A 72,089-nucleotide genomic window follows, 5' to 3' on the forward strand; every position below is an offset into this window, starting at 1 on the left:
AGTCCCATTCAAGAAAGCATTATGCACATTAAGCTGCTTGATAACCCAACCAGAGGATATAGCCAAAGATAGAAGTAACCTGATAGTAGTTGGTTTGACCACTGGGCTAAAGGTGTCAAAAAAATCCTGCCCAGGAACCTGGTTGAATCCTTTTGCTACTAACATTGCTTTGTAGCATTCCATTGACCCATCATCTTTCCTTTTGGTGCGAAAAATCCATTTACACCCAATAATATTCATATCAGACTGAGATGGGACATGATACCAGGTTTCATTATGAAGAAGTGCGTTAAACTCATCATCCATTGCCTTGCGCCATTCATCATGTTTGACAGCCTGTGTATAACAAGTAGGTTCAGTGAGACAAACCTAGGCTGATAGAGCCAAAAGAGGACCATCACCGTGACTTCGTGTAACACCCCGTGTTACGACCCCTAAGATCAATTAAATCATTTAATCAATTACCCAAAAGAAAGAATTAAATCACAATAATTAATTAGGAGGCCCACCATAGTCCGCGGGCCCTTATCCCTAAACCCAATCCCTAGTCCCAAAAGAAATAGAATTAGCAAGCCCATAATACTAGTTCCTAACTAGGACTCCTAAATATATAAATAGGGGACTTAAGAGGCACCTAGAAACCCCCCACCACAATAAACGCCCACCACCCCAAAGAGCTCCAAGAATCCCCTAGAAGAAATCAAGAAAGCAAGAAAGCTTAAAGAAAGACCCTTCATAGCCAAGGAATTAAATAAAGGCTAAGAGGTAACCCATGTCTCAACAAAACCTATTTTCATAGCTATGATTCCCCCTTAGGGTTTCCCCCATATTATTGTGATTGGCGAGATATGATGATGGTTATTAATGTTTGATGTGATGATCCCATGAGGGATCTTGATAATCTTGATGTTGGGAGATTCTTGATAATTATGGTGTTCTTGATGATTATATGGAGTTCTTGATGATTATACGTTGTTCTTGATAATTGTGTGATGCTCTTGATGCTTACGTGTTACTCTTACCGAATCTTGCAATTAGAAGACGAATCGTATCCTTGTTGATATAAAAGTGATTAGAACCCTAGGTTGTATCGTATGATATTATTCTTGGATCATCGGGTGGGGAAATCGCATGTTTGGGTGTTGATTATGTTTAGAAAAGCATGATAGGTTATGTGCCGTTCGTTTCTCGTATTTGATCCGTTAATTGTCTACGTGTTGTCGTTAATTGCGTTGTAAAGTGTCTAAGCATGGTTTCGGGTTCCACAATGGTTCCCGGGGCGAAATTGTGTGATAAGAGTCAGTGGGGGGTAGGGGACCCGCCACCTACCCACGGCCGGAAATTGTATCTCCGGCAGCGGGCAGCCGGCGGGCGGGCAGCTACCCGCCGGCGACCCACTGCCCGGAACAGTGTTACCGGCGGGTGGCCCCCCACCCACCGGCTACCCGCTGGAATTTCCCCCACTTTGGGTTCCCGGCTTCCCCGTTTGATGTTCCCCCGTTCCCCGTGGTGTCCCAACAGACTCCGTTTATCGTGCCTATATCTAGTTTGATATTTCGGGTACCGTTCGTAGGTTTATGAGTCTATTATATTGCATGCTAGTTGAATTGGTATCCCGTTGACCTAGGCGGAAGAAGTATGAACCCCTTAGGACTATTCTTAGTATGTGATGGATCACGCATAGGTTTTGTTATACGTTTTCTCCCCCTTCCCAATGTGTTAATGTGGGTTGCATGTACTTGCTATGTGTTATGTGTGCATGTAACCTCGAGTTGGTTAAGATCAATCGGGCTATACGGGCAGTCGGGTGGGTTGAGAACCATACCGGCTGTTAACCAGGCTGGCAGAGACCGGTCAGGTATATAAATATTATATAGGACTAAGTTCCACTATACGGGTAGTCGGATGGGCTGAGAACCATACCGGCTCTTAACCAGGCTGGTAGAGACCGGTTAGGTATATATTATATAGGACAAAGGTCCACTATACGGGCAGTTGAATGGGCTGAGAACCATCCCAACTGTTAACCAGGCTGGTAAAGACCGGTCAGGTATATAAATATTATGTAGGACAAAGGTCCATCAGTCGGTTGCGATCGGCTCCTCCGTAATGTGAGACGGGGCAGGGTGCTGCGGGGCCGTGTCAGAGCTATATGCGCTGACCCTCATGTATGGGCATGCGATTGGTCCTGTGGCGCCAACAAAGTGTGCTATGTGATGAGATATGGATGAGTTGTGGTTATGAGTATTTTGGGGGATGTGACTATGGGATTTATGCTGGGGATTGTTTATGTTGGGTTATGATTATTAATTGTGCTCAGCTTTATCTGTCTTGCTTGCTTTAGATTGTATACGCTTGTTATAACTGTTGCTTGTGTCTAGCCTTATCTGTCGAGTCATTCCCGGTTTTAAAAGCTAGAGTTCGTAGGATATATCTTCATATTCAAAATGGTTTTCGTATATCTATATATATCTCTATATGTAATGTATTTCAGCACGTTGGAGTGGGTTACCAGCATCTCTCGCTGAACAGATATATTTGGCTTTCAGGCACAGAAGGTTAAGTCACTGGAGTGCGCTAGAGCTTGGATCATAGAAGTAGTTAGTTTCCCTTTCGGCCTGCGTGCCACGTTTATGCATTCATATCTTTGAGACATTAGTTAGTTAGCCTGTGCACCTGAGTTCTCTAGCTCAGGTGTGGCATAACACCCCGTACACTCGTACTCTGTTGGGATTTAATGAGATTGCACCCTTAATTTATAAGTTTTAAATATCTTGAAAATCTGGGGTGTTACACTTCGGGTGGCCATGGAGTGGGTCTGAACCATGGGCCATGACGAACGCCCTCTCGGCCGGCCACGACGACGCTGAGTAGCGACGGGTTCGTTGTGCGCCGAGGGCTCATCCTGGACCGGTTCTGGCTGGCTAGGCTCGTTGCTAGCCGGGAGCAGTTCAGGCGACATGGGTCGAACCGAAACGGAGGATGAAGTCGGAATAAGTACAGATTCAGCCCATGGTTGGGATGGTTGAACTGGTGGTGCCTGCAAAATTGTCTTACCAAAAGGACAAACGCTCTCATCAAACCTAACGTCCCTGCATATATATACCATGTTAGTTTGAAGATCCATGCACCTATACCCCTTAAATGACTCAGGATAGCCTAGGACGACACATGGGGAAGACCTGTAAGACATCTTATGACAATTGTAGCGATGCAAAGGAGGAAAGTATAGACAACTAAAGACACGTAGAAAAGAATAGGACGGAGAGGATTTATGCAATAGAAGATGAGGACTGGATTTATCTGTTACGGTGGATGTCATTTTATTAATTAAATAAACCGCAGTCTCAAAATCATAATCCCAAAATTTAGAAGGAATGGAAACATGACTTAAGAGAGCTAGACCTGTTTCAACAATTTGTCTACGCTTTCTTTCAACACGACCATTCTGTTCATGAGTATACACACATGACTGTCTATTGAGAATGCCTAACTGAGATAAGGTAGAGTGCAACTTTTTATACTCAGCTCCTAGATCATACTGTATGGATTTAATTTTGCGATTGAATGAACGTTCAACCATAGCCCGAAATTTGTCAAAGACATCATATAGATCATACTTTTGCAACATAGGGACGTACCATGTAACACCCCCTAAAAACGTGCCATTTTAAAACCTTAAACATGCAGATAACTAAACCAAACAACCAACACAGCGGAAGACTGAAAGATAGATAGATATAAATAAACTAGAATACGGGGTGCTATGCCACGTTCACCAAAGGGATGAACACACAGGCAACATCTGCAATGTTTAAATCTAAACCAAATATCTCATTGTTCTACATCTAAGCTGGCTCACAGGCCACAAAACGTAAGGGAGAGGCTACACTAGCAAGCACTAGACCGCGCACTCGTCTAGACATCACCTGAAAGAACACAATAAACATGGGACGACGCCCAGTCAGCGAATAATGCTGGTAACCCACCAATACATGTGAAATAACATACATAGATAAGATATACATTTGTAAAGACATTTTCGAAACAGAATATATATATATATATATATATATATATATATATATATATATATATATATATATAAGTGCAAAACCAAGAGTAATCTTCAACACAAGACTTAACACTCTCAACAAGAACACGGGAACACATCCCAAGACCACAAGGACAACAACAACTCAAAAAGATAAAGACAAGACCAACGGCAACACATGCCTTTGTGACTACACACGTCACAAGAAGAGAACTCACAACAACGGCTACACAAGCCCTCGTGACATCACCCATCACGAGTTGATATGCCTTCCTTATGCCTGGTTCCAACCTTATGGCTACCCCAACCTTATATCTAGTTCCAACCTTTACCTCCAGGACCCCTGTACACTAAGTCCAACCTTTTCCCTCCGAGGACCGTCGTCCCCTCTCCAACAGATCTCCAACAGAACCACTGATTTCATAGTACACGAGGGTACCGGTCACACACACGATAACACATGCCACCCAAGAAATACGTGAACCTTACACAAAGGTCACAACTCCATAATCACGTCATGGCCACCAAGAGGACCACTGCAATACCTTGGTGACTAGTGTCCCATACCTCTAATCGTGCAATCCAGGTAAAGCCACACACACATCACACCTCAACAGGAATCAATCAACGGATCACAACGAAGATATGAAACCATAATCAATCAAGGAAATGGATCACAGTCCAACAACAACAACGATGAATAACACAAGTTATCATCAACCAATAGGAAGGTACAAACAACACACACGCTAGCATTTAAACAGCGAACTAGCATGCTTATCAAACGGGTAAACCAAACGTAGTTCCGAAGAACACACAAGACCCAGTCGTGGCTTCTTAAAGGTGGAAGAACCTCCGCTCTCAACCCTTTTCCTGGCTAGCTCGTAAGATCCTTTCTGAAGCTGCTGACTATGCCTGCGAACGCGCCATCATGAAAACCCTCCCAGGTGGCCTAGCTCCAGCTGCTCCACGGCCCGAACTACCTCCCGATGCTCCTCCGGCTCCCGGGGGTGGCAGCAACGCTCTCTGACCGGCTTGCTGGGGACACTACGCGACTTTGTGGCCACGATCTCCACAACGGAAACACCGAAGCACTTGGCCATGACAATCTTGGCCCGCGTGCACCTTCCCACATCTTCGGCATGGAAACAACTTAGCTTGATTCCCTTGCTCCATCCGGTTAGGTCATTGAGAAGAGGATGACACGTTCTTGGCCTGAAAACCCAGTCGTGGCTTCTTAAAGTTGGAAGAACCTCCGCTCTCAACCCTTTTCCTGGCTAGCTCGTAAGATCCTTTCTGAAGCTGCTGAACGCGATACAGATCCGCGGCGCTCAGATACGCATCCATAAGGGAACTTGGCCTACTCACCGTCAACGCTTTTCGTGCCTCATAATTCAAACCGGCAACGAATCTCTCGACCTTAGCAATCTCCGTAGGCACAAGCATCCTAGCAAAGCGCGCCAACTCCAAAAACTTCTTGTGGTATTCGACCACAGACAGGGATCCTTGTTGCAGGTGGAGGAACTCATCAAACATGGCGGCTCGCACATGCGCTGGGTAAAACCTCTCGCGCATCCTATCCTTAAGCGCGTAACAACCAAACTCAGGCTCTTCAAGGAAGGTCGGACCCTCATGAACCCACCACCTATCAGCTTCTTGGCAGAAGTAGAACGTTGCCAGTTCTACCCTTCTCTACTCGGGACAACCCACAACCGCGAAGATCTTGTCGAACACCCTCATCCATTCCTCCAAAACTACCGGGTCTTCTTCACCCGCGAAGGTTGGCGGCCTATGTCCTGACACAAAGCGACCTATATCGCGGTGCCCAGCAGGTTGAGGAGGCGGTGCAGCGTGGTTGTTGTTCAGCAAGGCTTGACTGAGCGTCTTTATTGTCTGCATCAGCTGGTGGAGATTCTAAGCGAGCTGCTCGTTTGTTGGGGTCTCCAGGGTGCGTGCTCGGGGACGAGGAGGCATCGCAAACTTCTGCAACAACAACACAGTTACCAAAAGATAGCAAACAAGCAAGGAACAGGAAGCAACACTCAGCTCACCGCGCAACCTAAAGTCCTAAGCCTAACACTTAGATTCTTAAGGTCGCTTAAAGGTCTCAAACCACACTTAGCCACTTAGAAAGTCTAGACTTACTCTTTCCTAGGCTCAAACCTAGGCTCTGATACCAACTGTAACACCCCTTAAAACATGCTATTTAAAAGCCTTAAACATGCAGATAACTGAACTAAACAACAAACACCGCGGAAGACTGAAAGATAGATAGATAGACATAATCCGGAACACGGGGTGTTATGCCACGTTCACCAAAAGGATGAACGCACCGGCAACATCTGCAATGTTTACATCTAAACCCATTGTCTCAAAGTTCTACATCTAAACGGGCACACAGGCCACAAAACGCAAGGGAGAAGCTAAACTAGCAAGTACTAGATCGCGCACTCGCCTAGACATCACCTGAAAGAACACAATAAAACATGGGACGACGCCCGGTCAGCGAATAATGCTGGTAACCCACCCCCGCGGGTGGACCCACGGGTAGGCCCCTACCCGTGGTCCTGCCTGCGGGTACCAACTCCCACAAGCCACGTTCCCGCGGGTGGAGCGGCGGGTAGGGCTCTGCCCGCCGTTCCGCCCGCGGGTACATCCCTGTGCCCAAAATAAACCCTTCGGGGATTTTCAACTCCAAGCTCAAATTTAAGTCCAAAACATGTCAAATCTCACCAAATACAACAAAATGACTTGAATCAAAGGAAATGTCAAGCAATGGCACAAATGAACCCTAAACACAAGCTCTAGATATGCATTTTCACAAGCAATGGATAAACACTCACATTTCATAGCAAAACACATGTAGAATTCAAGAAATCACATATAGGTAAGAAAAATAGATTTTGTAGAGCATGGGTTACCTCTTGTAGACTAAAGACTTCACTTTACACCTCAACAAGCTCCTATCAAGGCTCACCTTCCAAACCCACTTCAAGAACATACCAAAAGATCATAAAGATCCTATCTTTAAGAAAAGACACCTAAGATAAAACCAAAATCACAAGATGAACCTAGATCTTACCCTCCTAGATGCCCAAATATGTGAAAGGTTGAATCTTGGAAGCAACTCTTGAAGTTTTGGCAAGTCTCCAACTTGGCTTGGAAGAAAAGCTACCCACCTTTTTAGAGAGAATGTGGAGCTAGATTTTTAGAAACTGTAAGGAAAGAATGAAGGTGGTCTACTAGGTTAGGTTACAATACTAACACCAAGCACTACAAGAAAAATCACGAATCACGACGGAAACATTGCGACAGAGGGTAATCCGTTGTCGATTTGCAACGGTTTTTGCGACGGAACGTGTTCTGTCACGATTTTGCGTCGGAAATGTTAACGGAAATCAATTCTGTAGCAATTTTTGGCGCAAAGTAAGAAAAAGGCCAAGAAATTTTGGCGCCCACATTTTGGTGACGGATTTTGCGACGGAATTAAGTTCTGTCACCACAACGGCGATAGAAAAGGCAACGATTGATGGTGCCGTTGCGGTTTTGCTACAGAATCCGCGACAAAAATAATTCTGTTGCAATATTTGGCGCAAACTTGAAAATATTCCCACGTAATCTTTACACAAAGAGATTGACGACAGAGGCTTACGACGGAATTTGCGACGAGACTTTTTTCCGTCGCGAAAGTATATAAATTTTGAAGTAAAGTTTATTTGCTACAAAATGGGACGACAGAATCAATTTCGTCGCCAATATGTTGACACATTGGTGACAGGAAATGCGACGCCCTATATGTTTTTCGCGCTATGACGATGGAATCGGCAACGAAAATTAATTCTGTTGCGATGTTTGGTGCAACGGTAGATTTGACGTTTGAGGTTGGCGACGGAACATACGACGACCGTTCTTTCCGTCACTGAAATAATAAATTTTTCAAGTAAAGTTTATTTTTGCTACAAAATGCGATGACAAAATCAATTCCGTCGCCAATATGTTGACACATTGGCGACAGAAAATGCGACGCCCTATATGTCTGTCGCGCTATGGCGCTGGAATCATTAATGGCCGAATGATCGCACCCTCTTTTCTACAATGTCACTGTCCATAACGAAGACCAATATATTCCTAGTGATATTTTGAGATATTTTATAAGATAAATTAAAATTATTTTTAATTTTGTTGAAATAAATATTTCAATTGAAAGTTCTAGTTTTTTTAAAAAAGGAATTCGACCAAAATTTATGAAAATTTTGAAAGCATTGTATATAAGTGTAAAAATTTAAATTTAAAAAGAAATTTAAAATTATATTGCATCTTTAAATATAAAATTATTATTGGTAAATATGAAGTTAGTACAATTTTAAGTACCTAATGTTGGTATGGTACAACATTAATATAAAATGTGATATCATTGGTCTCTGCTCATGGGATATTTGTTTTATACCCTAATGATAGCAACCAGGGACGGAGCCAGAAATATTTTTTTAAAAAAACTGTTGAAGCCAACTATAAAAGTTTGTTAATGCCAAGATTTAAACCCTATCCTTTATCATAATAACTTAACACGTGCTTAACCAACTCACCTAAATCAACCCTTGTTGACATTCAACAGTTTTATTTTACTAATACTAACACATGTACTATATATACATATATACATACAAAAATTATATATGGGGTGGGGGTGGGGGTGGGGGTGGGGTGAGGGGGGGGGGGGGGCAGCTGCCCCTCCTTTGGCTCCGTCCCTGATAGCAACATTAGAGTATTAAAATCATATGCAAAACTGAAGTCGGATTAACAAGAAATTACATTGAAATTCTCAAATTCGTAGTTAGCTTAACAATTAAAAATAAGTGTATCCTTACCCAAAAAAAATGTATATATATAATGAGACTTTGTTTCATGCTATCTTATTTTCGACATCGTGTAAATAATTGGTTTAGCCTCAAAAGATCATAGATATTTACATAGACATGTTTGGTTTGTACAAATTAAATGATGAATTGAAGTTCATGTTTAGTATCAAAGTTAGCTTATCAGTCAATTTTGATGTATTTAATCACTATTATAGTTGTTTGATTTGGTTAAACAATTAATATGAATAATTTAATAATCAATTTTTTAAAATACTCATTTTGATTATATCGAAAATAATTATTTTTATTTTATATTTAAAATTGTACAAAACATTTACCTATTCTTATTATTTTTTATTTCATAGATTGGTCTTCATTGTAATTGAAAATAAAATTTTAGAAGAATTGACATCGAAATTTTGGTGAATAATTTTGTATTTAAATATTAACGAAAAATGAAACTTTTAAATTAACTTGTGAATTGCATTCTCTCTTTATTAAATTTTTATATACTATATTTGGATAAAAAAATTTAATTACATTTTTATTTTTGTTATATAATACAATAACGTGGAGTCTAGATTAAACTATTAGACATGACCCCTATTTCTAATGGATCGACCCTACACACACTACAAATAACTACACAATTAAACAATATGTTAATTTAGTTAATTAAACTATCGATAGTTAAAATTTTAAAAAATCTTTATCCATTGACCGAACTGAAATATTTTACTTTAAAAATTTATTAATTGAATTTTTTGTTTGATAATTTAACATATTTTCACCGAATTGTAGACACTCCTAAAGATACTAATTAACATTTACGTGAATATTTAAATATAAGAAGATTTTTTATCATACACAAATGTAAAAAATAATTAAATAAATCATTTTCTTAATTATTTTAGAAGTATATGTATTATATTCATTAATCAAAACTACATAATATATATATATATATATATATATATATATATATACACTACAAGAAAAATCACGAATCACGACGGAAACATCGCGACAGAACGTAATTTGTTACCGTTTCGCGACAGTTTTTGCGACGAAACGCGTTTCGTTGCGATAATGCAACGGAAATGGTGACGAAATTACATTCCGTAGTTTTTTTTGGCGCAAAGTGAGAAAAAAACCTGCTAAATCTTGGCGCCCAAATTTTGGTGACAGATTTTGCGACGGAATGGTGTTTCGTCGCCAAATTGGCGACAAAAAAATGCAACGACTAATATTTTCGTCGCGGTTTTGCGATAAAATTGGCGACGAGAGTGAATTCCGTTGCGATTTTTTGCGCAAAGTGGGAAATACTCCCGCATAATTCTCGGTGCCAATGAATTGACGACGGAGGATGACGACAAAAATTGCGACGATCATTTTTTCGTCGCGAAAATATTTAATTTTTAAAGTAAATTTTATTTTCGCTACAGAATAAACGACGAAATCAATTCCGTCGCCAATATGTTGACATAGTGGTGACAGAAAATGCGACGCCCGACATGTCTGTTGGGTTATGGCGATGGAATCGGCAATAGAACTCATTCCGTTGCGAGTGTTGGTGCAAAGGGGGGAAGTGACGTCTAAGGTTGGCGACAAAAATTGCGATGACCGTTTGTTCCATTACGAAAATATTTAACTTTTTAAATAAAGTTTATTTTCGCTACAGAATGGAACACACAGAATCAATTCTATCACCAATATGTTGACACAGTGGCAACAAAAAATGTGACGGTCTACATATCCGTCACACTATGGCGATGAAATCGGCAACACAAATTAATTTTATTGTGATGTTTGGCTCAGAGAGATTTGACGACAGAGGGTAACGACATGAATTGCGACGGTCGTTCGATCCTTCGCAAAAATATTTAACCATTGACCAAACAATTAAGCACACTTATATTCTTATTATACACTTATTGTCACAACAAAAACTTTTACAAATATCAAACATTTTAATGTTAGTAATTCATTCAAATAATTAAAAATAAATAAATAAAAGTGATGAATCACTCTAAACGCTCTGGTAAACGGAGGCTTAGTTAATGAAGTGAAGTAATAAATACAAATAGAAGACTTAGTAGTGCATTACTTGGTGTCCATTTAGTATTAAGTTTGAAGTAGGCAACATTTGGGCCAACTATGCAGCCATCTAGATTTTGCGGCAAATAAAATCTGCAAAATAAAATTTTATTCATGCTTAAATTATCACAACATATAATTAAAATGAAATATCACTTTCAATCCAACTTACTATTTTCATTTTTTTTATGGATTCTATTTTTTATTTTTTTTCGTTTTTAGAAAACGATTATACACTTCATTCTACTTTTACACCTTCAATTATTGCACTAACTTTTCGGCCTCTCATCTATATATTTACCTATTTTAATTTTCTTGTTGGACATTAATTTAATCATGCATGCAATGCACGTATTATAAATTTATAACTAATGTGTGTGTGTCTGTGTATTTTTTTATTTGACCGTTAAACAAATTTTCACCGAATTGTACACACACACCTAAAGATAATAATTAAAGTTTAAGTGAATATTTAAATATAATAAGATTTTAATCATACACAAATATGAAAAATAATTAAATATTTAATTTTTCTCAATTAATTATTTAGAAAGTATATCTTTTGTAATCATTAATCCAAAATGACGCCGTTTTATAATTTATACATATACATATACGTAATATATATATATATATATATGTGTGTGTGTGTGTGTGTGTGTGTCTATATATATATATATATATATATATATATATATATATATATATATATATATATATATCGGAGTGTAATTTAAAAAATTAATCCTTTAATAATTAAAATTTAAAATTATAATCCAAAATCCCTAATAGAGTGTATATAATATTGTAATTTAAAATATTAACTCTTTCTACACCTACAAATTTAATAAGAGCCAATAAAGTTAGACACTTTAACATGAACTAAATACATAGCGGTGAATCTTGAAAATTATTTTCTTGCACTTTTTTAAAATAAATTTAGGTTAAGTTTTATTTTTTCATTTAATTAATCTTCTTTTGATTATTTAGAACAAGACAATATTTCAATTATGTTTTTGCATTATTGGAATGATTTAGGTCATTATTGTATTAATATTTTTTGTATGTATTTCTATAATGGTACAATTGTACATTATTTTACAAATATTGTACTATTGTTTTTTTTAACGGACAAAATTGTTCTTACATCATTGTTAGACATGCGCGACCTAACTACAAAGTTGTGGATCAGAAATACATCTGAACATGGACTCTAAACGGTAGGACCATTGTCCAAAGAATTGACAATGCCCATATATATAGCAAGGCAAATCTAAAATTTCTTACACCAAAATTTTATTGCATGACGCTGTCCTCTATGCTACCACCAGTAACCCAATTGCATATGACGCACTACCAATAAAAAAGAAGAGTACAAAATACTGAATATGAAGACAATGACAATTCTACCCAAAAGAGAATTAAGAAGACTTAGAGAAATTCAAACCAAAAGTAGATTTATTTAGACTATTATTTTTAAACTAAATATTAAGACTAGCGTTATTATAAAGTTGAAAAAATTTATTTTAGTGACAACTATAATCAACCTTTCCTCTATTATCTTATCATATATTTTGAATTACTGATTTAAATAAACAAATTCAAAATTCAATTAGCTATACATAAACATATCTTATATAATCTTAATTGATATGCTTTGGAAGTACTTATTTAAAAATAATCATGAGACATTATCTCATTCCCAAACTAGTACCAAATCCTAATTTTCTAAAATCTAAGTGAAACCCAAAATCAAAATCCTAGACAACTCCGAATTTCCGGCGACGCTACGGATCGTGCCTCCCTGCTGCGATCTGCGTCGCTCCTCCAAAATTTCCGGCGACGCTACGGATCGTGCCTCCCTGCTGCGATCTGCGTCGCTCCTCCAAAATTTCCGGCAACACTTTGAATCATGCCTCCTGCTTCAGTTCTGCGTCGCTCCTCCTGCTACGACGCTGAGTCTCTATTGCGACGTAACTCGCTGCTGCCAACGCCGACACCGCTTGTAAATCTAGGTATTTCTTTGATTTTTTGACTGAAATTGATATTTTGGTTTGGTAGTATCTTTGATATCTTTGGTATTTTTATTTGGTTGTGATGAATGTATGAAACAAGTTTGTTTATTTCATATTTTTGTTTACCATCATTGGTGTCTGTAGTTTGTGGTTGTTGAATGAAACACGTTGTGTTATCTTTGCTCCAAATCCTGTTATCTCTTCCATGATTGCATAACTAATAATAACAAAAACCTGAGAAAAATTTTAACCTATGTATCCCTAAATCATTGATCAAAGACCAAAGACCAAAGATTATGGTTTTCCCTGTATTCTTTTCCTTTTTCTGAACATTATCAACCTTGGCCTCTCATTTTTCTCATTCATGTACTTTTCTGAATATTCCTATTTACATGCTCCTATTCTTGTTTTCATAGCAAGTGATTGCTTTCATCCACTGAGAAGAAAAGTGGATGTCAAAATCCATGAGAATTGCATCTATCTGCTGAAAGAACATTAGCTAGGATGGGAGGTTGCTGTTGTTCTGCAAGAAAGCCCCTGCTCCATGGATCCCCTGTACTTTACTATGTGGGTAGTCATTCGGATTATGATGCTACTTAATGCGATCTTTTTATCTTTTCACTTGGGTTCAGTATTCTTGTCTATGGTATTCTCTATAAATTTTAACTTAGCAATCATGATTTCTTAATATTAGAGATCTTCTCTACTGAATTTAACATTGAAATTGCAATTTCTTCTTGCAGTGCCCACCATGTTCAGAGGAGCGTGACTCTTTGACATCAAATTTAAGGTAGCAGGCTTGGACTTTGCATTTACAGAGAGCACTGTTGTTTACCACACCAAGGTAAGACATTAGACTTTGGATTCAAATATTCAATTGATTCATAAATTGTTTTCTGATAATTAGACATGAGACATCTTATGTTGTTTAATTTGACTGTTGGTTTTTGCACATGGGTTCTGATTCTAATGTATACTTATCCAAAAACAACAGGGGAAATTAAATTTTAATCTAAATTTTGACTAATACTTCTAATATTTTTCTTCTTCTGATTCTCTGCCTTAAACATCTATATTTGTTTATACACTTATTCTCTGTAACTTGTATGAATTTGTGATTATAATTTAAAACAAAGGTAAAGTTGTGCAAATGAGATGTTCCAAGTAGGCACTGCATTTGCTTTCAGACCAAGTTTGGTCCTGCATACCTAAGCATCAGTTGTTGAAACTAAGAAGCAGCTCTATGGGCTTTGTTTTGAGAATCCATAACTAAAATTGTAATGTGAATGAGTTTAATGCTTATTGTGTATGGACCTTTTATTAGCTTGAATAATGCAATCACACATATTAGGGAAGTGGAAGCTGAATTAAATATATCTGATCAATAATGTATCCTATTCAGAGGCTAGATATACATAAATTAGAGCACAGATATATTTCATATTTCCATGATATACTTTACAGTGGTGATGCTTTTATATTATGCCTAATTGTGCTCTTAGAGTCTTAGGGCCATTTTCTGGTTTATTTCTGTTATGTGTCTTTGTCTGAATTTCCTAGATGGTGAATCCATACTCCCCATGCAAGGAAGCAATAATTATTAATTTGTAAAGAATAATACTTTTTAATTCATTATTCATAAAATGCTAGATGTGCATTTGTTATTTAATCTAGTTATGAATACTGGTGATTCTCTACTGTTATGCAAACAGGAATCAGTGACTTGCTAATGTGTTCTGAGATCTTGACTACCCTTTTAAGTATGCTTTTGTCTCATCAACTAACAGAACTGACTTGTTAATGTGTTCATGCACTTCCAATCAAAGGTTCAGTAAGATAGAATGCATTCTGCAATTTCTACTAGCCACTACAAATAGTTAAGCCACATTCATCTCTGATTTATGATTTTCTTTAATCTGAAACTGTTCTTTACTTAATCAGGTGGATTGATCCTCTTAAAGCTAGACATTGGTGCCCCCTCCAGTATGTTGTGACAGCATCTTTTCTCAGCAAACTATACATTGACTATCTTGAGCTTCTGCATAGGTACCATGACAACTGTAACAGTGTTGTGTTTGCTCTACCAAACTTGAGTGATTTCCCAATGTCACGGGAAAGAGAGCAACCTCAGACCATGCAAATTGCAAGTTCTGCAAGATACATAACAAACAAACATGTTGTTGCAGTTGATATTAGGATTCAATCCGAGGAGCTTGTCCAATGTTAGGTTGAACTCTGTTGCAACACCCTCATAAGTATCACTGCCTTATGCTCCAACGGCACTATTCCAATTTAGAGTTGTACTTTGTGAACTATTTAGACTTCATGATTTGATTTGAATGAACACCAATGAATTTTACAAATTATATTGCATTATAGTTTTAATAGAGCTTTTGTTTATAAATATAATTGCATATTAACATTTTAAATAAAAGCATTAGAATTTTAACAGAATAATAATAATTACCAAAATATTTTTTTTTAAAAAATACTTTAGCAGAATTGCGACGGAATTTTGTGACGGAAGATGAAATTTGCAACGGAAATGTTAGCGACGGAATCGCGATGACAATTATTTTCGTTGTTATATTCCACGACGGTAATAGGCGACGAAAAATGAGTTTCGCAACGGAATATTTTTTCACACAATGGCTACGGAAGGTAATATTTCCGTCGCCAAAATCAAGACGGACTCGCGACGGAATAATTTCCGTCACCTACTTTGCGACGGAAATTTTCGTTGCTATTTTCCGTAGTCACCGCTCACGACGGATTATTTCCGTTGCGAAATGAAATACGACAAGCCTGGAGACTACGGAATAGATTTAGTCGCAAAAATGCAAAATTCCGTCGCAAAAGGCGATTCGCGACGGAATTTCGTGTTTTCGCGACGGAAAAATTCCGTCGCGAATCGTGATTTTTCTTGTAGTGATATATATATATATATATATATATATATATATATATATATATATATATATATATATATATATATATATTGAAAAGGCTAAATCCTATTTTAATTTACTACAACACTAAAATCCTAAAATACCTAAAATCGTAAAATAACTAAATTCCTAAAATCTCTAATCCTCATCGGCTTCAGACTCAGCCACATCTCTAACCCTCCTCGGCTTCAGACTCTGCAACTTTGCGGCGACGTGCTACGACGAGGCGGTGACGTGCTACGGTGAGGCGGCGACGTGCTACGGCGAGGCAGCAACAGGCTGCGGCAAGACGGCGACGGTTTGCGGCGAGGCAACGACCGAGACCGAGGTTAGTTTCTTTCTTAAAGTCTTTTTTGTGTATTATTATAAATTTATTATTTGTTGTGGGTATACAATGCGTGTATATATATATATATATATATATATATATATATATATATATATATATATATATTGTTTTTAATGCTTTGTATATATATTTGTAGTTTTTACTGCTTTGTATATATATTTGTGGTGTTTACTGCTTTGTGTATATAAATGTGTGATATATATTTACTGCTTATGCCTTTGTATATATTTGTAGTTTTTACTGTTTTGTATATATATTTGTGGTGTTTACTGGTTTGTATATATATGTGTGATATATATTTAATTTACTGCTTTGTATATATATATATATATATATATATATATATATATATATATATATATATATATATATATATATATATATATATATATATATATGAGTAAACAGAAATGAATAATGTGAATCTTAATCATTAATTGCTCCACCTTTTACATCACTAAGTAAGCTAGTTAGTTGTTGATTCAGGCCTCCTTTGCTGAGCACTACATTTCTTGAACTCAGCTTTAGAAATAATAGAGTAAAGGAAAGAGACAAAATAAAATTTTCATGGGTCTTGTAGCATAATGCATGTTATAATTCAGAAAAAAGATAAACCAGTGTAATCTCTGGGACAAAATATTCATAAAATAGTATAATTTCTTAATAATAGACTTACCCTTGATCTGTAACATATAAGTGTTGATTGTTTTTAACTTTACGATTTACCAGTTTATTTTATCTTTATAGATGATGAAGTCAAATAAAAATAACACTATGAATAAGCAAGCCACAATCTTGGCACTTGAAATCAAATGATTAAAATCCAGCTTGATGAGTAACGAAGGACCAATTACTCCATGCAGATTTGGTATTCCATATTAACTTAGAGCCTCTGTGTAGGATGATAAGCTAAGAAAGTATTGTAATATGCCTGCATATAGTGCTAAACCAGAGATTTTCTTCATGTGTATACTATGCACTATATTTTCATCTCTTTTGTTTTCTGTGTTTTATTATTTCTCTATTCTTAGAGGGGCATTTGATTCAAATATTCGAATAGGAATGATAATAGTAATATTTTTTAAACACTAATGATTGTTAAATATATGAATGTATATGTGTAGGTCTTTACATATAAGTATTATGGATAGAAGTTGGATGTATCAAAGGCGAACTCAACGTGGTGATCTTAATCCAGATTTTATAAAAAATTTAGAAACATTTATTGAGTTTGCATGTAGTAAACCAGATTTCATGGATGGAAGTAAAATTCGATGTCCGTGTATAAATGTCATCACATCTCATTTGAAGAAGCTGAGATTGTGAGATATCATTCGATGAACTTCTTGTGATTTTATTTTATTGTACATATTGAGTTGATGTTTGAGATGTTTATATTATATATTAAGCAGAGAGATAGTTTTATTTATACGGGAAACTATGCTGATTTTTTTTATCGGAATTTTGTTTGCTTTATATAATAATTATGTGCTATTGTGTTGGTAGAAATTTGTATTGACACTATTATGATAAAATCATTGTGATTTAATTTTATTGTCTCTATTGAGTTAATGTTTGTGTTCTATATTGGAGATAGTTCTATTTATAAAGGAAACTCTGTTGAATATTTTTACTAAATTTCGTTCTATTTTACTAATTCTATTTATATTCTGCTTATTGAGTTGATGTTTGAAATACTTTTATTATATATTATAATCTTATTTGTTTTAATTTTTATTTTATTTTGTTTCTATTTTAACTAATTTTTAGGAAAAGCAACTTGGTCGTCGTCCATCATATTTTGAATTATTCAAGCATACACATACCAAACAACATGATGGTCAAACATTTATAGTTGAAAAAGACAAACAAATCCATGTAAGTTTAATCTTGATTTTCCTTGAATGTATATGAATTTTTATAAAAATTGTACTAATTCTTTAAATTTTTGCAGGATCAAATTGCATTGCAACGGGAGGTATTAACACAAAATGGAGAAGAAGTAGATGAGAGTGTACTATGATGCAGTTGGCGGACATGATAAAAAAAGAAGAGTTTATGGACTTGGCTCATATGGTACATTCATTCGTACTCCAATAAATGCTAACACATCGGACAATATAGAATCAACCTCGCAGCCATCAGAGAATGTTAATTCTGCTAAGGTCCTCGATGAGATTGAGAATTTGAAGGCTTCTATGGTTCTTATGCAGCAAAAATTAAATGCTCTTCAGAGTGAGAGAGCTGGTACTTCATCATCACCCTCATCACGACCGAATTCACCTTGATTTAATTTTTCTTTTATGAATTACTATATTGTTGTTTATACATTTATTTGGTATTTGGGTACAACATATTATATTGTATTTTAGTTTGGACATTAACATTTTAAATACAAATATTAGAATTTTAACAAAATAATAATAATTACAAAATATTAAAATAAGAATTTAGCAAAATTGCGATGAAATATAATTTTAGCGATGGAATATTTATTGTAATTATGGCGACGAAAAGATTTTTGTCATCCAAAACGCGACGAAATCACGACAGTGATTAGTTATGTTATTATTTTACGACGAAATTTTGTAACGGAAAACAAATTTTGCGACGGAAAATATAGCGATGGAATTGCTACAGAAATTTGTTCTGTCGTTTTCTTACGACGAATTTGTGCGACGGAAGACAAAATTTGCAACGGAAAATTTTGCGACGGAATAGCGACGACAATTTGTTTCGTCATTTTTCTACGACGAAATTTTATGACAGAAAAAAAAAAAATTTGCAACGGAAATGTTAGCGACGGATTCGCGACAATAATTATTTCCGTCGTTATCTTTCACAACAAAAATATGCAACGGAATATGAGTTTTGCGACGGATTATTTTATCACGCAATGGCGACAGAAAGAAACATTTCCGTTGCCAAAATCGCGACGGAATGACTTACGTCGCCTACTTCACGACGAACAATTCCGTCACTATTTTCCGTCGCCATCGTTCGCGACGGATTATTTCCGTCACGAATTGAAATACGACAAGCCTTGAGACTACGGAATGGATTCCGTCGCGAAAATGACAAATTCTGTCGCAAAACGTGATTTGCGACGGAATTTCAGGAACAAGGGAACTCCTTACAAGGCTCAAGGTAAGACTCTGACTTTGGGGTTGACTAGTCAATTACTAGTCCCCAACTAATAAATTTCAGGAATTTAAGGAATTATATTACAAATTGAAATAGGATTAATTACTTAATTAATCCCTTAATTGAATTTGGATTTCGGGGTGTCACGTCCTCTCCCCCTTCAAAGAAGCTTCGTCCCCGAAGCTTGGGTACGATAAATTAAAAGCAAATGATGATAGGAAACAACATTGTGATAAGAGGTTCAAGAACAAACTCTTTTGGTCAAAACTCAAAAGAATCCACAAGAATTTCAAAGCAAGAAAGTAGGCATGTCAATTCAAGGATTGGCAAGAGTTTAACAAACGGATAAATTGAGCATCAAGAACTCTAGCCTCAACACAAACACCGACTTCTAGCCAACCGCTAAGAACTAAACAACCAACACCAACTACTACTAAGCTAAACAACAAAGCAACAAGCAAGAACAAGCTTTAAAAGCCAACAACAACTAAGCGGTAACAACGACTAGGAAGAAAACAACAACAAAGAAAAGACAACCGAGATTACCACAACACAAGCTAGAACGCCTCACTCTCCGACTCCTCGGCCTCCTCAGACTCTTCTTCATCTTCTCCTCTGCGGCTCGAGCTGGCTTCGATCTGTTCTAGCCTCTGGTGCACTGCGACAAACTGCGCCTTCATGAAAGCGAAGCCTTCTTCGATCATACGATTCTGTTGACGAAGCAAGGTGACAACGCGCTCCTCATGTGCCATGGAGTTGTGCTCCCTCTTGGTGCGAGCTTCCTTCCTTCTTCGATTTTCCTCACTTTCAGAATCACTTTCTTCGGCCTCGGCAGCTTCCGGTGCTTCCACTTCCTCTTCGCGGCCTGCTTCACCTTCATCTTCTTCATCACCACCCAAACTCTGGACTACGAGGCTCAACTTCCCGGCATGAATCCCAAGCTCTGTTGCCAACTCGGCCTTTTCTTCAGGTAAGGGAACAAGGGAACTCCCTATAAAGCTTAAGGTACAACTTTGACTTTGGGGTTGACTAGTCAATTACTAGTCCCCGACTATTGAATTTTCAGGATTTTTTTGAATTAAACCATTAATTGAAATAGGGTTAATTACTCAATTAATCCCTTAATTGAATTTGGATTTCGGGGTGTCACATCCTCTCCCCCTTCAAAGAAGCTTCGTCCCCGAAGCTTGGGTACGACGAATTAGAACATGCGGTGATAGGAAACAACATTGTGACAAGAGGTTCAAGAACAAACTCTTTTGGTCAAAATTCAAGAGGATTCACAAGAAATTCAAAGCAAGAAAGAAGGCATTTCAAATCAAGGATTGGCAAGAGTTTAAGCAAACGGATAAATTGAGCATAACGAACTCTAATCCCAACACAAACATCAACTTCTAAACAACAACTAAGAACTAAGCAACTAACTCCAAAGACCAACTACGAAGCTAACTAAGCAACAAAACAACAAGCAAAGACAAGCATACAAAGCAAGCAACAATTAAACGGTAACAACGGCTAGGAAGATAACAACAACCAAAAGAAGAGCAAACAAAGATGGCCTCAGCTCCACTCTAGAAGGACTCGCTCTCCGACTCCTCAGACTCCTCTTCATCTTCTCCTCTTCGGCTTGAACTGGCTTCGATCTGATCTAACCTCTGGTCCACTGCGCCAAACTGCGCCTTCATGAACGCGAAGCCTTCTGCGATCATACTATTCTGTTGACGAAGCAAGGTGACAACGCGCTCCTCATGCGACATGGCATCATGCTCCCTCTTGGTGCGAGCTTCTTTCCTTCTTCGATTTTCCTCACTATCAGAATCACTTTCTTCGGCTTCGGCAGCTTCTGGTGCTTCCACTTCTTCTTCTTGGCCTGCTTCATCCTCAACTTCTTCGTCACCACCCAAACTCTGGACTGCGAGGCTCAACTTCCCGGCATGAATCCCAAGCTCTGTTGCCAACTCGACCCTTTCTTCAGGTGCTTTCCTTGCCACTTCTTCAAGCGTGATGTACTCACTATCATCCAGCTGAAACAAATTACAACACCAACTTTCCCACGGCGTTTGGAAGACAACCATCCACGCTTTGGCATCCAACACCAACTTTCCCACGGCCTTTGGAAGACAACCATCCACGCTTACACCCTTCCTAACCAAAATCCAGCTCAACACCATCCCATACGGTAGACTTTTCCGGTTATGATCACGACAGAAAACCATATGTTGCAACATCAAAGCTAGCAGATTGAACTTAACCATATTCTTGAGACAGAAGGCAAAGGTGCACTCCAACTTTCCCAACAACTTACTTTTATTGTTATTGGATAACAAGCAATCCGATACCAACATAACCAAAATTCGTTGCTCCGCGGACAACCACTTTTTCTCCGGCCTTGAAGCTTGAGTAAAACCACTCGTACGGCCCAACAAATAGCTCAAATAGTCCCGGTACCCCATGGCATCTGTACTAATCCATGAATGACCACTATACAGAGCAACTCCTGAAGCAGATAAACTCAAAAGCTGAGCCCAGCCTCTTTTCAGATAGCACAATCTTCACACCTCTCACTTTGGAAGTGACCTCAAGCTTATCGCCCTCCTTTGTCACAACCATGTGACGATAAAATTCCTTAACCAAACTCGGGTAAGTCTCGGCCCTTATGGCGAGAAACCCATCCAACAAACCTTGGAATCTAAGCATATCCAACAAAGAATTAGGAAAAGATTCCGGATCAAAAGCTTTACCTTCAAGAACAAGGTAATGGGCATCTACCCATTCCGCTTTCCTAGCCAAACTTGAACTTCTAGGCATGGTAGGAGATGACCCAAAGCTCAACAAACAAAGCCCACAGCTCTTCCTCTTCTTCTCCCTCTTCTCGCTGCTCTTCTCTCTCTCTCTCTCTCTCGCGGCTCTCTCTCTCTCTCTCTCTCTCTCGGCGATGCAGCTCCGGCGGGCGGCGGACGGCAAGGCGGTAGCGGGTGGCTGCTATGCCGGCGGTGGGGTGGCGGGTTGCAGGTGGTGCCGACGGGTGGAAGGGTTTTGGGTGATTCACGGGTAGAAAAGAAGGAGAAAGGAAAATTTAGGAATTAGGGATTTTGGGGAAAAGATGATTTAATTTGGGAATTTGGGTAAAGTGGAAATTTATGGTTTAAATGGAATTAAGATTGGGTAAGTTCCAAGAAAGATAATTAGTTCAAGTTGTTTAGAGGTTGGGTTAACAAAGAATGGGCTTGGGTTTGAAACTTAATGGTTATAAGTAGAACATTTTGCTTGGGGTTTTTAGGCTACACAAGATAGGATTTTTGTATGGGTTTTCTATTTTCAATTTCAAGGAAAACTTGGGAAATTTAGAGGGTTCTCACAGGTAGGAGTGTGCATTCGGACGGTTCGGACGGATCGGGTGAGAGATAGGTGCATCCGATCGGATTTCGGTTTTGTATTTTGACTACCCTATCCGTTTAAAAATGTTGACTTATCTGGTCGGTTATATCCTAGTTCGGTTTTGGTCGGGTCGGTCGGATATCCGAAATTATTTCGGATATTAACAATTGTTGAAATCAAATCAAAAATTCATAAATTAAAATCAAAAGCAAAATAATTAAGTAATTGAAAGTCTGAAATACTGAATAATACTGAATAAATAAGTAAATAATTAATAGAATGATTGTGTAATAGACTAATACCAGTAATACTAAGTTACTAAGTTAGTAATTAGTATTACTAAGTAGTCTATTAACTAACATTAAGAGTCTTAACTCTTAAGTGGCTAAGAGTCTAAGAGACTAAGACTCCAAAAAAACTACAGAAGTACCACAAATTTACATACAACTTACTACATACAAATTTACATAACTGTTTAAACTTTAAACCGAAGCACCACAAACAAATTCACCCAAAATCAGCAACTCAGCATTCAGCAACTCCTAGACTTTTAGAATTCAGACAATTAGAGTAGTTATTCTTCTTCCTGTGAATTGTGGCAAGTTAGTGTAGATAATTAGTACACAAGCAAGTAAACAAGTAAAGCAACTGAGCAAGCATTAGAAAATGAAAAACAGAGAAGGGATTATATAAATATTGGCTCAGTAAGCATATTTTACATATCATTTGGATTAAGGGCCTATTGCTTCAATATACCTTAAGTATAGAGCAACTGACCAACTTAATCCTTTCCTTTTCAGATTGAAGGTGGAAGCTTCATCATTGCCAAACTTGCCAACTTAAAGTGAACAGACATAATAAAATAGTCCATACATTACCAAATGCCCAAGGTACATGAGGCAGCAACTTAGTACAAGTTACCAGGCCTTCATACTTACAGAGTTACAGAGTTTGAGACTTACAGATGTCCAATGGGCTCAAAAAATAGCAAGTGAGATTAGATTGCAATTTAGTTAAACAGTCAAATACTGTAAAAGATTGCAATAAAATCAAGTAATGTAAATAATAACATTACAGGAATTGTAGCAAGTGTAGAACCAAGAGACCTCCCACTTCCACCATCACCACTTAACTCTGCAAAATAAACAAGAAAAGTATTAACAATTTAAGCAATTTAAAATATAAGTATAAAGGATTATAATGTTCAAACTAAAAAGTCATACCTTTTTCAAACCTCTCCAACTCTTCCAGATTCTCCTCAATACATAAAGGAGTATTTTGCTTTCTAAGCCAATCTTGTTTACACACCAATGCTTCCACAATTTTTGGAGTTAAAGAACTCCTAAAAGGATCCAATACTCTTCCAGAAGTACTGAAGGCAGATTCTGAGGCTACAGTGGAGATTGGAATGGCTAGGACATCCCTAGCAAGCTTAGACAGAACTGGAAACCTAGCAGAGTTGATCTTCCACCATCCAAGTATATCAAAAGATTCTTCCTCTTCAACTATTCCCTCACTCAAGTACATATCCAACTCAGTTTGTTTCTTACCCCCAGACTCCAATCTTTGCTTTTTAATTTGGGACTTCAGAAAATGTTGTGGCTTCCCAACAGAAACAGAAGAGGCAGATGTAAGCTGTACAGACACAGGCACAGAAGGGACAGGCACAGAAGGGACAGAAGAAGAGGCAGATGTAGAATAATCATCAAATAACTCAGCAAGACCAGCAACTACTTTGTCATAGAATGTTTGACCCTTTTCCTCACCATACATATGATTAAACTGAGTAGGCATATACTCTAACTTGTCTCTAGGGTCTAGAATGTTTGCAAAAAATATCATTAGATTCATTTTTTCCACATCACCCCAATACTTCTCAAATTTTGCCTTCATATTTTTCCCCATCACACCAACTGGCCCACCAACTTCCACCATGCCTTTCAATAGGCAGTACAGACCAGAAATCTCAGTAAAGAAAGTGTTTGAGGTGACATATAAAGAACCAGAAATTCTAATGGTCATGTCATAAAAACACTTCAGTAACTGAACCAGACTGCCAACAGATTCCCAGTCCATAAAATCAGGAATTGAATTACCCAAATCAGACTTAAAAGAGCAATCAGACTCCAAAGATTCAAACACTTTTTGGTAAGTTAATGCAGACTGTAACATTAAATAGGTAGAGTTCCATCTGGTTGGAACATCTAAACACAAAGAAGACCTTTGTTCAATACTCAACCAATCAGCCAAATCCCTGAACTTCTTGAGTCTAGCAGGAGAGTTTCTAACATATCTAACCACCTCCCTAACCTTCTTAACTGAACTATCACAATCCTTAAGACCATCTTGAACTACTAGGTTTAAGATATGGGCAATACATCTTATGTGAAGATACTTTGTCCTCACAGTAGATGATCCCCAAGACAGCATTTTTTTCTTCAGAAAAACCATAGCAGTGTCATTTGATGAGGCATTATCAACAGTCACAGAAAACACATCTCTAAGCCCCCACTCACGCAAACAATTTTCTAGGGCTTTGGCTAGATATTCACCTTTGTGAGAAGTAACAGGGACAAATGCAAGGATTTTCTTATGAAGCTTCCACGCAGAATCAATGAAATGGGCAGTAACTACCATGTAGTTAATTCTTTGGATGGATGTCCAAGAATCTGTAGTGATACTAACTCTATGACTGCTTCCCCTTAAAAATTGCTTCAATTTCAATCTCTCCTCATCATAGACAACTAGGATGTCCCTACTTATAGTCCACCTGGATGGAACTATAAACCTAGGGCAAGCAATAGCTATGAACCTCCTGAAACCTATTCCCTCCACAAACCTAAAGGGCAATTCATCTATGATTATCATTTCAACCAAGGCCCTCCTTATTGACTCTTGATTAAAAACCCAAGTCCCTATTTCTCCTACAGTAGGCTGACCATCTGTAACTGATGTAACAGCCTGAAATGTTAATAGGGACTGCCTAGTTTCCTTGGAGTGAGGATTTTTCAAACAGCTAAACATGTGATTTCTTAAGGAAGAAGTCCCATGTTTTTTTGTCTCACAGTGGTAAATTTTGGCACAATAAATGCATTTGCCTTTTACAACCACATTATTAGTGTCCTTTATTGCCTCAAAATGATCCCACACTGGTGATCTGGAAGCAACCTATTTCCTCTTCTTGGCTGGAACAGCAGTAGGAGGTTGCTCATTCTGTTGATTCTCAACAGTTTGGGCTTCCACCCCTGAAGGTCCATCAATTGAGGAGCTGGGAGGTTGACTACCAGGAGTACCAGGCATACTGATATTATCCATCTAAAAATGGTGAACTATCAGTACACACAACAGGATTCAAAAGCGTTCCAGAATCAGACACATTTTGTGTCATCATTAAACAGGAATGCATAATTAATTAAAGGGCATTATTCAATACAAAATTACAAATATACAAATACAATTAAGGGAATACATCCATAAACTTACAAAGAAATCCAGATTTAGGGATATATTTAAAATATCCAGATCAGAGACTGTTATAACATAAAAACAGCTCATTTCATCAACATCATTAACTGAATTTCTAAGGGGCTTCCACCAATTAAAGCCTTTAAGAGACATTATAAGTTTATAACACTCAAATTAAACAGACTCTTATTAGTTAAAACAGTCAGTGCTTCCACCACAAGGGACAAGGGACAAGTGATATACATTCTGAAACTTCTCAACAGATTGACTTAATCACAGTCCACAATTCAAAGAATCATAGAAACCATAATCAAGTATCATAACATCACAAACAAGGGACAAGGGACAAGTGATATACAATCTGGAACTTCTCAACAGATTGACTTAATCACAGTCCACAATTCAGAGAATCATAGAAACCATAATCAAGTATCATAACATCACAAACAAGGGACAAGGGACAAGTGATATACAATCTGGAACTTCTCAACAGATTGACTTAATAACAGTCCACAATTCAAAGAATCATAGAAATCATAATCAGACACAGTCAGTGCTTCCACCAGAAATCCATAATGTCACACAACATATCACACATTTACAGATTCTGAAATCAAGTTTATAACACTGGGGTTTTCATTAAAAGTCAGTGCTTCCACCACATTATCACAGAGACACAAAATAGATCACAAATTCGCAATAAACTCAGAGCAATATGCCACTAACTTTAAGAAATAACTTTTACAAAACTAGGGTTTGCAGTAACAACTAACAAAGTCAGTGCTTCCACTACAATATCATAGAGACCACATAATACATCACAATAAATTTAAGAATAGGGTCAGCGAGTTACTTCTTTTCTCACAAATACCCCGGAGAACGAGGGTTTCAGGCCTTCAGTTTACTGGAAGTCGACGTCTCGACGACACCAGTAGTCCACCACAGCACCACGTCCACGACCACCACAGCACCACTACACCAGTCAAGGCCTCAGGGCTTCCACCAGTGACCAACCGGACTATAACAGAACCAACCGGACAAGGAGAGTATAGACTACAAAGAAGGTAGTCTTTGTCTAGTACAGAAGAGACTAGAGAGAACTGAGGAGTGAGGACTAAAATCGCAAGGTGCGACTGTGCAGAGAACCAGAGAGAACTGAGAGTCTCAGAGAATGAGAGAAGAGAAGCTCTCGTCTGGAAACCCTAGCAAGAGAAGGGAATCAAGAGACTGACTGCGCAAGTGTGGAGTTAAGAGTAACAACATATATATGTACTAAGCCTAAACGACGTCGTATTGCTATCTACATACGCAACCCTAGCTTTTATCGGATATTCGGACGGGTCGGGTGCATTTTTAACCCACCCTACCCGAACTCCGTAAACCGACGTCGTTTTAGGCGTCGGTTCGGTTTTGCGACTCGGGTATCGGTTCGGTTCGGTTGGTCTAGTTCGGTTCGCGGTTCGGCCGGTTTTTTCGGTTTCTTCGGATTCTGCTCAGCCCTACTCACAGGAAAGATTACAAGAATTACCAATTACAAGGATTGTAGAATTAACCCAAGCACGATGCATTCCAAAGATGGATAGCTAACTCCACAACGAAACTTATCCACAAAACTAAGGAGGTCACTTAACAAGAAGAATTGCCACGTAACTCCAAAAGAATCACTACCAAAGGAAAGCATGCCAGGGATTGCCAAGTAACTCAAATAGACAACGACGAAACACAGGATAACACTCAAGACAACAAAGAACACGATACTCACGAAAAACAAGGGTAGGCTAGGAAAGGATTACCTGCCAGCTCCTCCTCCACCAAACCCTCGGACTCTGCCTGTGAACGCCCCATCACAAAGACTCTCCCAGACGGCCTAGCTCCAGCTGCTCCACGACCCGAACTAGCTCCCGATGCTCCTCCGGCTCCCGGGGGTGGTGGCAACGCCCGCTGATTGGCTTGCTGGGGGCACTCCGCAACCTTGTGACGTCTACCACCACAATGAAAACATCGCAACGCGAAGCCGCTGCAGTTCTGACCAGCATGCAACTTCCCACACCTATGACAAGGAGGTGTCTTGACTTGATTCCCTTGCTCCATCCGGTTAGGTCCTTGAGATGAGGATGACACGTTCATGTTCTGAAAACTCGGTCGTAGCTTCTTGAAGGTGGAAGAACTCCCGCTCTCGGTCCTTTTCCTTGCTTGCTCATAAGATCCCCGCTGAAGCTGCTGAACGCGATACAGGTCCGCGGCACTCAGATACGCATCCTTAAGAGAACTTGGCCTACTCACCGTCAACGCTTTTCGTGCCTCATAATTCAAACCAGCAACGAATCTCTCGACCTTAGCAAGCTCCGTAGGCACAAGCAACCGAGCAAAGCGCGCCAACTCCAAAAACTTCTTGTGGTACTCGACCATAGACAGGGATCCTTGCCGCAGGTGAAGGAACTCATCAAACATGGCGGCTCGCACGTGCGCCGGGTAAAATCTCTCGTGCATCCTATCTTTAAGCGCGGACCAACCAAACTCAGGCTCTTCAAGGAAGGTCGGACCCTCATGGACCCACCACAGATCAACTTCTTGGCAGAAATAGAACGTTGCCAGTTCTACCCTTCTCTCCTCGGGACAACCCACAACCGCGAAGATCTTGTCGAACACACTCATCCATTCCTCCAAAACTACCGGATCTTCTTCACCCGCGAAGGTCGGCGACCTATGACCTGACACCAAACGGCCCATATCCCGGTGCCCAGCAGGTTGAGGAGGTGGCACGGGGTGGTTGTTGTTCAGCAAAGCCTCGCTAAGCGTCTGCTTCGGCTGTGTTAGCTGCTGGAGGTTCTGAGCGAGCTGCTCGTTCGTCGGGGTCACCAGGGTACGCGCTCGGGGACGAGGAGGCATCGCAAACTTCTACAACAACAACACGGCTACCAAAAGATAGCAAACAAGCAAAGAACAAAAAGAAACACTCAGCTCACCGCGCAACCTAGAGTCCTAAGCCTAACACTTAGATTCTTAAGGTCGCTTAAATGTCTCAAACCACACTTAGCCACTTAGAAAGTCTAGACTTTAACATCCTAGGCTCAAACCTAGGCTCTGATACCAACTTTAACACCCCCTAAAAACGTGCCAGTTTAAAACCTTAAACATGCAGATAACTAAACCAAACAACCAACACAGCGGAAGACTGAAAGATAGATAGATATAAATAAACTGGAATACGGGGTGCTATGCCACGTTCACCAAAGGGATGAACGCACAGGCAAGATCAACAATGTTTAAATCTAAACCAAATATCTCATTGTTCTACATCTAAGCTGGTTCACGGGTCACAAAACGTATGGGAGAGGCTACACTAGCAAGCACTAGACCGCGCACTCGTCTAGACATCACCTGAAAGAATACAATAAACATGGGACGACGCCCGGTCAGCGAATAATGCTGGTAACCCACCAATACATGTGAAATAACATACATAGATAAGATATACATTTGTAAAGCCATTTTCGAAACAAAATACATATATATATAAGTGCAAAACCAAGAGTAATCGTCAACACAAGACTTAACACTCTCAACAAGAACACGGGAACACATCCCAAGACCACAAGGACAACAACAACTCAAAAGGATAAAGACAAGACCAACGGCAACACATGCCTTTGTGACTACACACGTCACAAGAAGAGAACTCACAACAACGGCTACACAAGCCCTCGTGACATCACCCATCACGAGTTGATATGCCTTCCTTATGCCCGGTTCCAACCTTATGGCTACCCCCAACCTTATATCTAGTTCCAACCTTTACCTCCAAGACCCCTGTACACTAAGTCCAACCTTTTCCCTCCGAGGACCGTCGTCCCCTATCCAACAGATCTCCAACAGAACCACCGTTTCATAGTACACGAGGGTACCGATCACACACACGGCAACACATGCCACCAAGAAATACGTGAACCTTACACAAAGGTCACAACTCCATAATCACGTCATGGCCACCACGAGGACCACTACAATACCTTGGTGACTAGTGTCCCATACCACTAATCATGCAATACAGGTAAAGCCACACACACATCACACCTCAACAGGAATCAATCAACGGATCACAACGAAGATATGAAACCATACTCAACCAAGGAATGGATCACAGTCCAACAACTACAAAGATGAATAACACAAGTTATCATCAACCAATAGGAAGGTACAAACAACACACACGCTAGCATTTAAACACCGAACTAGCATGCTTATCAAACGGGTAAACCAAAGGTAGTTCCGAAGAACACACAAGACTCATCACGGTTCAACGAAACACAATGTTGAACACTTAGCACGATTCACGACACCAAAACCTACAAGGATTCCTACCATATAGTTCTAGACATACGAAACATCAAGAAGACGCTCAAATAGTTCCACAAAAGAACATCGGGAAGTCAAAAGACCAAATACCGAGTCAAAAGAATCACGGGGAACAAATCCCCCAACATCCACAACAGGTACCCCGCGGGTGGGCCCACGGGTAAGCCCCTACCCGTGGTCCTGCCCGCGGGTACAAGCCTTTCCACAATATGTACCCCGCGGGTGGGCGGCGGGTGGGCCTCCTACCCGTCGTTCCGCCCGCGGGTACACCCCTGTACCTCAACAAAACACTTCGCGGATTTTCATCTCCAAACTCAAATTTAAGTCCAAAACATGCCAAAACTCACCAAATACAACAAAATGACTTGAATCAAAGGAATAGCCAAGTAATGGCATACAAGAACCCTAAACACAAGCTCTAGATATGAATTTTCACAAGACAATGCATAAACACTCACATTTCATAGCAAAACACATGTAGAATCCAAGAAATATTCATATAGGTAAGCAAAATAGATTTTGTAGAGCATGGGTTACCTCTTGAAGATTAAAGACTTCCCTTTACACTTCAACAAGCTCCTCACAAAGCTCACCTTCCAAACCCACTTCAAGAACATACCAAAAGATCATAAAGATCCTATCTTTAAGAAAAGACACCTTAGATAATACTAAAAACACAAGATGAACTTAGATCTTACCCTCCTAGATGCCCAAATATATGAAAGGTTGAATCTTGGAAGCAACTCTTGAAGTTTTGGTAAGGCTTCAATCTTGGCTTGGAAGGAAAGCTATCTACCTTTTTAGAGAGAAGTTAGAGCTAGATTTTTAGAAAGTGTAAGGAAAGAATGAAGGTGGTCTACTAGGTTAGGTTACAATACTAACACCAAGTGAAAGGTCAAGAATACCCTTACTAACATAAGGAAATGTAAGGGAACAAGGGAACTCCCTATAAAGCTTAAGGTACAACATTGACTTTGGGGTTGACTAGTCAATTACTAGTCCCCAACTATTGAATTTTCAGGATTTTTAGGAATTAAACCATTAATTGAAATATGGTTAATTACTCAATTAATCCCTTAATTGAATTTGGATTTCGGGGTGTCACATACCAAATGTAACGAGAGTAGTCATCAACAAAAATAACGAAATAACAATAACCATTAGTAGAAAGAATGGGAGCAGGTCCCCAAATGTCTATGTAAATTAAATCAAGGACACACGAACTAGAGGACTCAACACGTGGTAAGGGAAAACATGCAGATTTCTCTAACTGACAAGCATTACATAGACCTGAAGTACAACGAATATTATTTCTAGACCCACTAACCGAACAACCAGAAAGAATTTGACTGAGAACCCGTTGATGAGGATTACCAAGACGATCATGCCAAACAGACGCTGAGGCTCTAGCCGAAAGAAACGCAGTAGGAGACGAACTCGGAATGGGAAGCTTGTAAAGCCCTCCAGAACTATTGCCCCGTAGAAGGGTTTCCTTGGTGTTGATATCCTTCACAACAAAAAAAAGATGGGTGAAACTCAAAGAACACCTTTTTATCTGATGCAAATTTTTGAACGGATAATAGAGATGTAGACAAACTAGGAACATGAAGGATATTAGACAATTGAAAAGATCTAGAGGGGGAATTAAAGGTAGCATGACCAATATGACTAATAGGTAATCACATACCATCGCCGACACGTAACGTGTCATTACCATTATACTCTTCTAAGAAGGAGAGACCTTGAGGATCCGAAGGAGATTCTTGATATATGATGTTGGCCTGAGGATCCTTGGCATACCGAAGATGGCATGTGACAGCAGTATGACCCAACACGTGATAAAGTTGACACTTGGGTTGCCAATTGCCCGTTGCATCTGCCACCACCTCGGCCGCCACCACCGTGCGGCTAGTCGGTTTGGCCGCTGTTTTGGCCATTGTTCTGGCCAGAACCACAGCCTCCGTTATTACGACCTGAGCCGCGACCTTTCTGTCCTCCTCTTTGCGCCGTGAAAGCAGTCGGCGAGCCACCTCCGGGACCACCGTGCAACATGAATTCCTCCGCGCCCAAGAGATCCGCAAGCCCTTGGAGCGTAACAGGCTGGCCGCGCACATTGAGAGACGATGCAAGCCCCCTGAACTCTGGTCGTAACCCCCGAAGAACGTAAATGTTTTGTTCTTCAAGTGTCATAGGTCGGCCGACGAGAGATCAAAATCCTAGCCTTGCCGATGTAGTCAACCGTGGAGCAGATTCAAGCCACAGGAGCGGGAAGACGGGGCAAGTGCACTAACCACAGCAGTCCAGACAGTCCGACTGGTGCGGTGGCCGATGGCGAGGGGCATGACCTCGTAGGAAAATGATGACATCAACATGGATAATAGAGCTTGGTCCTGCCGGATCCATGCACGGTGCGCCAGACTGGGTTGCGCTGCTGCTTTGTCATCACCGTCGACGGAGAGGCTGGCCAGTGGGCATGGATTCGTTCCGTCAACGAAACCAAGAAGATCATGACCATCAAGAAATGAGACAACCTGGGCTCTCCAAAACAGGTAGTTCTTGTAGGTCAACTTAATGTTGATGAAGTGGGGAGCGGTGGATAAAGAATTAACCATCAATGTAGCGGAAGAGAGAGGAATATTAAAGACAGTCCGTTCAGAGGAATTAAAAACCTTAGCTTAGCTGATACCATATAAGAACTGATAGAGTTGTATTGAATGGATAATATTACAATGTATTACAGATATATATAAGAATGAAGTCTCAGTGAGACTGAGATAGGAAATCATAATCAAACTCAAATACATAGAGTCCTAACACAAAGTATTTTATATTTTTCCATTCAAAAAATACTTTTATATTCTTCCATTCAAAAATATCTCTTTTGATTATACACACATATTTATGTGAGTATATTTCATTGACTACATAATAACATTGCCCATAATAAATGACTAGCTGTATTGTAAATTTTAAAAAATTAAATAGAAAACAATACTAAATTCTCCTATTGAATTTACCTCATAATATTCAACTCATGTGTGGCACTACTTGATTGAATTTTTATTTTTTTTTGATATATTTAATTATTAAGTAAATATTTTAAAATTCATTGTTGGATAAATTTATGAACGAAAATAGCATAATATGAGATGGTTTTGTATTTAATATTAAATGTATATATAATAAATATAAAGGGTCACACTTGTGTAAGACCGTCTCACAGATTTTATTCATTTGACAGGTCGAGTCAATATGCAATTGTAGTACTTATACTAGCAAATGTAATACTAAATATTATTCCTCTCTCCATTTTATCTGTCCTACTTAATATTCATTGGTCAAACCAACTCTTTCTTTTTTGTTTATTTTCTTTAGTATTTTTACTTATTTTTAAATTTAATTTTTGTGTCTAATAGTATTTTTAGTGTGGTTTATAAATATTTAAGTTTTGTATATTAATACTAAACTTAATATTATGAAAAATTGGATTAAAACTAACTTCAGTCAAGCCTCATTAAGGACCAGACACATAAAATGAGACGGAGGGAGTACATTTCATCTTGACCCGACCCGTCTCACAGACAAAGATCCATGAGACATTCTCACACAAGCTTTTACCTAAATGTTAATATTTTTTAAAATATTGCTTCAGTGGATAGTTTTGAAATGAAGTTATAAATGTTATTATATTGTATTTATAGAAAGGAATAATTGCCAACTACCATGTAGTTTGATAGCATCTCGGTTACCATTTCAAATGGGTGGTTATAGATTCGAACTCCGGTGGTAGGGCTTAGATTCTTCGAGCTAGAAATATTTGAGAAAGTATAATTTATATACAACATTGTAAAGAATCATGAGTATTTAAAAAAAATAGAAAAGAATAATTTTTTGGAAATTCCAATATAGTATGAAAAATCTTTTTTTTTTTTACAGATGGAATAATAAATATGCACATAGTAAATAAAAAATGGTTTCCATTCCATCTCATGCACAATTATATGTATGTGTAATGTGTTTATCACTTAATGGTAAAATCAATATAATATTGTTTACTCTTTATCTCATTTTATTTATTTATTTAGTATTTATTGGTGAAATCAAGTATTTATTATTTACTTTTTTTTCAAATGATTTATTATAAATTTAAATTTAAATGTTTGTATTTAATAGTACCTTTATATAATTTCTAAACATATAAATTTAATTCACTAATATTAAACTAAATATTATTTAAAAATAAAATTATAAATAACTTAACTCAAACCTTATTAACCAAGTAAAAAACAAATAAAATGAGATTAAAAAAATTAACTTATGTATCACTCCACGTATTTTAAAAAACTAATCTCATATATTTAACATAATTCATAAATATATAATTTTAAAGATTTTAAAGGATTAGTCAATCAGCACAGAAGTTTCCATAAATGTTATTCATACTTAGGAGCACCTATTCTAGCATATTCATACAAAATCGGAGTAGGCAGGTCGAGGTACCCACTATCCGGAGTACCCTCTCAATTGAAAAAAAAATGTATCCATTAAGTTTGGTTAGGTGAGTTTAACTAGAGTGTTATATTTACACACAAGACTATTCTTCCCGCAAGCTTTGCGGGGACTACTTTAAGATGACGGATAATCGTCTTCTTAAATAACTATATAAATAGTATTGAGTTAATATCCACTTTAATCATTGATTCTTCTCGAATTGGTCATAAAATACTTTTTTCAAATTTCTATACTACCTATAAACCAATTGACGAAAACGAGAAGGAAAGTGATTAGTGAGAATAGTGGCCAAAGAAAACGCGTTCACACAGCTAGCACCGAGCTTTGTAGAAGAAAAAGCATGCCAATTTGGCAGAGCCAGTGTAGCAGCAGCAGCAAAAGAAAGAAAGGCCACATAAATACACCACCACCGCATCATTTCCGTATTTAACACGTAAGCAGAGGTCGTATCTCCTCCCTTCACATATCATCTCTCCTCTCTCTATATATATGCACACACATCTTTCTCATCTATCCGATTTCTTGATTGATATTGTCCGACTTGTTTGTTTTTCTTGTACCCATATAGAAAACCACACAGATGGAGGGCCAAAAGGAGGTAAAATTTCTGTGCCCTTTTCTTGTTCCAACTTCTTCTTCCTCCTCTTTTCCCTGGCTTGTGATGGTTCTTGATTTCTTCAAGTTCTGTGAAGTTTTACAAGCAAAAGCTGGTTTGGTTTGCCTATCAGCCTCTTAAAGAATTTGTTTTTATACATGATTTCATGGTTTTTTTTTTTTTTTTTTTTTGAGATTTGGGTTCTGCTTTCCCCTTTGTTTTGGTATATATTCATTTATTCAGTGGTTTTGGTTTCTGGGTTGGGGGCTGATTTTGGTATTAATTCTTGAAATTGTTGTAAAAAGTTATCCCCTTGTGTTTGTGGACTGGACTGTTTGGCAGGCAGTCAGCCAGGCAGCTGTGTACAACTTCCATGGCTGCTGCTGAAGTGGTGAGACATTTTTTGTGAAGTTGTGGTCATAGTTTAATAGTGTATTCAATCATTATGTTCAAACTTCAAAGGGCTTTTTGTCAAAGGCCTTAAAAGTCTTCTGATTTTCTTCTTTAATTTTTCCCTGTTTGGAGGCTTGGAGCATTAATTTTCTTCCTTTGTTGGGACATAATGATCACCTACCCTCACAGCCAAAATCAGTAAAAATAATAATAATAACTACTTTTCACTTTTCTAATTTTCTTGTACGGATTAATTTCTTTCTAAACTTGGTGTAGTAGAGAACATAGAATCATGTGTGTATATTCCTTGTTTCTTTCTTTGTTTGCAAGCTAATTTTTCATTCTAAAATCTGCACTTCTGGGTCAAAACATAGAATCAATCTGTGACTGCACAATCAGTTTCTGGTTTCTTTTCTTGATATCTAAATTTTCTGCATATAATGTTTGATAAAATAGGAAGAACAACACTTAATAAATAAAGTAAGTATTTTGAGATTAATTCAGTGCTTGTGTACAATGAATGGATGATGGTTGGATTATGTAGAAGATCTTGACTTATGCAAATAATAAGTTGTATTTGAATCTTGGAATACTACTAGTACAAGAATCTTGGAAAACTTGGAAAATTTAAATTAGGTGAGGATGCCAACTACTATGTAGTGTGATGGCGGTACCTCTGTAATCGTTCCAAATGGGTGGTCACAGGATCGAACCCCGGTGGAAATGATGAGTGATGGTTGGTAGTTGTAGGGTGAGTGTATATTGAATGAATGTGAATTTACTTATTACTGTGCAGAAGAATGCATCATGGCTATCTGTGCCACAGTTTGGGGACTGGGACCAAAAGGGAGCATTGCCAGATTATTCATTGGACTTCTCCAAAATCAGAGAGATGAGGAAACAGAACAAGAGGGACTTGTCGAGGGCGAGTCTCGGGAATGAGGAAGAGCTTATGTCTTCCACCGCTGGCAGTGCAAATGCAGGCCACTCGGCTCACAGCGACGACCACCATTACAATCAAAACCAGTCTCCAACTGTAAGATTCTGCTTATCTTAGCCTTTTCTTTAATTTAATCTATGATTTAGCCCTTGCATTCAGATCATAAATGCAGCAGCTTTAATGCTTTATATATATATATATATATATATATATATAATTGCCTCAGACATGTAGTTGGTAGTTTTATTATTAATAATAAAGGGAGGGGCAACACAATTATATAGTGGGATGCATGAGGGTAGGACCATGGTGACAATGCTTACTTCTTTTTCTGAGTTGGATCATGGATGGAATATAGGCTGTAAATGTGGGGTTTCCAAATCCTTTCTTCAATTGAAATCTCACATAGTTTTATTGGGAAAAGAATACCATTTTGGCCCTTCCAACTGTTTGCATTTACTCGGTTTTTGACTAAACCGTAACAATTGAATGGCTAAAATTTCACTTTTCTCCTTTTAGTCGGGTTTGGTTGCCTTCACCCACAACTGGAGAAGGCGACCAGTTGGTCTGCTTTCTCCTTCGCCGGAAAAGGCGACCAAGTTGGTCACCTTCTCCAAACGCTACCGGCAACCATTAATGGTCGCCGAAAATTGGTCGAAGGCTCATCGGAGTTGGCTGGAGGGACGCCAAAACCCTAGTGACCTACAATTACAGGTCAACAATCGGTTTCTAGACTTCAATGCTTCAAAATAACATGTTTATGAATTTAATTGCGACTTTTAAAAGTTTAAGGGCCTGATTAACTTTTTAAATAAACTTGAGGGGTCTATATAACCATTTTTCCAAATAAATATGAAATCAGGAAGAATGAGGGGACATCTACCCCTAAACAGACCAAAACCAACCAGCTAGGGGCTACGGCCAGATTTAAGTGAAACCACATGTATCAATGTAAGGCTAATAGAATAGCCAACAGACATCTGAATGTGGATAAGTACTATGTCACATGAAAAAGCTGTAAACAATTAAGTTGCATAATTGAGATGTCTGCTTCACGGGGGATGGAATGTTTATATCAACACTCAGAAAAGGATTCATGATCGGATTCTTCTTTTAGCAGAGAAACATGCAAGTATAGGCAGCGCACATGCAATAAACTTATTGTTCCAGAATTTAATATTGGCATGTTAATATAAAAATGGCAGCATGATCTGGAAATGTGACATCGCCCCTCATGTGTTTTTCACAGTTTTTGAGAACATTTAGGACCTGTTTGGTAGACTAAAATACAACCTAATTATTGGGGAGCACAATTATATTGTTTGGTTGGAGGGAATTGTGGAATCGCAATTCCTCCATTTGTGGAATTAAAATTCATAGGGCTTCCACTAAGAATTCCAATTTAGTGGTGGATGCAAAGGAAAAAAAAATGAAATTACAACATTACCCTTGATGATGATTATTATTATTATTATTATCAAGGGCATTTTAGTCTTTCTATTTAATTCCCTGAGTAACACTTGTGTGAAATCATTTCACGGGTCGTGAGACGGGTCGGATAGTTGGAGTCAAATCTTTGGTTAATGAGTCATCTTTGACCTCATTAATCAAAAAATCGACATGTCTAACAGATTGAGACCCATGAGACAGTCTCACACAAGTTTTTGCCCCAAAAATTATATTCATGTCTACCAAACAATGTAATTTAAATTCTTACTGCAAATGATTAAAGGGCATATGCATGGTAGAGGTAAATTTGCGAGTTTTTAATCTGACCAGCTGTTATGATTGTTGTTTGGACAGACGAGGAGGAGCATCTTCAGATGTTTCAACTGCTGCGTGAAGGCTTGAAAGTTGATTGTGTACCAAAAGCCATTATTATTAGAGTAATTTACCTTGTTTTAATGATGAAATGAAATCCCTTTGCTGCTTAGAAGTTGAATGTTTTCGTTAAATTCACGCTGACAGTGATGATTGATTGATTGTGCACTTTGTTCCTGTCATCATTTAGAGATGGTGCTCAAATTGTTAATAATGGTTTTTACCTGTGACTTCAAGGTTTCATTACTGCACCCCAAAAATATGTACTAATTAAATAGTAACTGATGACGAAATTAAACATCACAAATCAAAGTGATAAAATTTATTTCATTCCCACTTCCCATATACCAAACGGACAAAAGTAATACTCCGTTGTTGTTTCGTTCTCTAGGCGATGACCGCATCCCTAACAGAATAATGCCAGCACTCATAACTTTGTTTTCAATATTGAGATGTGTTTTTAACCTGATCGGTTGACCACTTGAAATTAGATTGGACCGAATACCACAAGTAGATAACTGGGTGAACACAAAGTGTACCAAACATATTTGGCTATAATGCACATGGGCCAAACTACTAAAAAATTAGTTCAGTCAATTAACTAACCTAATTCATAACTTTAGTTCTCTCTTATAGTTTCAAGATAGGACTCTTAACAAGATGATAATAATATAGATAGATAATGTAACAACTAATTCGATCTGTCATTCTATTGCAAACCAAACAAAGGCAAAATTCGCATTTGACACTCTGGAAACTACAGGACAACACTCCGGAACTGAAACAACAACTAGGAAGCTTCCATGCTAAAACACACAACATTTAGCAACTAGTTATGTGCATGCACCTGGAAGTCGTAAAATTAAACCTTCTTAATAATTTGGACAACATCTTCATCCTCCAGTTCATGCTCCTAGTGAATGAAAAGTTCACGATCAGTAACTTACTCAAACAGAACATAATTAAGTAGAGGTTTGAACAATAAAGGTAAAAGGAGGTGCACGTGTTTCGGATAACTGACCTTGCCCACTCTCTGTGGCTTGTGCTTTGCACTTGAACCCCAAACCAGTGCACTGCAGCAAGCAGCCAGAAATTTGCTTAGTAGGATCCAAACCATAATAATATCTTTACTGTGCTATATATCAAAGCGCTAGGCGTATAATTCAGTGTTATTTGAGTTGAAGAATCTAAAAAGTCCTCAGATGTAACACTGCCCCCCCCCCCCCCTCTTCCACTCTCCATTGTGTTTCTTAAGCACGAGAATTTGACGTCTCATGTCTTCTGCATCTGTTGCTGGAAATTAATATATTCAAGTAAAAAGACAAACTTGTGAAGGGAAAACTTACTATTTGAATTGTTTAACCATATCTTTGTGAATACGAAAGCAGAAGTCCTCAACTGTCGTCTTCTTTGATGACAAAATTACAGGATCATCATAGTCTGGATTCATTCCTTTGGGCTTTGTGTATATGCGGGTTAAACTTAGGTATTCCCAGATCTTCTCAAGTAAACCATCAAGGTTCCACTCCAGATGAGCACTGCAGCAAATTAATCAAGACAGAATAACCCTCCATTTAGTTTAATCTGAATGAATTCTGAACCCAGCCTATAAATTTCTACACCAGTGCAATAAACCTCCTAATATAGGATTGATTACCTGATTGGACAATAGTGTGGAAGTTTATCCAGAATCTCCAACTCTTCCAATGTAATCTGATCGATCTTGTTTACAACATAGATGCAAGGCATATACACTCTACTACCTTCGATGACATCAATAAGGTCGTCAGCAGTTGCATCATACCTGAGATGAATATCAGCATTGTGTATTCTGTATTCGCTGCATATTGCCTTGACAGTATCGAGGTCAAGATTTGTGTTGGTAGCTGTTGATGTCAAATTAATTCCACCCTTATCTTTTTTCCTAAATGTCAAATTAGGTGGTTCTTTGTTCAACCTATAATTGTAAAACAAAGAAATGGTCGTGAACACACACAAGTACCAAGCAGAAGTAGAACAGCTAGCAGAAGAGTATTGTTACCTAATTCCAAATCCTTCAAGCTCTTTCTCTATCAGGCGCTTGTGAGTAATTGGTTTTATCGCATCAAGAACAATCAGAATGCAATTGCACGTCCTAGCAGTACTGATAACCTGATTGTAAATTACAAGAATAAAAGAGAATGATTACAAATTCACAAAACATAATAATTTATGGGGAATTGTTCATAAACAAAATCTCAAAGATTCTATAAAATGACGGACCAGTGAACAATGTTCCCAATACATTACATCTAATGTCTGTGCAGGCGTCTATTATACATAGCCTTCTCTTGCTTTTCATAACAAGAGACCATTTCTGAGACTCAAAACTCTTGATTTCCTGGTCATATAGACACCTCTATCATCATACCAAGGAGACCGCATGCGCACTTACCAAGCAAACCCTATTGGCTATCATTGCAACATATTGTAGCCATTGCACTGCTTGTATTACCATTATAAATCAAGATTTGGTTAGGGTCAACACATGGGCCAAAGCACACTACTAACCAATTAGCTAGTCTAGCCCATGGCCTTATAAAGGCATATGCTCTCTCTTATTTTATCAATATAGGAATCTTAACACTCCCCTCAAGTGGACAACTAGGCCATTTTGAATCTAACCGGTTGACCACTTGAAATTGGACCGAACCCTCCCTTGAAACGAAAGCTCTGGACGCCACCAAAGTGGACCGAACAAGCGGGCTTACAGGTGAACACAAAGTGGACCGAACAGGCTCTATACCATGTTATAAATTAAAATTGGGCTAGGGTCACTCAATTGGGCTATAATGCACATGGGCCAAACCACACTAAAAGATTGAATCCAACCAATTAGCTAGTCTAACCCATGGCCTTATAAAGGCATATGTTCTCTGTTATGTTATCAATATGGGACTCTTAACAACCATAATGGGGGAAAATGGAACATATTACCAGAAACCCAGAGGAATGTCAATATCAGATTAACCCAAAGGGCAAAGGTCATACTAATTCAAGCACAAGGAGGTCCACATATATAACCAGAATGAAGACAGCCATGTTACTACCCCAATGCGTCATACACGGAAAAAAATTGCTAAATATTAATGTCAGCAATCACACCACAGAAATGACATTTTGGAATTTTATTTGATTTCATGAGGGAGCAGCAAAAGGTAACCGCTATAATGTAAAAAACCTCTTCATCAATCTAGCTCTATCACTCTTTGTTATGCACTTCTATTAAGCTAAAAAGTTTAATTGGAGATTGGTTTCCAGTTATATGCCCCTCCTTTAACACTTTACTAGCTTACTTTGGACTTCATTCTCTTTTTGTGTTCATGTGCATTAACGTGTATAGGAGTTGGGGTGGAGGTTGCCACACTATGGCCCATGCCAATTAAACTGTAAATAGCTGGGTTCAAATGGAGCTTGGCTTGTTTATGTGATATCACATAGACTAACAATCTGGTGATAACTTTGGCATTCTCATGAGAAGGCACACAGCTCATCAAGTGCTACTTAGCTACAATGGTATATCCTAGTTTAGTGAAAGAAAAGGACAGATATCATACCCAACATGGACAACAATACATCAGCCATCCAGAAATGTCTGTGCTTCATAGATGGCATACTAGAGAGAGATGTCCAGTGATAAGAAGTAAAGAAAGGCAGACCAAAGACAAAAATACATCAAACAAACGAGAAATCAGTAAGTTGTAAGATCAATTTTTTACCTGCCTTCCTCTACCTTTTCCATCTTTAGCACCCTCAATGATACCAGGAAGGTCCAACAACTGCCAACCGAAACAGGAGAAGAATGAAAACATGTAAACAAAGTTACAACTAAGAATAAAAATTTAAGAATTAAGGGAAGTCTCAGATGAATTACTCGTGTATGTCTGTATCTATCACTATCAACTAAAAAAGAAACAGGACATATAACAAATCAGTAGCAAAACTATGTAATCTATTTGGTAGAAATACTTATGGAGCAGTTATTACTCTGTATGCAAATGATCTAATCTTTCAAATGGGAACAAATAATTACAAGTAAATAAAAATGGAGGTAGATACTACTGTAGAACTAGTTAAGTATAAGTTCAGGTACCTGGATTTTAGCTCCTCTATACACGATCACTCCTGGAATACAAGTCAAGGTTGTAAATTCATATGAAGCTACCTGTAAACCATAGAAAAAGGGCTCTTAGAGGAAAGACTTCACAAAAGCTTTGCCACTAGAAACTCCCCCTTTGCATTGACATTATATCCCTAAAAACTAAAAAGTAATTTACTAGTCATGCCAAAATGTCCGTAATACAGAGAAAAAGTAAGAAATATATAAACAACTAATGCAAAAGAGAATAAAATCTTAGCATCATGAAGTGATACTTGACTGTTGATTGATAGCCATCAACTTAGTCTTTCCACTGTAATAATTTGTGAATTGTGATTGTTTGGATAGTTTTTCCTCACACAACTACTAAAATTGGAAGAAGTGCATGCTCATTTTATTAGTTTTCAGAACATAGACAGGACAAACTCACAATTTCCAAGAATCATTTATTAGATCAGAGACTGAAAATGGTTATAAAGGTAAACAAACAATCTATAACCAAAGCTGAAATTACAAATTTAATCAGCTTCATGACTGGAATTGGCCCATTGGAAAGAACTATGGTATATCGTTACTCGCGAAGAGGATTAAGTTTTTTTACAATCCTAACATATAAAACCCATGCCTTGTAATACATCTAGAAATTTAAAAATTGAACAAAATGTATGTGACTATGTGTATAAAAGCATAGCATACTGTCAAAACAATAACCTGATCCAAGACACTTTATTCAACATTTTCAACTTTTAGGTATCCAAATGTTTGTTTAAATAGTCAAAAGTCATACAAATATCAGTATGTTCGACTTTTTAAAATTTATTGTTTGACAAAACACAACTTTCAAGCATTTAAACTCAAAGGCTAATATTGTTTAAACATTTCCTCTATCAATACTCTCTCCCTCCCATTAAATTAAATAAACAATAATTCCAGTTTTTGTCTACACTACATGTAATCTCATGTTACAATTCTAACTGTAGCATGGCTTCAATATTATAAGAAGTTGGTAAACTTAAATTTTAGTACATTGCTGTTCAGCTTGGGTTTGTTGGAATTTAGTGCTCTCGATGGGGGTATTAAAATGTCAAGCAAGGTCAAAGATGCATTGGGAAGTTGGAATTTTGAAAAAAAATAATAATAAATAAAAGGAGATACCGAGAATGGATTAAGGATCTTTGTGGAAACACTTAGGGTGTGTTTGGTTCGCACATGGGAATCGGAATCAGAATGGGTATCAAATACTTGGTAAATGTAATGGGTTTTGGTGAAAGTATTTTGCATGTTTGGTAGTAGGGTGGAATGGGAATGATTAGGCTAAGGATGAATAATGGGATGAAACCCTTATAAAATAAGGGAATGGGTTTTACCATTAATGGGGTATTCCAAACCCATAGTAGTTGTTTAAAAACTAAACACACCCTTAGATAAGCTTAAGCTCGTATAGGTTTGTTTTTAATGCTACTGACTCTATTACATTGTAGTATCTGTTCAAACATACTTTCTCAACCTATTGAATCACAAAGAGTCAACAACGCCTCCACTGAGGCTCGATCTCATGACCTCCCATATGAGAGAGTCACTACATGTCATCTGAGCACAAGGTGCTTGGCAAGCTCGTATAGTTTGATTGAAGGCATTATGCAAATTTGGATGGTTACACCTTGTGACCTCGGTCCCTTGTTGAATATATTCTCTCAACTTATCAAAAAATAAAAATAAGAAAGTTGGTAAAACTTATTTGAATTCTTTACCAACTTAAATCACGTCACATTGGATGTAAAGAGCAAAAGAATGCCTAGTAAATAAAATTGAAAATCTCATTTGACAAAATGACCATGAACCACAATTATGTGATAATGCAGTATTTTCTTCTACCACAGTACGTAACACATAATAAGATGGCAGGGAGGATTTTCTTCTATCATAGCATACAAAACATATAAGTATGTCCAACACACCTCTGAAAAGGTGCCTGTCAACTTGTTCAGTAGTGTAGATTTTCCAACAGAAGGAAAGCCCACCAGACCAACTCTAGAATCACCACTTTTTGTAACATCAAAACCTTCCCCAGCACCACCACCACCACCTTTTGACGAAGGTGCAAGAAGTTCCCTTCGCAGTTTTGCAAGTTTAGCCTAATGAAATAGACAAAACAACTGGGTTAAGTGCATAAGATATTAAATGCATTAATATATTAGACAACTGTTATTTCTAAGTGTATGTTCCTATCTGGAATTCAGTGCATATGTTACGCATCCATTAACCATCCACATTATGAAAATAAATTTAAAAAACAAGAATATTGAAGTAGGTCCATCAAAAACCCAAGTGGTGTGTCATTGCCTCTTTTTCTTTAAAGAAAAAAAGGAGGGGGTGATGGTTCCTAAATCGAGTTTAAGAAGGCTCCATAATCCCTATACCTAACAATTAGAAGTAATTTTAATATTAGTTCTCAAGATAGGTGTCCCCATTTCCCTATTAATTTCCCTGGATTTGTATACTTATCCAAGTCTGTTGTAACCTCTACAAACTCAATATAATTAATTCTATTCTTGGGATTTTGACATTCAACGTTTCTCTTATTCAAGTTATAATCCTTGCATCATCCCTTGTTCTTGGTTTCTTCTAAATTGTTCACACACCTAGCCAGCAGGTATTAGCTTCTTACAAACCTGTACCAGCCAGACCACTGCCTCATGATTTCTAACAAAATAAAAGGATGAGAGATGATCAAAATAATTCCCATCTTAACATAACAGAATGCAAAAGGTGCTACCTTTAACAGGCCAAGGTGATGAGCAGTAGCTTTATTCTTTTGAGTCCTTGCCATCTGAACAAAAGAAAAACTCACATTATTCTTAAATAATTTATCACAAATTCAATATCAAGAATAGAACAGTATTGCAATATGCAATTATATTAAGTTAAGATCTAAAGGAAATATCTACAAATTGAAAGAATAAAAGACTCATCAAGAATGGTGCTTGCCAAGATAATATTACACAGCATATATATCCATGCAAGGCCAATCACTTTCAGATTCTTTTTTCCTCCATGAATAATAAAAAATGAACCCATAAAATTCATATACATATATTTCATATTTCGATTATAAGTGAAAAGAAAAAATAGCTATATGCCTATATGAAGTGTCTAGTAAATCACACAACACAGTTTTGCACTCTTTCTGCTTCTTCTTGAAACTGAGAATAATTAGGAGGAAGAAAAGTGACAAACATGTTTTTCTGCATCCATTGTTACTATAGGATACAGGAGGCCTAATAGTACAAGGAATGGCACAAATGGTAGAATTTACACCAAAATCATCTGTCTTTCTACTGTATTTAACTTCCTCTCACCGAACAAACCAAAAATTTTGAGCATTTTCTCTAATAGGAGAAAGGGTACCCAAAAATATTAATTTTAAGTCAAAGCTACTGCTAGGAAAGAACCAATTCATTTCACAGCAACAACGTTCTAGGTATTTCTATATGCAAAAAGGCTAGTTGCAGCTAACACAATGAACGGTAACATACTGAATAAAGCAATAACAAATCTTAATTTGAATATAATAAATGATGAAAATGAGCTTATTTTAACAGCGATTTCATACAATCGGCTGAGTTCAAAAGCAAAGTTTAACAATTCAAATCATGTCTATAAATTATGAGCGTAACATTACCTCATCTTCGATGTCTTTGATTTTCTGCATCACGGTGGCCATTGTTCCAAGATGACGTATGAAAACGGCTACGTGAATGATAGTAGCAGACTATCTACGTCTGTACTTGCCGATGATTCACCGGAACGATAAAAGAAGCGCCTTATTTCGTTCGGAGCGCCGAGCTGGAAGAGCGAAAGTTCTAGAGGGGCGAAAACGGGAGCATCCAATATCCAACTCTGACTCTGTAAGCAGGGTTTAAAATACGGGCCGGGTATGCATCCGCCATCCGACCATTGGACCATGCTGTGGCCTGTGAGCCTGTGAGCCTGTGACCGACCCGTTATAAGTTCAATTGTTATACCATGGACCATGGTTCATATTCCATTGTAAATTTGATACAAAAATTTTGTACTTTCAGTTACCTATAATTAATTATTTTTGTACATGTAAATAAATAACTTAATAATTGCTGACACATAATATGATAGTTACAGGTACATAAACTATTAAATGTAAGTACATAATGTGTCAACTATAAATATATAGGCTCTGTTTGGCAAACCTAGCTGAAAAGCTATAAGCTAGGAGCTGATAGCTGAAAAGGAGCTGAAAGCTGAAAAGCTATAAGTTCGGAGCTGAAAATTGAAGAGCTGTTAAGCTAGCTGTTATGATTGAAAGTGTTTGGTAAAATTAGCTTTTTGATAAGCTGATAAATGTAAAAAGACTAAAAATGACATCTTCATAAAATTTAAATTAGTTTGTTTACATATTAAAATTTAACATTTCGTCTTCCAAAAAAAAAAGTAAACACTTTTTAAAATAACACTATTAGCATGATCATGATCTAGCATCCCATAATGAAGTAGCAATATTGTTGTGAATCTCCTTCATCTCCATAGAGGTGTGACTTAAATTTTTGTTGATGGAGATATTACTACTTGAATCTTGAAGTTCATCAGGCGGTATGTAATCTGGATGCTGCTCAAGCACATTAAACATCATATCATATTGTGAATTCTTCCGAATATAATTATGTAGTGCAAATGTGGCCATATTGCTAATTTAATAATAATAATAATAATAATAATAATAATAATAATAATAATAATAATAATAATAATAATAATAATAATAAGCTAAAGTTTCAACATAATTGTTTAGCAGGAAACAAGACTAAGGAAGGGATTGACGTGAAAATTGGGATAGGAGAAGAGAAAGGATTTTAATTCATAAGGTTAAAATATGTCATTACTTTAAAATAATAAGGGTAAAGATGGAAAAAAAGTTAGGAAGCTAGTAGCTTATTTTGAAACGCTACCTAAAGTAGCGTTTCAAAATAAGCTCTTATTTTAAGCTAGGAGCTTATTTTGGAAACATTACCAAACAGAGCTTATAGCTTATTAGTAGCTTAAAATAAGCTATAAGCTCCTAGCTTAGCGTTGCCAAACAGAGCCATAATCTGAAGGTTATTTTTGGACCAGGGTCTACAATGCAAGGTAAACCCTGGTCCATAGTATAATTTGAGTTAAAAGTATTTTTTTTTAAATAATATATATTAAACAAACAAATATAAGTGCGAAATAAAGTATTCAATAGGAAAGACGAATGGAGAACCAAAGAATTACCATTGCGACGGTGAGAACGGCGGAGGACCAAGACCTCGTGGAGTGCAGTACAAAGAAATCAAAGACAAATGGAGAGACACCAACATCATTCGAGGAAGGGGTCGCAATGGAGGGAGTCAAACAAAATGCAAGCAAAAATGGGGAGAATACTACCCCCCCCCTCCCCTGTACTAGAATGGAGAACAACCAACCTGCTCCAACTGAGACCTAGCCAAGGGTAGCGTCGTTCAAAGAAACTATGACTGGGGAAAAACCAAAAGAACGCACGCCGGACAACCTGGAGTCAGACGATGATGAGGAGGACTTGGATGAAGATCCTAAATATAACACCCCCAATTTCCAGGCCATTTTAAACTTAATTATGCAAGATAATCTAACCACAATATAAGCAAAACACAGCGGAAGTCTAACTATATAAAACTGGAAAACGAAGAGTGTTATGCCACGTCCACACTAAGGTGAATGCACAGGCGAGAACAACATCAACATCATCAGTCTAACAAGGGACAAGGTCAAACCAACAACAATCTAATGTTCATCATAAAAGGCACACAGGCCCATAACAAAGCTAACAAAGTCTGAGGGAACTACACTATCCATCACTAGATCGCGCTCGCCACTACTCGAGACCTGAAAAACACATAAATAAATGGGACGACGCCCGATCAGCGAATAATGCTGGTAACACACCAATACATGTTAAGTATCATACATAGATAGTATATACAAAATCATTTTCGAAACGGAATACTGTATATATAAGTTCAAAGCCAAAGATAGAAGTCAACCACAAGACTCTATATCACTCTCAACAAGAATAAGGGAACACATCCCAAGACATCAAGACGTAACAATGACAACACAAGTAATGCTCAAGGTACATTCTACCATCACTCAGTAGAATATCACCCGACATGCTCAACACAAGAGAATAAAGACACATATTGGCAACACATGCCTTTGTGACATCACTCGTCACGAATAGAGAAATACAACAACGGCAACACATGTCTTCATGACATCACACATCACGAATCAATAATCCTTCCTTATGCCCGGTTCCAACCTTATGGCTACCCCCAACCTTATATCTAGTTCCAACCTTTACCTCCAGGACCCCTGTACTTTTGAGTCCAACCTTTTCCCTCCTGGGACCGTCGTCCCCCATCAACGACCACCAACAATTCCACAAATTCATAGTACACGAGGGTACCGATCACACACTTTGGCAACACATACCTCCCAAGAAAACGTGAACCCATCACACATGTCACAAACTCCATAATCACGTCATGGCCACCACGAGGACCACTGCCGTACCTTGGTGACTAATGTCCCATACCATTAATCGTGCAATCCAGGTACAGCCACACACACAACACCATCATAGGAGTCAATCAACGGATCACAACGAAGATATGAAACCATACTCAACAAGGAAAGGATCACAATCCGACAACAACGATGATTAACACAAGTCATCATCCACAATAGGAAAGGACAAACAACACACGCTAGCATTTAAACACCGAACTAGCATGCTTATCAAACGGGTAAACTAAACATAGTTCCGAAGAACACACAAGACTCATCCTGGTTCAACGAATCACAAGGTTGAACACTTAGCACGATTCAAGACACCAAGACCTACATGGAATCCTACCATATAGTTCTAGACATACGAGACATCAAGAAGACGCTCAAAAGCCCAACAAAAGAACATCGGGAAGTCAAAACATCAATTACCGAGTCAAAAGAATCACGGGGAACAAATCCCCAACGAACACCATATATGTACCCGCGGGTGGGGCCACGGGTGGACCCCCACCAGTGGTTCCGCCCGCGGGAACCACTTCCCACAACCAACGTACCTCGCGGGTGGACCCCTACCCGCCGTTCCGCCCGCGGTTACCGATCCCTGAACAAAATATCCCTTCGGGGATTTTCAACACCAAGCTCAAATTCAAGTCCAAAACATCCAAAATCGCACCGAATACAACAAAATGACTTGAATCAAATGAATAGCCAAGCAATGGCATACAAAAACCCTAATAACAAGCTCTAGATATGCATTTTCACAAGACAATGCATCAACACTTACATTTCATAGCAAAATCACATGTAGAATCCAATAAATCATCATATAAGTAAGTAAAATAGATTTTGTAAAGCATGGGTTACCTCATCTGCTTAACATCCAAAGACAACGCCAACTTAAGCTCAACTCACAAAGCCAAGCTACCGGGAATTTGTGAATCACATCGGCTTTCACTAATTAAAACAAGCTAATAAAACAATTAAAACTACTTTAATTATAAGAGGATTTGAACCTTAACTTCTCATTAACACCAACCACCCCACTAACCAACTAAGCTAAGTTTCACTTGTTGATTCTTAAGTAACACTAACCAATTAACACTAATCAAATAAACAAAACTAACAATTAAAACTAACTAGGCTATAAAGAGATTCAAACCCTAGCCAACACCCAATACTAACCACTACCTTACCACAAAGCTAATTAAACATTTAATAACTTATGCTTAACAAAAACCTAATAATCTAAACAAGCAACTAAGGTAACAAAACAACAGCTCACCTCATCGTCTTCTTCACTCTGCATGGAGCCGCGGGTGGAACGACGTACACATCACGACCCGTCTAACTGCCCGCTGCCAGAGCGCTTTCCGCCGGAGGGAACCGAGACCGCCACCGCAACCGAATGAGCTCGCCGGAGAAGGAAGGCAGCTAACCACCACCCACGCTGCTTGCTCTGCCCGCCGGAATAAGGGGTGTCGTGTAGCTCTTTCTGCCGGACTCCCACACTAGCCTCCGCCGCTGGACGACCATCGGAGAAAGGACAACATTGTTGGAGGAGCCGCCAAACTCGTTCGTCGACTTGCATTCTGACGGAGCTTCTACAGGTTCGAACTACACCGGAGGGAAGAGAAAAAGAGAGATACAAGGGGAAGGTTTGGGGTGAGGTTCTTGCCTCCGTGAACGGGAAACCGAACGAGAGAGAAAGACACGAATGGGAGGGGCAGAGATGTGGGGGTTCGCCGGCTGGTTTAGCGAAGAGAAAAATCGAAAGAGTGTTTGGCTGATGAAGGAAGAAGGACACAGCTGCCAAATAGGGGTCTAGGGCTTGATACAATACACACATACACACTATAGGTAGTAGGGTTCATAGTCGGTTGGGTTACACTAATTGTGGATTTTAGGCCAAACATCTTGGGCTCACCAAAGTAATTATAACACATATATTTATACAACATATGGGCTTGACTAGTTGGGTTCAGGACTCATATATTATATAGTCTTAGGATAAATAAACACTTGGGCTCAAAGAATAATTATTAGGCCTTAGGGATTAAAACCATTTTGCGGCTTGAAACATTTAGTACAAATATATTGGTTCACAATAATAGGTAGACCCGGGCCCATTTCAAAATAAATATTTATATAAATATTTTTAATTAATATCGGGACTATAGTTTATTTTAGGAAAATATGGGGTGTCACATCCTCACCCCCTTAAAAGAAGCTTTGTCCCCGAAGCTGGAAAAATCATTTTGGGGATAAGAGTGTCACAAAACTTACGATAGTATATATATAGAGAAAATATTTATACGGGCAAAACATACATACTAAGTTTTGGAAAGATTCGGTTCGAAAGGTTTAAATTTTAAACTCGAGGACACGATGGTTGGAAAGGAAAAGAGGATGAGAGTTTAGGTTCCGAACTTGAGGACGACGTTAATTAGGATTTGGATCAAAGTCATCAAAGTTGCAACTTAGGAAATAAGGTTGCCACCTTGCACAGAATCGATTGAAGTGAGGGATCAAGAACGAGGTTTGAAAGGATTGAAACGATTTCCTAACGGAAAGGTACTAGATTTAGGCTCAAGGATAGCGTTGATTAGAAAGGAAATCAAGATTTTCAAGATTACAACTTAGGAAAACGAGGTTGTCATCTTGTACAGAATCAAATTAAGAAGGAAACAGGAACGAGGTTCGAAGAGATAGGAAAGATTTTTCGGAAAAGACATTTGGTTTGACAAGAAGAGGAAAGAAAAACGGCTTAAAGAGGGTTAGGGATTCTCGGCTTCAGGCGACTTCTTCGACTTGACGCTTTGATCACTGCACTTTTGACGAACTGAAGGTGCCTTACCGCGATGCTGACGCGTTCTAACGCTAAGATCTTTACCGGACCCTCTTCATAAACTGGGATCACAAACGTCTTCACCCCAAGCCCTTCTTCACACACTAGTTTCTTCTTCAACTTTGTTACGGCCGAGCGAAACTCACACAGTGCACCACAAAAGTACTCCTCCAAAGTACTCCAAGACTTTGTCCAACTCGGTGGCTAAACCAAGCTTTAGGCTACTTTTCCCAAGATCTCACACGGACTAGGCAACTGTGAGTTGACTTGCTTCCTTTATCGGTCTTCAACTTTACTTTGGTAACGAAACTCTTATCAGTCCTTCTTGAACTTCTTGGAGATCCCACTTGGTATTCACCCTTATTATTCCCGTTAACGATCTAAAGCTGGTTGAATCGTAGAGCTCAACTGCAACCTTAATCCAAACGCAAACGATAGAACTTTTTCGTAAACTGAAGTCTTTACCAAAGTCAACATCTGGAGACCTTACATGGTTCGTCGCCCAAAGATTTGCTCATGTCCTCACTAGAAGCTCAGTAGGTCGAGTCTTGTTCACAGTTGATAACCTTGCAATCCTTATAAGGTAGTCGGCAACATACCAACTTTGTCTTTTCTTGTCTGGATTAACGGTAAGTCTTCCTTGAGAACTTCGTTGCTGCACGAGCCTGTTTTACTTATGAAGGTCCAACAGTAGAACTGGTCCTTAAGTTCATTCCTGACTGTCTTTCCTTTTACTGTTCCCTCTTCCCATTCAAGATTAGCTACTTCACAATCCTTCTTTGCTTTAGTTGAGGATAGGTCTCTTACCATAAATCATCGGCAAAGAGTCTTTAGGAACACTCGGTGATAAAATCCGTCTTTGCTTCGCTCTTGTCGGTTTGAGTCTTCTGGCTGCCCCAACGTTTGATTGCAACTCGGTTACGTCTTCTTTTCTTCTTGTTGCCGAACCTCCTTATCAAAAGTCTTCATGTTAACCATAACTTTCCAAGTATGCCGACTAGGATGAACACTACCCTCATTACCAGCTACTACTCGACCTCTTCACGTTTCACAGGATCAGACGACTTGCCAACAACGAGGTTCTTCTCTTCCAGGTACCTTAAAAGTCCAAGCTTTTCTTGTACGGCGATCTTGATCTTTATTACTCCAAGGTTCATTGCTTCGACTTGCCCGATCTTGGTTTCTTCAAGGGTAGGTAGAACTACTTCTAGGTTGAACACTTCGATCTTACACTTCATGAAAGGTAAACTTCAACTCTAGGATTAGCGCAGAACTGATGACGATGTCGTACGAGAGGCGACGCCACTTGCTTGAACGGGGATTGTCGTAGCTGACTTCAGGTTGCGAGAAAAGCGGTCTATCTTCATTGCGTTGACCACGTGCCCAACTGCAAACACCGCGACTTGACTATCTTGTAACAACAAATCTTCGGTCTTCTTACTCTTAGACACAGTCTTCGTCAAGACTTTAACGCCACCAGAACAAGGCAACTTACCGAGAAGGTTTGCACCAACCGAGAACAATAGCCACAGCTACGAACGCTAACAACAAAACAAGATAAAAGAACTACACAGATAACAAAAAATAGCTCACAACCTCACCGCGCGTCCTAAGAATCCTATACTTAGGTACTTAAACACTTAGAAGCTTCAGTAAACAACTTAAATGTCAACTTAGAGCACTAACCTAAGCTCAACTTAGGTTCTTAAAGTTCAACTCTTAACATCCTAGGCTCAAACCTAGGCTCTGATACCAACTGTAACACCCCTGATTTCCAGGCCATTTTAAACTTAATTATGCAAGATAATCTAACCACAATATAAGCAAAACACAGCGGAAGTCTAACTATATAAAACTGGAAAACGAAGAGTGTTATGCCACGTCCACACTAAGGTGAACGCACAGGCGAGAATAACATCAACATCATCAGTCTAACAAGGGACAAGGTCAAACCAACAACAATCTAGTGTTCATCATAAAAGGCACACAGGCCCATAACAAAGCTAACAAAGTCTGAGGGAACTACACTATCCATCACTAGATCGCGCTCGCCACTAATCGAGACCTGAAAAGCACATAAATAAATGGGACGACGCCCGATCAGCGAATAATGCTGGTAACACACCAATACATGTTAAGTATCATACATAGATAGTATATACAAAATCATTTTCGAAACAGAATACTGTATATATAAGTTCAAAGCCAAAGATAGAAGTCAACCACAAGACTCTATATCACTCTCAACAAGAATAAGAGAACACATCCCAAGACATCAAGACGTAACAATGACAACACAAGTAAGGCTCAAGGTACATTCTACCATCACTCAGTAGAATATCACCCGACATGCTCAACACAAGAGAATAAAGACTCATATTGGCAACACATGCCTTTGTGACATCACTCGTCACGAATAGAGAAACACAACAACGGCAACACATGCCTTCGTGACATCACAGATCACGAATCAATAATCCTTCCTTATGCCCGGTTCCAACCTTATGGCTACCCCCAACCTTATATCTAGTTCCAACCTTTACCTCCAGGACCCCTGTACTTTTGAGTCCAACCTTTTCCCTCCTGGGACCGTCGTCCCCCACCAATGACCACCAACAATTCCACCAATTCATAGTACACGAGGGTACCGATCACACACTTTGGCAACACATGCCTCCCAAGAAAACGTGAACCCATCACACATGTCACAAACTCCATAATCACGTCATGGCCACCACGAGGACCACTGCCGTACCTTGGTGACTAATGTCCCATACCATTAATCGTGCAATCCAGGTACAGCCACACACACAACACCATCATAGGAGTCAATCAACGGATCACAACGAAGATATGAAACCATACTTAACAAGGAAAGGATCACAATCCGACAACAACGATGATTAACACAAGTCATCATCCACAATAGGAAAGGACAAACAACACACGCTAGCATTTAAACACCGAACTAGCATGCTTATCAAACGGGTAAACTAAACATAGTTCCGAAGAACACACAAGACTCATCATGGTTCAACGAATCACAAGGTTGAACACTTAGCACGATTCAAGACACCAAGACCTACATGGAATCCTACCATATAGTTCTAGACATACGAGACATCAAGAAGACGCTCAAAAGCCCAACAAAAGAACATCGGGAAGTCAAAACATCAATTACCGAGTCAAAAGAATCACGGGGAACAAATCTCCAACGAACACCATATATGTACCCGCGGCTGGGGCCACGGGTGGACCCCCACCTGTGGTTCCACCCGCGGGAACCACTTCCCACAACCAACATACCCCACGGGTGGGGCGGCGGGTGGACCCCTACCCGCCGTTCCGCCCGCGGTTACCGATCCATGAACAAAATACCCCTTCGGGGATTTTCAACACCAAGCTCAAATTCAAGTCCAAAGCGTCCAAAATCTCACCAAATACAACAAAATGACTTGAATCAAAGGAATAGTCAAGCAATGGCATACAAGAACCCTAATAACAAGCTCTAGATATGCATTTTCACAAGACAATGCATTAACACTTACATTTCATAGCAAAATCACATGTAGAATCCAATAAATCATCATATAGGTAAGTAAAATAGATTTTGTAAAGCATGGGTTACCTCATCTGCTTAACATCCAAAGACAACGCCAACTTAGGCTCAACTCACAAAGTCAAGCTACTGGGAACCTGTGAATCACATCGGCTTTCACTAATTAAAACAATCTAATAAAACAATTAAAACTACCTTAACTATAAGGGGATTTGAACCTTAGATTCTCATTAACACCAACCACCCCACTAACTAACTAAGCTAAGCTTCACTTATTGATTCTTAAGTAACACTAACCAATTAACACTAAAGTCAAGCTACCGGGAACCTGTGAATCACATCGGCTTTCTCTAATTAAAACAATCTAATAAAACAATTAAAACTACCTTAATTATAAGGGGATTTGAACTTTAGATTCTCAATAACACCAACCACCCCACTAACTAACTAAGCTAAGCTTCACTTATTGAGTCTTAAGTAACACTAACCAATTAACACTAATTAAATAAACAAAACTAACAATTAAAACTAACTAAGCTATAGAGGGATTTGAACCCTAGCTAACACCCAATACTAACCACTACCTTACCACCAAGCTAATTAAACACTTAATAACTTATGCTTAACAAAAACCTAATAATCTAAACAAGCAACTAAGGTAACAATACAACAGCTCACCTCATCGTCTTCTTCACTCTGCATGGAGCCGCGGGTGGAACGACGTACACATCACCACCCATCTAACTGCCCACTGCCGGAGAGCCGACTAACGCTACCACTGTCGACTCTTGCCGGAGCGCTGTCCGCCGGAGGGAACCGAGACCGCCACCGCAACCGAACGAGCTCACCGGAGAAGGACGTCAGCTAACCACCACCCACGCTGCTTGCTCTGCCCGCCGGAACAGGGGGGGTGTCGTGTATCTCTTTTCGCCGGGCTCCCACACTAGCCTCCGCCGCTGGACGACCATCGGAGAAAGGACAACATCACTGGAGGAGCTGCCAAACTCGTTCGTCGACTTGCATTCTACCAGAGCTTCTACAGGTTCGAACTACACCGGAGGGAAGAGAAAAAGAGAGATACAGGGGGAAGGTTTCGGGTGAGGTTCTTGCCTCCGTGAACGGGAAATCGAACGAGAGAGAAAGACACGAACGGGAGGGGCGGAGATGAGGGGGTCCGCCGGCTGTTTAGCGAAGAAAAAAATCAAAGTTGCGTTTGGTTGATGAAGGAAGAAGGACACAGCTGCCAAACAGGGATCTAGGGCTTGATACAATACACACATACACACTATAGGTAGTAGGGTTCATAGTCGGTTGGGTTACACTAATTATGGATTTTAGGCCAAACATCTTGGGCTCACCAAAATAATTATAACACATATATTTATACAACATATGGGCTTGACTAGTTGGGTTCAGGACTCATATATTATATAGTCTTAGGATAAATAAACAATTGGGCTCAAAGAATAATTATTAGGCCTTAGGGATTAAAACCATTTTGGGGCTTGAAACATTTAGTACAAATATATTGGTTCACAATAATAGGTAGACCCGAGCCCATTTCAAGATAAATATCTATATAAATATTTTTATTAAAATATTTAATATCAGGACTATAGTTTATTTTAGGAAAATACTGGGTGTCACACTAAATGCCTTGAATTCAGGTTAACAAAGGAGGACAAGATTAGATTGAGAAAACCATGGAGGCAATCTCATATTGTGAAACTCCTGGGTAGAAAGGTAGGCTATACGTGCCTCACAAAATGTCTTCATGCTATTTGGAGACCAAAGGCAAAAATGGACATCGTGGCTTTAGATGACATATATCATGTTGTTCGATTCTGGTATATAGACGATTATGAGTTCGCGAAATATGGAGGGCCATGGATGGTGATGAATCACTATTTAATTGTGCAGGATTGGAAGCCAAACTTTAATCCTAAATCTGACAAAATAGAACATGTGTTGGTTTGGGTTCGCTTCCCCGATCTTCCGATGGAATATTATGACTACACATTTCTGATGAGACTTTGAAGGAGGATTGGAGAACCAAAGTACATGGACGAGGCGACAAGAATAGGTTCACGAGGGCGTTTTGCGAGAATGTGTGTCAAACTGGACATCACGAAGCCTCTCCTTTCTAAGTTCACAGCCAAACTGAAGGTTAGAAGGATTAGAATACGAGGGGATTCACTAAGTTTGTTTCCACTGCGGCATCTTGTAACACCCCCTTTTTCTAAAATCTAAAACCCGATATAAAAAAACTTAATTAAGATAAGTCCAGGATAACTTAGATAACTAAAAGATCAAATCCAAAACGATAAGCTAAAGAGAGTGCCACTACCACAGTCACCATTCACGGTAACTGCACAGGCTACAAAGCAACTACGGAAACTAGAGTCAAGCTCAACAAAACAGTAAAACATGGGAACAACCCCGGTGTCTACGCACCATCAAAAAGGTAGTTCAACTACAACTGTCAAAAGTACTACCAAGGGAGAGGGTACTGATCTAGTAACTACTATGACTAAAACTACGCACTAATCTAACATCATGTGCTCTCAAGTACTGGATCCACCTGAAAGGGGTTATAAAACAAGTAGGAAAATAAACTTAGAGCTAATTACCGAAATGATCCATTGACTATAGCGAAATTACCAATTTGGTCATTGACTATTTTTTTTAACCAATTAAGTCCCTCAACTTTAAAAATCTTAACCAATTTGGTCATCTGTTTGTTTGACTGTTAGTCAACCGTTAACTTGGGACCAAATTGGTAATTTCGCTATAGTCAAGAGACCATTTTGGTAATTAACTTTAGGGGTGGGCAATTCGGTTTAGTTTTCTCGAACTGAACCGAACTAATTTGGTTCGGTAATATACCGAACAACCGAACGGTATTGGATTCTTGTATATCGAACAGTTTGATAAAAAACCGATCCGAATTGTTCGATAAAAAATTAAACTGAACCGAATACCGTTTGATTTTTTTAAAAAAATATAATAATAATAAATAAATAAATAAATAAATAATAAATCCAAGTCCCTTACTGCTTGCTCTGCCGTTCAGCTCATATTGTCACGGGTATCTCTCGTAAATATTTTATTTGATTTCTTTATGGTTTGTTATCAAAAGTTCTATATTATGTGTTATGGTGTTTACATAGTCCATATCCAAAGTCTAATATATAACAAAATAGCAATCCAAAGTTCAAACGATATTCAATTCGGTTTGGTTTTTACCGAACAAATTCAGTTCGGTTCGAGTTTTTACCGAACCGTTCGGTATACAAGAATCTATTACCGTTCGGTTGTTCGGTATATTACCGAATCTAACTAGTTTGGTACGGTTCGGTTCGAGAAAACTGAACCGAATTGCCCACCCTTAAAGTTAATTACCAAAATGGTCCCTTGACTATAGCAAATTACCAACTTGGTCCCAAGTTAACGGTTGACTAACGGTCAAACAAACGGATGACCAAATTGGTTAAGATTTTTAAAGTTGATGGACTTAATTGGTAAAAAAAAAATAATCAAGGACCAAATTTGTAATTTCGCTATAGTCAAGGGACCATTTCGGTAACTAACTCAATAAACTCGTTACCAATTAATGCTAAGCATAAAGGCACTCAACCCTGTAAAGTACTATAGATATAAATTGGAAAACGTTTTGCATTCACACACATTCTCAAACATGAATATAAACAGTTACGACACTTAGTCATAGATCTCAATAGATATACATAAATACTTCTATATGCTGGCAACCTATAAAACATATAATCATGCTTTAACTCATAACTCATACTTGAACACATTCACATACTATAAACAGATGTAATCCAACTATAGTCTACTATGCACTACTCACAATCATGCTGGTAGTTAAAGAGACAATTGAAGCTTAACATGTAAAATCATGCTTTCATGCTAACACTTAATCAACGATAAGATTGTACTTCTCAAATGCTCTAAATGAGACATATGCTAAGTCAGGTATGATACTTTACTTGTCATGTATTCAAATAAGGCATATGCTATGTCATGATGCAATTCTACAAGTAAGGATATGATGCTGGATACATATATATATGTAGATATATACTTATACTCTCACTCTTATTTGAAAAAGGTATACTTTTACTGTGGAGGATCTCTGTCGAGTCACTTGACGCGCTTTTCTCTTCTTTCTTTCTTTCTTGCTTTCTTTTTTTCTTGCTTTCTTTCTGATGATTCTCATTTCTCTTCCTTCTCAATCTTTCTCTGTATGCAAGGTAGGTACTCCGCCGTAGCGAAGCCCTAGCGAACGGTGCATCTCTTGCAAGTTGCAACTGCCACATTCGTATCAACGGATCCTCAAACTCGTGGGGAGGTAGGAACTTCACGAATCGTGAATGGACCTATCCGGGCACGCAAACATGGGCGGCCTAGTACTCATCTCGCCCACAGAATCGGTACTCGTGGTTCTTATAAACTCTGTGGAATCAGGTATCGTACTTTCACTGTGCACACCCCCTAACCGGGATTCCAAGACCAGCGGGTAGTATCCAACCTAGCAACTCGTGAATATCGACCAAGTTACTTCTAGAATAAACTGTCGGTCCTCTGTGACCGTTTCTTTCTCTTTCTCATAACTTCTTTCTTTCTCTTTTCTTTCGAGAACATAGTCCTAACGGGGGCCTCCAAAACATAGATTTTTCCTCACTTTATAGATAACATATATATATATCACATGCAATTACTTTTCTCATGCAAATAATCTCAGTAATATGCAAGCTTCTCAATGCACATATATCTCAAATAACTTCTCTTTCTCATATTGGAAATATAATTGTCATGCGAACTTCTCAATGCATATAGATGTAGATTTTCCAAAATAGATATAAGGTTTTAAAATATGACTTAGGCTTTACTTTGCCTCAACTCTACATAAATCATGAAATTGATGAACATGCTATTTTACTGTGAAACTTGGAATGCACTGTCTTAAACAATTAATCTCAAATAACTCAACAAATCATCAACTCAAGAATTAAACAAAGTAAATAGCATAGCTATTACACAATCTTGAGAACAGAAGCAAAATATATACTTCACTGTCATGCATTTCAAAGCCTCAAATACGCAGAGTTCATCTTTCATGCTTCTGCTATATGCTTCTACTTGAAATTAAACAAAACAACTCATACTAGCGCTTCGTAACGAACCCGAGTGTCCGAGCCTCAAGGGCTCACGAATCCCGGTCCGAAACAACACATGGCTAAGCCTCAAAGGGCCCGGCTTTCTCAAAACTTGGCCTGTCGGGGCTTGGTGACGGGGCTTGAGAATCCCCGTCACTTGGCTCAGCCAAGCAATGGCCTAGAGTGACGGATTTTGCCTAGATCCATCACTCAGGTCCGTTGAGCAACGGTTTTAGCCAACGGATCTCCCCTGGATCCGTTGGCTAGGCCCGCAAAGCCAATCTGGTCCACAGACAGTGTGCACCTCTTGTGCACCAGATGTCTTCTTCTCCAAAAACTCAACTCAGAGCTCAAACAAACACTTCTACACAACCATGAATCAATCATATAACATCATCAACACACAATAAACTCATCAACAAGCATTCTCAAACATTTCTAAGCATTTAATATCAAGAAATCTAACATTATCAGGCTAAAATAATAGATTTGGGAATCCATGGTTTATACCTTTGAGCTCTAGCCTTACAAACATTAACTTCTCTTCTATGACCTCAAGCTTAGTCTCCTTCTTCACCATCTAGGTGTAACACCCCACTTTTCTAACTCTTAATCATAATTCTAAACCACGATTATCATGAACTAAGCAGCGGAATTATAAGCTAAAAAGATAACTTAGTGGGAGTGTCACCGCCACAACCGCCACTCCGTGGTGATTGCACAGGCTAGGGGGTAGAACTAGAAACAAAAATAAATATCTAACATCCATAATCAATATTGAAAAACATAAGGGGGAAAAGGTCATCCCAAAAGTCTACATCATCAAGTCTACAAATCATCAAATTCTAAAAACTGGATAACAAGGTCATCAACAAAACATAAGAGTTTAGACATCTCGAACGACGAGACTAATCTAACTCGATCACTTCTCACTGCTGGGCCCACCTGAAAGGGGTTTTGCAAGCAACAAATAGTCAAATAGGAAAACACCCGTTAGCACGAAGCTAAGTATAACCACACTCAACCCTATAAAGTACTATAGAGTATAATTTGAAAACATTTGGTTTCATTCTTATATAACAAACTCATCTCATAGACAGCTTTAGTCATATCACATACTTTCTATATGCTTGCAACCTATAATATCAACAGGCATACTTCGATATATAAGACTTAACAACTTAGACACTTTGATCATGTAAACTTCACAACAATCTTAACAAGCAACTCATGCTTACAAGTAATATCATGCTAATAAACCAAACAACAGGTGTTCTCATGCTCTCAATTTCTCATCACATAAACTGGATATACAAGGCTTCAAATGTAACTAATCAATCATGCTCGATAAACATTCTTAGATCAATATTCTCATTATGCAATCTCATGCAATATTCCACTCAAATGCAATATTCCACTCAAATGCAAACTTGTGCAATACTATAGTTATATGCAATCTCGTGCAACATTATAAACATACTCATGTGCAATCTCGTGCAAAACTATACTCATACTCATATGCAATCTCGTGCAATACTATAGATATACTCATGCTCATATGCAATCTCGTGCAATGCTATAAATATATTCATATGCAAACTCGTGCAATACTATATATATACTCATACACTCATTGTAAAAAAATAGAGTACTTTCTGTGGAGGTCTCTTTGAGTCATAAATGACCGGCTTTCTTTCTCTTTGGAGTCGCAATGACTCATACTCTCTCTTTGGAGTCGCAATGACTTATACTTTCTCTTTGGAGTCGCAATGACTCATACTTTCTCTTTGGAGTCGCAATGACTCATGCTTTCTCTTTGAATGAACGAGGTAGGAACTTCATCATAGTGTGAATGAACCTATCTGGGCACGGCTTCTAGCCGACCTAATACTCTGCTCGTCCACCGAACCACTCTCTTGGTTCTATACTCATGCTCTGTGGAATCAGGTATCGAACTTTTAGTGTGCACACCCCCTGACCAGGATTCCAAGCCTGGCGGGTAGTTTCCAACCTCGTAATGTGGGAATACGCCGCGTTACATATACTGGGACCGCAATGTCCATAAAATCATCCGAGAGGACATAGTCCAAACGGGATCCTCCAAAACCTCACCGATATAGATAATACATAAATATATCTCTCATTCATCAATCTCATGCATGCAACAACTCTACTACTTCTCAATGCATCAAAGAATGATATGTCACATGCTTATGGCTTTTTGAAAGTAATAGTTGGGCTCACGTTGGCCCCTTATGCATTTTTGAAATATGACATATGTGAGATGCAAAATACTCTATAACATGCTTCTAAACCATGTATATAAACCATAAAATACTCAAGGATATAATATCATGCTCGGTTTGCAACATAGCAAATTCTATACATTTCTATTAACAAATATGCTTCAATTCTCCTTGATCAAAGATCATATATTAGTCATGCTTGCATAATAAATCATATTCTCAAATGATCATGCTTCACTACTCAATAAAAATAACATCAAATTACAAAGCTAAGCATTTCTCATACACAGAGAACTAAGCAAATATGTACTGTGTAGTAATTTCCTCAACAAATTCATCATAACATGCTCATTTTTTTAATCCAAATTTAACGAAATCAAGGCCAAAACGTGCGTCGAGATGATCCTGAGGTACCGAGCCACAAGGGCCCGTGACACCTTGCCCGAAACGACAAGTAGCTAAGCCACAAAGGCCCGGCCACTGCACAGATTCTTCCCAGATCAATACTCAGGGGCCTGGGGCGGGACTCCTCATGAGCCGCCCCATGTGCCCTGTTACAATAACGGGCCTAGGCGGCGGCCCTCTTCTAGGGTCGTGCCCTAGTCCCATGTAACTCCGGCTCTAGCCGGCGACCCTCCTGATGGGCCGCGGCTAGGGCCGCTGGAGTGTGCACCAGATGACATTTCCATCTGCAAATTTAATCCAAACAAGTCCAAAACGTTCTCAACAACTCAAAAATAAATACTAGATCACTTCCAAGCATAAACACAACAAAATCTCATAATTTCTACTCATTTCTACTTAATAACAAAGGCTTTCACAGAGCCAAAACTTAAGAAGGAGTCCATGGGGTTATACCTCTTGTAGCTTCTTCTTGAATGGATCTCTACCTCCTCTCTACTCAAACACCACCTCCTTTACCACCTAAACATCTCAAACACAAGCCAAGACTAAGAAACCTCAGAGATTGAAAGCTAAAAAGGAGAGAAAACCTTGAGCTAAGATGGAAAATGAGTGAAGGAAAGCTTACTGCAAATTCTCTTGTTTCTATCAGACAAAGTTTGGGGAGAGGCAAGGTTGGAGTTCAAAGGATCACAAATGAATAGTGTTGTTTATATAGGGTGCAAAACCCTAGGTAGAAAGCAAATGATTGGGTGAGGGCAAAATGGTAAGAATTGGCTAGAAAGTGTTCTCAGGCAAAGGCATTCTTGGAATGAAGTGGTTCACCTAGCATCATGAACCAAGGGCTAGAAATGCTATTTTAAATACTTTGGGGTTAAAAATGAATTTTCTCAAAAGGTTATCTAGATGAACCCTTGTTTAAAGTCTTTTTGAATTCTCCCGGTTTCACTCAGATTGATTTCTCGATTTAAAACTTGATACGCAAAGTACGCGACAATTTAGGAATTTCGAATAAAATAAATTTTGGTGTCGAATTAATTTAAAATGTGACAAAAATAATTTATTCAAACACCAATTGGTCACAAAATTTTTTAATGGAGTGAAAATGGCTATTTTCGGAATTTCCTAAAATTGGATTTATAAAATAAAATTTTGGGTTGTTACACTAGGGCTCCAAGGCCACCAAAACAACAACAACCTACACAGACACATTCACTGTGATTAAAATCTAGGAAAAGGGGAATGAAGGAGAAGAAGAAAGGAGAAAATGGAGAAGAAACTTACTCCCAAAGCTTGAGTCTCCTAAGCTAGCCAGATATTCTCAGTTGAAGGAATGAAGAAGATGATTAAAGAGGAGAAGATATACGAGAGAGACAGAGGATGTTGTTTGCTGGAATGAAGAGAAATGAATAGTAATGCTTTTATAGGGCTCGAAACCCTAGGTTGAGGTATTGGCTGATAAGGGCATTTTGGTACATTGGCTTGTAAATCATCAGGCTTCTCCTTTTTAAAAACAAGCTAAGGCATTAAAAATGATATTACACATATTTGGGGTTAAAAATAGATTTTCTATAAGATTGTTTCTAAATAAAACATTTGGTTCAGGTTTCACAGGTTCCTCTCCGGTTTCACTCAGATTGACTTTTTGGGTCAAAACTTGGTATATAGATATACCCGAAACTTAGGATTTTCAAAATAGGTTACTTCTTGGTGTTGAAGTGATAAAATCACGATTTAAAATATTTAATTCATACACCGTTTTTATAAAATTTTTCGAAGGAGTAAAAATAATTATTTTGGAATTTATAAAATAGAATTTAGGAAAATAATTTTTGGGTTGTCACATTCTACCCTCCTTAAAAAAGCTTCGTCCTCGAAGCTACGGTCAAACGAACTGGGTGGTTTGAAAAGGAAATTCCTTTGGAAAGAATAACTACGGAATGTTGCAAAAGATTCTTGAGGTATTGCAAGAGTTGCAAGACTGGTCTTAGGAATTCTTGGAATGGTTTTAGAGAGTAGGAATTCAGAATAAGCATACAAACACTCAAGAACAAACACCACAAAAATATTCCATCTACTAAATGGGATTGCTAAAACTTAAGGAAACTTAATGATTGCCTCGTACCAAAGTCTCTTGGTGCACCACCTTGACAACCAAAACTCAACCTTTCCTTGATGGGTTGTCTCCGAAGGGTCCTCGATTGAAACTCTGGATTCAACACTTATCACCCTTGGGTGAATTTAGAAATGCCTTGATCCATTCTTTTATCAAGTGAGGAGAATCCGAACTCCACACTTCTCTGTAGTTCATCCATCACTTATAACATGAGTTCTTAATCTTGACCTTTCTTTGTTCTTGTCTCTTTTAACCTTGATTGTCATTCATAGAAGCATTGTTAGAATCCACTATCTCATAATCTTCCTCATTACTCTCCTTATTCTTAATGTCCTTACCTCTTCTTCAGTCTCGACACTTTGAACTTCTAAGTTTCTTGCATAAAATTTGAAGGCGAATCATAAACATTTTTCTTCTCACTCAATAGCAACTTGTTATTCTCCACAAGGGTCAGATACTCACAATTTCAATCTAATACAGATCATAATATCTCTTGTTTGGAGTATTAAGTACTTCCCTTATAGATCGTTTACCATTCTCACCCATCACTGATAGGTTATATGTAACAAGATCCAATTCTCATAACACTATCATGTTCACTTCAATCATAGTTAATAAACTCAACTACCACAATCCTTACATTTTATCATCATCAATTCCTCATCGTTGCTTAATCCTCCAATTATCATAAATAAACATAGTCAACCCTCATTATCGCCTAATCATTATTTTCATCATTCGGTCTCTATCATCAAACTAGTCATAATATCATAGTCCCATCCTTCCTACCATACATGATAACTCATCTTAGAGGCAAGTCAATCCATTTGTCCATTTAGCATGGTCCAACTCAATCTTAGTTTCTTTTTTCTGTAGATTAAGTGTAGTAACTCCCTTTCAATCCGAACCGGTGCATTCCTTTTATAATTTCTTTGTTAACTTCAGGAACATAACTTAACCAATTAATGAGCACTTTATCCAAAAATTCTTGATGATACAAACTATCATTTACTTCATGTCAAGTGATTCCGGATAGAGTGTCGTGCCTCCAATAACAAAAGATCTTAACTATCCTTGCTACTTTTACCAATTTGTTGCTTACCTCTTAATAGCCTTGTTCACCTTCTCTACTTCAAGAGAATTCACTCGTGACGAATTACGATCATACTTCTTCAATACACTTTAAATCCTTACCCAATTCAGTTAGCAATGCCAACTTATAAGTCTCTTTTTCTGAATCATTTCCAAAATTTCTTATAGTCCAATAACCCTGACTTAGATTTTTTTTCCTTCTTACTAATCTTTACCATTTCCTTTCAAACGGAATTCTTAGTAATACTTTCTTTCCTGCCAACAACAAGTCTCACACTAAATCCATCTATTTAAAATCTCACTCTATTTAAAGAAATCCAATGACTAAACCAATCCTTTAGGTTTGCTCCCATCAATCTTAATTCTCTCTTGTTTCAGTATTATCACTAAACAAAATAAAAGTTGTAACACCCCCGATTTTACCATATTTTTAAAACTTAAATGCAAGAGATAAGCAATCTAAACATCCATTAAACATAAAGCGGAAGCAAATCTAGTCGGGGGTATTATGCCACATCTTACAATACTAAAGATGAACAGGCGGGAAAACTAAACAGTAAAAACCAGTCATAAAGAGTCAAGGCACACAGGCTGCTCAAAAGGCACACAAGCCATCAAACACAACGTCTAGACAGGGTGACTAAGCTAACTAACGCTCCAAGTCTAGCGCTCTCGGACATCTACTCAAAACCTGAAGAACAAGGAAAACATAACATGTGGATAACACCCGGTCAGCGAACATTGCTGGTAACCCATCAATACGCGTTAAATAGCATATATAGATAGTATAAGTCAAAATCATTTTGAAACGGAATACAGTATATATCATTTCAAAAGTCATAGAGAGAAGTCAACTTCAAAGACTCATCAAACACTCTCAAAGAAAAGGGGATTACCATTCTCCCAATAACGACAAGACATCAAACATGAAAGACAATACAACTCAAGATGCATTCTACTGATCACAAAGTAGAATACATCAAGACATGCTCATTAGCAAAGAATACACATTCACACATTGGCAACTACATGCCACAGTGACAACTACATGTCACAAGTATCATAATTTCAAGTTCCAACCTTATGCCCTGTTCCAACCTTATGGCTACCCCCAGCCTTACTTCAGTTCCAAACATTACCTCCGAGTAACCCCTGTACTTCTGAGTCCAACCTTTTGCCTCCGGGGACCGTCGCCCCCCCCCCCCCCCCCCCCACCAACATCCGCCAACATTTTCGCCGAACTCTCAGTACACGAGGGTACCATTAATTTCATGATCACAAAGCCGCCAAACTCATGAGCAAAGCTCAAGTAACAAACCACCAATCTCAAACATAATTACACAAGTCATCATCATTACAAAGAAGAATAAGGTTCCAGAATAACCTTATTCAAGTATCAATCAAAGGGTACAACGATTACATACGTTCATAACATATGAATCAATCAATGGATCACAACAAAGATATGAAACCATACTAAACAATGAAGGATCACAATCCGACACCAAACGATGGCCAACACAAGTTGCCAATCCCAATAAGAAATAACAAACCGCACATACTAGCATTTCAACATCAAACTAGCATGCTTATCAAACGGGTAAATCAAAAGTAGTTCCATAGAACATTCAAGACTCACAATTAGCCCCACGAATCACAAAGTTGGACCCTTAGTACGATTCAAGACACCAAATCCTACAAGGATTCCTAACATACCGTTCTAGACATACGAAACATCAAGAAGACTCACAAATGGCCCAATAAAACAACATCAGGAGGTCAAAATATCAATACCGAGTCAAAAGAATCACAGGGAATAAATCCCCGCTCGACATCACAAGTGTTCCCCACGGGTGGGGCCACGGTTGGACCTCCGCCCGCGGTTCCACCCGCGGGTACATACCCACGAGCCTTTCGTTCCTTGCGGGTGGGGCGGCGGGTAGGGCTCTGCCCACCGTTCCGCCCGCCGGTATGTACACCATAATCCCTTCGGGGATTTTCAACAACAAGTCCAAATTCAAGTCCAAAACACACAAAATCTCACACAAAACAATAATATGACTTGAACCCAAGAAATAGCCAAGCAATGGCATTCAAGAACCCTAAGAACAAGCTCTAAACATGCATTACCACAAGACAATGCATCAAATCTCTCATTTCAACACAAGAATCACAAGTAGAAGCCAAGAAATCATCATATAAGTAAGAAAATAGGTTTTGTAAAGCATGGGTTACCTTTGTAGCCTAAAACTTCTCTTTCTCACCCTTAGAAAGCCTCTCCTAAAGCTCTTCTTCCACACCAACTTCATACACAAACCAAAAGACAACAAAGATTCTATCTTTAGAAAAAGACATTTAAAAGGAGGTTAAAAACACCAAAAGAGCAAGGATCTTGCCCTCCCCTATGCTCAAGATAAGGAAAGTTGGAATCTTGGAAGAAAACTTGCAAGATTTTGGATGCCCAAATCCTAGCTTGGAGAAGAAGCTACACCTTTTTAGAGAGAAGTTAGAGATTTTGTGTTTAGATTGTAGGTGAATGAAATGAAGGGATGTTGCTAGGTTAGCTTGAACCACAAACTTTAGGTAGAAAGACATCTCTACCCTTACTAAAGTTGGAAGAATAAGGAAACAAGGGCACAACCCAAGAAGCACAAGGTACAACCCTTTGACTTTAAGTGACTAGACAAATTCTAGTCCCTCGACTATTGAATTTCAGGATTTTTAGGAATAAATTAACAAGGAAACTAGGATTAATTCTCTAATTAATCCTTGATTAGAGTTTGGATTTGCGGGGTGTCACATCCTCTCCCCCTAACAAGAAGCTTCGTCCCCGAAGCTTGGGCACGACGAGTTCAAAACAAACAGGTAACAACGAATCAACCATGTGACAAAAGGAGAACAAGAATACCATTTAACCAAAACTTCAAGGTTCCAAAAGGTGTAAAATTTGCAACAATCAAGCATTTGCAATGTTTTTAAAAGGATCACAAAAGAGGTTTTCTTGAGCACACAACGCTAATGCCAAGACACAACAACGACTAGAAGCCTTCCAAACCACGTCTAAACTCAAACAACTGAATTCTACCTAGGCAAAGCACTAACTAATTATCCAAGCAGCAAACTACCAAACAAGATAAACAAGAAAGAGCCACAAGCACATCCAACAAGCAACAACTACTAAACGACAACAACAAACGAGAAAAGAAACGAACTTACCCCAACTCCGGTCTAAAAGGACTCGCTCTCCGACTCCTCGGCATCCTCGTCCGAGTCTTCCTCAGCCCCCCCACGTCTAGAACCGGCCTCCAACTGGTCCAACCTCTGGTTGACAGCGACAAATGAGTCTTCGTGAAAGCGAAACCTTCCTCAATCATCCGGTTCTGCTGACGAAAAAGGGTGACCACACGCTCCTCGTGTGTCATAGCTTCATGCTCCCTTTTGGTTCTCGCCTCCTTTCTCCTTAGGTTTTCTTCACTTTCGGAGTCGCTCTCCTCGGCCTCTTCGGTTCTTGCTCCACCTTCTTCCTCTTCCCGTTCTTCTTCACTTTCATTCCCAACATCTCCTCCCAAGCTTTGAACCGCGAGGTTCAGGTTTCCAACAGGAATCTCAAGCTCTGCAGCCAACGAACTCCTCTCGGCAGGGTCTTTTCTGGCGACCTCCTCAAGAGTGATGTAGTCACCATCATCCAACTGATACAGGTTGCAACTACGGAGATTTGTGGCATCCAAAACCATCTTACCCACCGGCTTGGGCACACAACCATCAACACTCACTCCTTTCTTAGCAAAGATCCAGCTTAAAACCATGCCCTAAGGCAAACTCTTGTGGTTATGGTCTCAACAGTAGACCATATGCTGCAACATCAACGCAGACAGATTGAACTTCACCTTGTTCTTCAGACAAAAAGCAAACATGCACTCCAACTTTCCCAACAAATGACTCTTATTATTATTGGGAAACAAACAGTCAGAAACAAGCATGACCAAAATCATTTGCTCCGCAGATAACCACTTTTTCTCTGGCCTCGTGGCTTGAGTAAAACCACTAGCTCTTCTCAAAAGGTAACTCAGATAATTCCGATAACTCATGTTATCCGTCTCAATCCAAGAGTCACCATTGTACTGCGAGACTCCCGTAGTTGTTAAACTCAAAAGCTGAGCCAACCTTTTCTCAGACAAAACAATCTTCACACCTCTCACCTTAGAGGTTACCTCCAACCTTCCACTATCTATAGTCACACTCATGTGATGGTAGAACTCTTTCACCAAGCTTGCGTAAGTCTCGGTCCTAATGGCGAGAAACCCATCCAACAACCCTTGGTAGTTCAACATTTCCAACAACGAACTCGAAAAAGAGTCGGGATCAAAAGCTTTACCTTCCAAAACTAGGTAGTGGGCATCCACCCATTCCACTCTTCTCATCAAATTAGACCTCCTAGGCATGATTCTGAGATGTCTAAAGATCCAAGGTAGACCCAAAATTCTCTTTTTTTTTTTCCTTTCTTCTTCTTCTTCTTCTTCTTCATTCTTTTCTTCTTTCTCTCTCTCGGCTTCGATTCCGACTGGGCGACAGCGGTGGACGTTCGGCGATAGCGGGACGGCTGACCGGCGACGGTGAGAGGCAGGGGGGTTTTTCGGGTGACTTGCGGGTGGAGGGAAAAAAGAAGTGGAAGGGTTTGGGAATTTTGGGGAAAATTTTGGGAAAATGAGATTTTAATTTGGGGATTTTTTGTTAAGATGGAAATTATAGGTTAAAAGGAATTTAAGTGGGATAAAGTTCAAGAAATACAATTGGCTTAGATGGTTTAAAGGTTAGGTTGAAAACTTGGACATCTGGGTTTGAATTTTAGTGGCTACGAATTAAAACCTTTTAGCTTTTTAGGCTTCACTTGTAGAGATTTTCTAAAGGTTGACTATTCCAAATTTTAAGTTAACAAATTAATCTTGGATGACTCAAAGGAATGAGGTTTGAATTAA

General features: G+C 38.5%; 3 protein-coding genes and 1 long non-coding RNA gene across 4 annotated transcripts; 2 read left to right on the forward strand and 2 right to left on the reverse strand.

Annotated features, from left to right (window-relative positions):
* Window positions 1-13,365: 13,365 nt before the first annotated feature.
* Window positions 13,366-14,982, forward strand: LOC109147550. Its single transcript, XR_002048673.1, has 3 exons — window positions 13,366-13,592; window positions 13,769-13,869; window positions 14,967-14,982. It is a non-coding gene; the product is annotated as an uncharacterized LOC109147550 (long non-coding RNA).
* A 6,965-nt stretch (window positions 14,983-21,947) lies between these two features.
* Window positions 21,948-25,868, reverse strand: LOC109147507 (zinc finger BED domain-containing protein RICESLEEPER 2-like). Its single transcript, XM_019295115.1, has 3 exons — window positions 24,068-25,868; window positions 23,920-23,978; window positions 21,948-22,061 (listed from the first exon to the last, which is right to left on the reverse strand). Exons 1-3 carry the CDS (start codon window positions 25,866-25,868, stop codon window positions 21,948-21,950), a joined length of 1,974 nt encoding a protein of 657 aa, XP_019150660.1.
* A 9,762-nt stretch (window positions 25,869-35,630) lies between these two features.
* LOC109147236 lies at window positions 35,631-39,159 on the forward strand. The gene is made up of 3 exons (XM_019294871.1): window positions 35,631-35,775; window positions 36,962-37,201; window positions 38,909-39,159. The coding sequence occupies exons 1-3, from the start codon at window positions 35,758-35,760 to the stop codon at window positions 38,954-38,956; spliced, it is 306 nt and encodes a 101-aa protein (XP_019150416.1). The 5' UTR covers window positions 35,631-35,757; the 3' UTR covers window positions 38,957-39,159.
* A 419-nt stretch (window positions 39,160-39,578) lies between these two features.
* Window positions 39,579-46,961, reverse strand: LOC109147229 (developmentally-regulated G-protein 3). The gene is made up of 10 exons (XM_019294861.1): window positions 46,747-46,961; window positions 45,841-45,894; window positions 45,023-45,199; window positions 43,059-43,130; window positions 42,685-42,744; window positions 40,968-41,077; window positions 40,584-40,883; window positions 40,273-40,464; window positions 39,948-39,999; window positions 39,579-39,839 (listed from the first exon to the last, which is right to left on the reverse strand). Exons 1-10 carry the CDS (start codon window positions 46,786-46,788, stop codon window positions 39,789-39,791), a joined length of 1,110 nt encoding a protein of 369 aa, XP_019150406.1. The 5' UTR covers window positions 46,789-46,961; the 3' UTR covers window positions 39,579-39,788.
* Between the last annotated feature and the right edge of the window lie 25,128 nt (window positions 46,962-72,089).

Source organism: Ipomoea nil, unplaced genomic scaffold (assembly GCF_001879475.1).
Source record: "Ipomoea nil cultivar Tokyo-kokei standard unplaced genomic scaffold, Asagao_1.1 scaffold0261, whole genome shotgun sequence".
NCBI classification, from domain to species: domain Eukaryota; kingdom Viridiplantae; phylum Streptophyta; class Magnoliopsida; order Solanales; family Convolvulaceae; genus Ipomoea; species Ipomoea nil.

Coding starts and splice junctions, on each gene's coding strand:
- LOC109147507 (XM_019295115.1), bottom strand. CDS start 25,868: ATGTTTAGCTGTTTGAAAAATCCTCACTCCAAGGAAACTAGGCAGTCC. Junction 23,979..24,067: donor GTTGGAGAGGTTTGAAAAAG/GTATGACTTTTT, acceptor TTTATTTTGCAG/AGTTAAGTGGTGATGGTGGA. Junction 22,062..23,919: donor CTACACTTGCTACAATTCCT/GTAATGTTATTA, acceptor GTTGTGACAAAG/GAGGGCGATAAGCTTGAGGT.
- LOC109147229 (XM_019294861.1), bottom strand. CDS start 46,788: ATGGCCACCGTGATGCAGAAAATCAAAGACATCGAAGATGAG. Junction 45,895..46,746: donor TCAAAGACATCGAAGATGAG/GTAATGTTACGC, acceptor TCTTTTGTTCAG/ATGGCAAGGACTCAAAAGAA. Junction 42,745..43,058: donor ATAGAGGAGCTAAAATCCAG/GTACCTGAACTT, acceptor TTCGGTTGGCAG/TTGTTGGACCTTCCTGGTAT.
- LOC109147236 (XM_019294871.1), top strand. Junction 37,202..38,908: donor ATCAAAACCAGTCTCCAACT/GTAAGATTCTGC, acceptor TTGTTTGGACAG/ACGAGGAGGAGCATCTTCAG.